Source organism: Castanea sativa, chromosome 2 (genome assembly GCF_040712315.1).
Source record: "Castanea sativa cultivar Marrone di Chiusa Pesio chromosome 2, ASM4071231v1".
Taxonomy (NCBI): Eukaryota; Viridiplantae; Streptophyta; class Magnoliopsida; order Fagales; family Fagaceae; genus Castanea; species Castanea sativa.
The window spans coordinates 13266313-13338401 of NC_134014.1; the positions used below are offsets into that span (position 1 = coordinate 13266313).

A 72089-nucleotide genomic window follows, 5' to 3' on the forward strand; every position below is an offset into this window, starting at 1 on the left:
GTTGCTTCCACTGTGTATTTTGTATGAGATACAAAACCAAATTTTCCAACACTCCCTCGCCAAGCGACTCTCACTTAAGAACCACACGTTGTCCCTTGCCAACTATGCAATCTCCTTCGCCATTTTCACGATCACCCTCACCATTGTCACCTTCCACTAACTCACCCTCAGAATCACCATCACTCTTATGCCCATTAAACAATGAGTAAGTTTTTGAATTTGTAGTTAATCATGTTTAATTATGATTGGATTGATAGAATTTGTGAATATTTGTAATTATGAATTTGTGCCCATTAAATAGTAAGTATGTGTAATAATGAATTTGTGAATATTTGTTTTGATTGATAGAATTTGTGAATATTTATAATTATTGAATTTGTGCCCATTAAACAATGAGTATGTGTCATAATGAATTTGTAAATATTTGTTTTTATTGATATAAATCCTAACTCATAAACTTCTTAACCAATTGGGAGTCCGAAATCCCCGATGGTAGAGTTAGTGGCAGAGGACCTAGAGGTAGAGGAACAAGAAGAGACAGAGGAAGAGGGAGAGCAAGAGGTTGCAAATGAGAATGTGAATACAAGTAGAAAAAGAAAGTGTACCTTAGATGTTTGGGAGCATTTTATAAGGAAAAAAGTTTATGGGAAATCTAAAGCTCAATGCCATCATTGTGGCAAGCTTTACTTGGGTGATTCTAGCCAAGGCACAAGCCATTTTGCATAATCATTTAGGAAGATGTCCACGGTTAAAATTTAAAAATATAAGGGATATGCGACAACAAGTGTTAATTAAACAACAAAATAAGGTGGATGAAACGATGAGTTTAAATCCTTATCAATATGATCAAGTTATCTTACATGAATACCCACTTTCAATGGTTGACCACATTTGGTTTAGAGAATTTGTAGATTCTCTTCAACCTTTGTTTAAAGTTATCTCAAGAAACACTTTGAACAGTGATATTCTTAAAATTTATGATAATTATAAGGAGAAAGCTTTGAAGATGACGAACAAGAAAGGAAGTAAGATAGCAATTACAACTGATATGTAGACTTCAAGTAACAAAAAGAGAGGGTCTATGGTCATTACGGCTCACTTTATCTATCACACTTGTATGGTACAAAGCCGGGTTTTAATTTAATTCTTTGATCTATGAATGTTAAATTTATTAAACCATATGAATTGTACCATATGTCAATGATCATAGTGTTTACTGAGTTATGTTATAATTATTCCTATTATTTTTCTAGGTTTGTTTATGTTCCTTCTCCACATACGAAAGATGTTCTTGCTGATGTCCTTGTTGATTGTTTTTTAGAGTGGAATATTGAGAGAAAGTTGCCCACAATAACTATTGATAATTGTAGTACTAATGATGTCATGATAAGAATTCTCTTGAACAAGCTTGATATTAGTTCTCTTATGTTAAGTGGGTCTATGTTGCATATGAAGTGTGCTGCACATATTTTAAATTTGATTGTTCAAAATAGGTTGTCTCTTATTGGTGATGGTATTGAAATTCATGATAGTGTGATTTGTTGGACTGGATCACCAAAAAAGAGGCAGAAATTTGATAAAAATTCACGTCAATTACATGTTCAATGCACCAAAGAGTTAGTCTTAGATCTTCTTCCTTCATCTTTTTTTTTTCCTTCAACTTTGATTTTCATTCCTTTGTTGACAAATTTTGTTTCTAATCTTTATTTGAATAAATCCTATTACTGATCCTTTTCTAGTTTTCTTAGTAATCAAGAATATTTGTTTATCAAAAAAAAGTAATCAATAATATTTATTTCTATATTTATCTGTTTTAAACATGATAATCTATTGTTTCTAAAAAAAATGATAATCTGCTGATTCTACTCTCTTTTATTTTTTTGGCCTTTCAAATAACAAAAAATGAGCTACATTTTTATTAAATTAAAGTTTGTAAAAGACCATGAGAGTTTTAACTTTAAAGTCCACAAGAATAGGATTATGGTTGTATTTTTATAAAACTTATGTGATAAGATAATATTTTTTTGTGTATTAAGTTTAAATAACTATTAATGCACACACACACACACACACACACACACACTCACATATATATATATATATATATATATATATATATATATATATCTTATCATTGTCTATATGACACATTGAAAACTTCATAAATTGATAGGCCAAGAATGTATTGACCCCTTATGATGAATTAATTGATTAATTAGCTAAATTTATTAATTAATCAAATTAACATGCAATATACGTGGCAGCACAAACAAATCACCAACTAAAATAAAATGTAGCGAAAAATAAAGTTAACAAGGTGATTTGTTTTCAAATGGAGAAAACCTCCAAGGTAAAAATCCCACCGGGTAATTTTAAGGTCATCACTCCTAATAATTCACTATTATCACAACAAGCAGTTACAAATAAATGAATTCCAGTACCTTATATCAACCTACAGTTGAACCCTTACCCTAATATCCAATTGGACTTGTTCTATAGTGACAATCTCTCTTTTTAATGCACAGCTCCCAGTACGTGACTAACCAATAGATGCGCGGATCCCAGCATGCGACTTAATCACCAACTTGAGAAGAATGTTGGCTGTAAAGTTCTTCAGTTCATCACATGATAAAGTTCACGGAGTTGCTTGGTCATAAAACCCTACGATGTACAAACACAGCAACTTCTTTAAGAGAAAGAAGAACTAGGGCAAATTAAGTTTCCAGTCACAATTTGCATGTGTAGAGAGGGAAAATTCCCGACCTATCACAAGCTGACACATCATACTACCAAAGTCCACAAAATACAACCAATTACAAAGCGCCACGTACTGCTGCTAGGTTTTGCCATCGCTATTCAGAAACCAATAGAAATTTGCCAAGTGTCATTGAAATAAAGGCATGAAACTGCATCAGCAGGTGTAAGCAATGACACAAGCAGCTCCGCACATGTAAGCGATGACACAGGCAGCCTCGCACGTGTAAGCAGTGACACAAGCACTCAGCACGTGCAAGCGATGACACAGGCAGCCTCGCACGTGTAAGCAGTGACACAAGCACTCAGCACGTGTAAGCGATGACATAAGCGGACCAATCAAGCTGTGACAAGTGTCACCAATCAAACTCCGCCACGTGTCGCTCACCTACCCCTAAACTCCTATAAATAGAAGCCTTCCTAAAACATTCGAGGGAACAACAGAGGAAACAACAGAGGACACAGAACACAGAGACAGACAGAGAGAAGGAAGAGGAGATCTTGAGTTCAGAAATCCAGAAGCTCTGCCGGAATCAAACCCCGAAGCCTCCAGGAATTTCAAGAACTTCAACCTCGAATACAGACAACATTCGAAGCAAAATCATCCAAACTACTCGTCCAAGTCTCAAAGTTCACTGGAATCAAGCTCAAAAGCCTCCAGAAACCTCAACAAACCATAAATCAACAAAGCTCTACGGATTCAAGCCTCCAAAGCCCCGAAGAACTTCCACCACAAACCTTCAAATACGAAGAACAATCGAAGAGGAATCATCCAAATCATATTCCTAAATCTCAAAGTTCACTGGAATCAAGCTCAAAAGCCTCCAGAAACCTCAACAAACCATAAATCAACGAAGCTCTACGGAATCAAGCCTCTAAAGCACCGAAGAATTTCCACCACAAACCTTCAAACACGAAGAACACACGAAGAACACGAAGAACACACGAAGAACACGAAGAACACACGAAGAACACGAAGAACAAAGAATTTCTAACAAGCTCATAGCCAGAGATTCATTGTAATTCCGTTTCAAAGATCTTCGATCCATTCCTCAGCCAAATTGAAGAATATCAAAATCACATTACCACAATTCCAATCAATAAATCTTTCAAGGAAATCGAATCAGAGGATCACTCTTTTGTAATCACAGAGAATTGTACCACACATCTATCAATACAAATTCGTATTTGTGAAACTATTTTACTTGTTTGATTTATTTCGAACTAAGAAATTTAGTCGTCTACAGCATGAACACAACTTTGCTTTACACTCGTGCAACTGTGCAACTGTGCAACTTGTGACGGCCCTTAAAATAATCATTATATATGTTTAGAGTTGTGAGAAAAGAAAACTCAAACACATACTCACAGATTGGAAGGAAATCAGAATTGAAAATCTGATTTTCATAAATCTTGGTAGATACCCTATCTGTCGAGTAGTTGTCGAGCATCGGGCTTAAACAGCTTTTTAAATCTCAATAGATACTAGCTGTCGAGTTTTAAAAACCAGCACTTCATTACTTGATTCTTAGACAGACTTGCATGGGTTTAACACTTAACTTGAAACCTTGTTCCTTGAAGCATTAAACACATCGTAGATTTACCTAAATACAAGTAAAGTGCATTTTGTCAAATGATTAACCAATACATGATGTCATATGTTTCTAACATGAATCACATATGTCATAACATAAACCGGTAATGTGGTGAATAAGACTTGGGAGTTGGGACCTCTAAACTCATGGCATATCCCTTAATTTATTGAGTCCACCACTCGAATATCTTTGAATGGATAAAATTAAGAAACTATTGATAACTAATATATCTGCCTTTACACTAAGTACCTTTGTAAATGATTCGTTTGTATATAATATTCATAAGCACGATTTTCTTAGGATGATTCTTCTTCTTTTTTATTTTTGTGTGTGCATTGACCATGGCCTTTCTCTTAGTTGACAAGAAACCGCAAAATATCATTATACCCTAATACCTAGCTTAGCTACGATAAATTTGACTAAAGGCTATTAGTATCCTTAATTCATAGGATAATATTTTTAAGTTTGGGTCGGTGGCTTTATCTCTCAGTGCAGGGTCACAAAGTCACAACAGAACTCTCCTAAATTAAGCAACCTTACCTGATAAGCGTCTTAGCTTCCACCTCCATGAAATAGTCATCACAAATTGTGTGGTGATGTGATTAATTTTTGAGTCTATGGAACTGTTCACATTTGAATACTTTGAAATAATCGATTTCAAGTTAAGTGTCTTTGGGTGCTCTATACATTAGAACCAAATAATGACTGTATTTTGTAACTGGTAGTTTTTTATGTTGTATTCTAGAGCAATCCATAATCTAATTAGCTCAAGTTCTCATTTTTTTTGACCACCCAGCTACAAATTGGGTTACTTTTATATTATTTATTCGTATCCAACGATCACATATTAGAATATTTTGATAGCATTAATTACCTTTACTAAAATAATTTTTAATATGGTTCTCAAAAACAAAATAAAAATAATGTAGCTTAACGTTAGTTGATTATAACTTTCTAACTGATGTGTGATGCAATAGAGTAAATTTTGAGACAATCTATGTGACCAATTCTCCCATTGTCCCTGAAAAACAAGAGGGCAAATTTGTGCACGACCAATATTACTTGTAAGGAGCCCTGCCGCTCCGGTCTCAAGAGTGTCAATGTATATTTACAACACATACAAGCCTAGCCCATTGAATTCATGCCCAGTTTACTATACTTATTGTGTACATCTAATACTTGTACAATATTTTCTCACGCCTATTTATAAAGGCCCTCTATTGTATAGACACACAAATATACAAATTATTCCTATATTCTCAGTTGGAAGCAACATTAATGTTAAAGATGAAAGTTTTTACACTAACCTTTGTGCAAATAATAGCATTATCTGTTGTAGCTTGTACCATGTATAAGTGCAATTTACGAAAATGTCCTGCATAAATAGTTGAACAGAAGTTGGCAGTTGATAGTTGATACAGCTAGCCATATGGATGGTGCTATGTGTTTATTAGGGAAGGTGGCTGCCCTACAATGTTTCACCCAATGGAACTAATATGCCTCAAATGAAAGTAATTATCTCAAACTGCACTCACCCCATGAACCAATTTTTCACATCTCATAAGTCCCACGCAAAAGGTAGTATCTAGTGTTTCTATTAGGTTCTAAGGATTTAGGATCTAAATGTTTTAGAAATTCAATGTGTATATATTGGCAAACCATGATTAAAACGTTTAGTCTAGATTTAGGCTGCTTAAAGTATATTTAATGTAAAGTTGGAATCGAGTAATTGCAGAAAATTATTGTTCACTTTCTACAAAGCGCGATCGATCGAAAATTAGACTCGATCGATAGAAACTCGTGCAAATTGTTTTTCTGCAGAATTTTCCAACTCAGCCCAAGCCCGTTTGACGTGTAAGGTTTTATGTTTTGCCTTAAGTATAAAAGGAAAAACCCTAGCCACGTTTTTAGGTTGTTGTTTATGCTGTGTGTGTGAATCTTTTGTGAGATCTAGAGGCGTTTGCCTTCATACATACTTAGGATTATCAAGATCAAAATTGATGTCAAGAGCTCGGTGATCGTTTCAATTGCTGCATAAAGAACTTAAAGAAATACAAGTGGTATGCTTGTGGATGTTGTGGATCTAAGAAAGAAGTAGTCCGTGGACTCGGAGCTGTCACGTGGTCATGGTATTAAATTTTCTACTCGAGGTAGCAATAGGATGTTAGCGGTCTAAGTCGCTATTGTAAAATTTTAATTCTTTCATAGTGGATCTATTTTACCTTGAGGATAGTTAGCTTAAATCCTCTTCAAGTTTTTTACTAGTTTGGTTTTCTTGGGTTATCATATCGTTGTGTTATTTATTTTCTGCACTGTTTCAATGATATGATTTACTTGTGTTAACCTAAAACTGAATAATTTACCTAAGTAATCACTTGGCTAAATAACTAGGTTAAACAACTTGTGTTTTAAAGGGTCTAAAAACGTACAATTTCGGTTGCATGTAGCGAAAATATTATATACTTTTTTTTCGTACCCCTCCTCGGATGGATTTTGTTGACAATAATAGAATCTGGGCTTCCCAATGATATAAAAATCCTAGACCAATTCAAAGAAAAAATAATAGCTACTATCCAATTTCATTAGGCCCTTTAATTTCCATTGACCATACCAAGAGATTAATTGTGTCTCTATTCAAGCCCAAATTCCCCAAAACAAAGTTTTTTTTTTTTTTTTTTTTCCTTCTGGTAATAGCTAAGCACACTAGGGTCCGTTTAGATACGGCTGAAAGCTGAAAACTGAAAATTGAAAATATTGTAGCAAAATAATTTTTAAATGTGTGAATAGTACCGTGAGACCCATTTTTAATTAAAAAATTGCTGAAAAGTGCGTGAACAATGAATGAACAATGCAAAACAGTGCGTGAATAGTAACTACACAATGTGAACAGTAACTTTTGTCCCCCAGCAGAAACACGTGTAGAGGAAAAATAAAAAGGCTAAAACGCGTCCCTCTCAAAACGAAGACGCTATAATCTTTATCCAAACAATCACTATCTGTGAATAAGATCAATGAAAAATTGAAAATAAAACCTTAATGCAGCGTTTGGTACAGGGTAATGTTTTAGGATTCTCGGGAATATTTAAAGATTCCTATGTTTGGTTGCAAATCACACAAGAGAATCAGATGCTAAGGAAATTTGGATTCCTCCTTAAACCCCTCTCAGTAGGAATGTGGATTCCCTTTAAAACAGGTGGGAATCTAGATTCCCAAGTTTAAAGGAAATTGTATTTTTTATAAATTGACAATTTTAACTATTTTTCCTTATCATTTAAGCAATTAAAATAAAATATAAAGCAAATTATTATGGATTAAACTCTTTTAAAAATTATTATTAAGAATAAAAGCATTTGAGAATTTAAATAGTTATTTTTGTATTGCACTTGTTATTTTGAAATGTTAGACTATAATTTTAATGAATTTGTCATAATTAATAGTTTATATTTGGTTTTTCATTATTTATTTAGAGGAAGATTTTTTTAAAAAAAAAAAGACTTGGTAGTTAACATTAAAATCTAATGATAGAATAAGAAAAATAAATAATTCATTTAAGATTCTTGGGAATAAACCAAACATTATCATCTCACATTCTTAGGAATCTTAAGAGATTCTCAATGAAACCAAACATAGGAAAAGCTACATTCTTAAGAATCTGAATGTCAAGAGTTATGTGAATTCTCCCATACCAAACGTCACATAATAGTTTTCAGGTTCCTAGATGATTAAAAAACTAATTGACAAGACCACAGGCCCACAGTGTCACAATTTTTTTTGTCCATATCAAACATGAAAACTCTGTAACATGGCTACCAATAGGAATGAGAAAAGCGTCCAAGAAAACCGGCCATGAGAAATAAATCAACCCTGCAAGACATATGGGCTACTCGACCAATGTCCCAAAAGCTTTAGCATCTGATTGATAAATTTGCTACCCAGAATGTGATCAAGGTGGCCCATTACTTGCAAGGTGGCATTGGCGTTGCATGTGTTGTGGGGGAACCAAGCAGTAAAGTTGATTGTGCCATAACTCCAATCATGCATGGTGGTGGTTTATTTCGGTTCCCATGTCCCGTAAAGTGCAACACCTTGACTGCATTGCAAAGAAACTGTGATGGCAATTTCTGTCATTTTGCTCCATAGTCCATGCTATAAGGCCAAGGGTCGAGCTTTTATTTATTTATTTATTATTGTTTTTATGAATGAGGTGTTAAAAATTTTAAGCTATTAAGGTTTAGTGCAGTGTGTAAATTGTGTCTAACTTAGAGCATTCCCACAAAGGATTCTAAAAATTTTAGTTTTTAACACTTCAAAAACCCACTTTATCTATTATACCACCCCACTTTAAGATACATCAAATACCAAAACTTCTATACTTTTTACCACTTCATTTAAATAATATAAACTACTCATTAAAATAATAATAAAACGACTACACAAAAAAAACTATAGCAACCACCTCCTCCACCACCCCTACCACCACTCCACTTGCCATAACCACCATTGTAGCAACCACAACCCACCACAACCACCACCACCACAAGTCACAGGCACCACTGTGGCAACCACAACCCCCTGCAGGAAGAAAAGAAAAAGAAAAATCCAAACTATAACCACAACCATCACCAAAATCACAACCAACCACCACAAAAACAACCAGCCACTGTAAAAATAAAATCTCAGCCAAGCACTCATCGGTGGTTGATCCAAGACACTGTAGGAAGAAAAAAAAAACAAAGCAAAACCACAACCATCTACCAAAAACAATTAGTCATCAACCTTCTATTTTTTTAACACTTCTATTCAAACCCTCCACATCCACATCCACCCATAGTACAACCACCACATCCACCCACCATTTTCGCCACCAGCCACAAGCTAGATCCACTACAACCACAAACAACAGTAAAAAAAAAAAAAAACCTTCACATCCAAAGCCACTGAATCAACCTAAACCACAAATCAACTCAGCACCTAGACTTCTCGACCTTCAACCATTACCTCTCCCTCATGCACCTCACCGACGAGATCAACAGCCGCACCACCATCCACTCACCACATCCTCTCCCTCAACCACGGTTGTTTACCTTGAGCAAAGCCAAAATCTTGGACACGTCTTCACCCATCAGCCTCTTCTTCAAGTTGAAGTCATCATAGAACATTCGATTCCAAAACCGAACCCCATACCGTCCGTGCTGTTTCTGTCTTGAAACAACATTGTCCCGTCAAGGATTTTCGAAACACGGAGTTGTACTTGCAGCGTCTGTCATCGGAGAGCTTCGATTCGCAATGGAGGTGCTAGTCTGGAAGGTGAAAACGAGAGCGTATGGTGGTCTGAAAAGGAGAAAGAGAGAGGAAATGATGAGAACCTCAATCGACACGCTTTGAGAGCCAACAAATAATATTGGAATATTTACCCAAGAAAGCTACAATTCAAATTTTGATAGAAACTCTGACTTAACGTCTATAAATGAAACGCGAACCAGAGGTATATATAACAAACCTCGACCCAATGATTATAGCTGAATCACGAATCGAAGGTATGAAATTTGAACGCCACAAGAAAGAATCCCTAATAAGTTCATAGTTCTTGAAGAATGTAGACGCTCATTTTTGCGAGCCCAGCAGGGAGGAAGGCCTAAAGTCATGGGCAAAAGAAAGTAGTATGGAAATGCCATTAAGCTAAGTGGCAGGAATGACGAATGATGGGTCTATAAAGCAAATAAATGGATCCTGAGGAAGTAAGTAGGCCTAAAAAGGCCCGGAAGAAAGTAACAACAAACCCATGGGCTGTATGGATGTGGAAAAGTGAGAATGGGCCATGGTTGTTACGACAAGCTCAAAAGTAATGCAAGTAAAGAAAGTAAGGGGCTATGGAGAACCCGTGAGCCCCAAGGAAAAGGTGAGAAGTACTTGGGCCGAGAAAACCCAAGAAGTTAGTAAAAACCCATGGGAAACATAGAATTGAAAAAGGGCCAAGGATGCCCAGGAAAGTAAGTGGGCCAAGGAAGCCCAAATGAAAGTAGGTGGGACAAGGGAGCCTGCGAGTAGCAAAGGGCCTAGTGAGATTATTGGGCCTTCGGAGAAAGAATGAACATAAAAAGTCTAAAGTGGCCTAGCAGGCTTAGGTCAAGTAGACTCCACAGCAGGCACAATAGAATGTGTGACAGGAAGCAAGTAACAAGGGCTAGGAATAAAGGCATGGAACGGCCTACAATCGGGCAAGACCCGGCCCATAGAGGATGCAAGCCATAAATGAGGAGTCAGGCAAAACAGCCCAAGCCAAAAGAAGCCAAAACGAGCAGCAGACTGGACGATTTGACGATCAGACCGCAACAGACTGATGAGTAGCAGGCAGAGTTTGAATAAGCACGAAGGCAAGGCACACGCAAGACCTAGGCACTACCAGCCTATACCCAGCCAATACAGGAAATGGTGAGGTCATGGGTCAGAGGTAAGGAGGGTATGGTTTGGTGGTGGGGAGGGGGAAAAACCCATTTTCGTGTTTCCTGCTCAAGCCCTTTTGGAAGCAATGTCCTGCTGGGATGACATACTACCCAAAAGAGGTAAAGTTGAGTGGGAGCCACCAGGTGCATGCCGAGAGAGGTAGAGAGAATGAGAGTATTCATACTATGGCAGGTAAAAGTGCCACAAGGAGTAAGCAAAACGAAAAAGCCTTCTCTGTCTGAAGCGGAGTGGCACTGGCTGGGTGGCTGACCAGTTAGTGATGGTCGGCAAAGAAACTCACGCCAAACAAAAACGGTTAAGGGATAAAATGGTAAAAGCCAAGCACGGCTGGCCCTATATAAGGAGTCCTACTGTGCACGGCGAGAGGGATAGCAACCTCTGTGAGATAATCACTGAAATTGCAAGAAACAGGGGAGCGAAAGAAACAAGAAGAGAGAAAGAATAAGAAGAGAGTAAAAACAAAAAGAAAAAGGAAAAAGAAACAAAAAGGATTAAAAGAAACAAAAAAAAAAAAAAAAAGTAAGAGAGAAGTAGAGGGAGAATGGAGTGATTGGCATGCACCGAATAGGTTAATCTCCTTCTCCCCCTCTAATCCATGCCCTCTGGCAACAAAAAGGAACTTTACTCAACCCAAGTCACTTAGGCCCGTTCTTTCAAAGCAGCTAATTTCATTCTCAGGGAGATTAGTAGCGTTGAAGGAGTGGTTTCCCTTCTTGACGTTGATTCCGCAGGATGGTTTGACATGGCAGGCTGACTTTTATTTCTTTGAATGCGCTTGTTTTTCTCTATTCAATATTTATTCTTCTGTTACCATTGTGTAAAGCGGGCACCCCTCATACGGGCCCACTGTCTGTTCTATCTAAATTCCTATTATTGTTTTTTATTATATCTGCCTGTTGTAGTTAATATAACATTCTTGCCTACCGAAAGCATACGATCAGGACCTGATCAACGAAGGCATTGTCTGTGCACAAACCGGACCAGGAAGGTTTGCTCCTGGACCGATTCCAACTCCTCTATCCAGAAAACTTTTGGCCTAGTGTAGCGGCAGGCGGCCCAGCCCAACACTTGCAAAAAAGGCCCACACAAAGAACCAAAAGAAGAAGCAAAAACCTTGCATTTTTCTGATTTTTATTCAATAATATATGAAAAACGTTTACAGACTTAAGAGCTTATATAAGGGCTCCATAAAACTTGGCAAACAAGAAAATATATTTTAAAATAACTCTTAATTAGTACATAACCATGTCATTGATCAAATTTGACCTAAAAAGCATTAAATGCACCTAAAAACAAGGAAATAAATCATCTAAACCTAAAATAACGTTTTTTTACATAAAAATACCATAAATAATAAATAATAATAATTAAATAGTAAATTGTGTCCTACATCAGGAAAGCTTGAGTATGAGAAGGAGAAAGAGAAAGATAGAGGGGGAGAAGAAAGACATGGCACACGAGAAAGTGGGAGAGAGAAAAAGAAAAAGAAATATTAAAAAACTCTAGCATCTTGCTATAGTAAGGTCTCAAAAATGAGATTCCACTGTAACTCAATGCTAAAATTTTTAAGATTTAGCATATTTGATGTAGGTGTGTTTTTATTATTTAAGGTGCTAAAAAATAGCATTTAGCATTTTTAGCACCTTTGATAAGAATGCTCTTACTGTAGCTAAGGTGTTATTTCTTTTAGCTATAGAACCTTTGTTGTAACCCACTTTTTAGTGTTTTAGTTGCAAATATAGCATTTTAGCATTTATACCATCTTTAATGTGAATGCTCTTACGATTTCAGTTGTTTTTCATCTGTGTACGAACATGCATGCAATAGGTCTTACTAAAAGGTTTAATATGAGAGGAAAATTACAAGTTTCTTCACAATACATATAAAATTCCAACTTATCCCTTAAAAGAAATAAGTCATAGTATCAATAACACTTTTTTTTTCTTCAACTTTTTTTGGGTATTAAAATTTATATTCATATATGAATAAAAGCCACATCAGCATAGGTTATACTGATGACATATCACAAAATAAATATATGTCAGTATTTTTTTTTATACAAGAAATTCTACTCTAATATAATCTAAGTATATATATGTGTGAAGTTCCTTCCTAGAAACTTGAATCCTGACCCTTACTCCCCACACCCTACAAGCACTTATACTTATAGAGTGACTATCACATTAAGAGTATGCGGTGGTGTCAGTATTAAGGGGGTAATAAGTGGAACTTTCTTGATGGTAAAATTGGATAGAGATAAATTGTTCAAATGATGCCAAGAATATGCAAATCATAGAAGTAGATTACAAGAAGAAATGAGAATATATATACGCAGATCATTTGAATCAACATCTTAGGTTGTATCTTTAGAAGCAGTTTGCCCTTAGCCTTAAAGTACTGTAAAAGCTAGTTAACAACTGTAATTGGTTGATCAAGCAAGGATTCTTGTCGAGGATTGAATTATCCAACTTATATTGATGCAAGTAAGTTTTTCATTATGTAAAGTGTGAAAGCGACAGAAAATATCACAAAATTATGAACCCATTTTGAACCAAAACTCATAAAATTTGGTAAACCGGCAGAAAATAATAATTATACTTTAACCATGATGCAGATAGCCATGTACTCCATTTTAGGAGAAATTATAAAGTCCTAATGGTGGATCAATGGTGGACAAGTGATGTGGTCCACCATTCCACTAAAAGACTCTCACTTGTTTAAAATTGCTGAGATAGAAAATTTTTTTAAACAGAAACTGATTATTGACACAACAATTTTAAACAAATGAGAGTCTTCTAATGGAATGGTGGATAAGTGATGTGGTCCACCAGAAACTGTATAATTTCTCTATACGCAAAATTTTTGAGTTAGGCAATGTCCTTTTTTATTCTATTAAAGCCTCAATTGAAATATCAATCCCTTAGTTAAGCTTTCTTTTTATTTGCTTTGAAATGTAGAGGACTCTTTTAAGGTGAAAGTTTAAAATTAACCAAAATATATTATTAGTCCCTAAAGTTTACACATTGAGTAATTTTAGTCCTTATGTTTCAAATGAGTGATTTTAGTCACTAAAATTTTGAAAATGAGCTTCACTGGTCCTTTTGAAAACTTTTTTGTGTATGTAGCTAATGGAGCAATGTTATGGTTATGAGTCATTTTTAATGACGTGCCATCTACTCGGCCGGCATCTAATTTTGTCCACCTTTTCTTCTCTCTTTGTGTTACTTGGTCAACTTTGACGCCAAAACAAGTATGAGATCATCCAAAACTACCAGGCTCTTTAGGAAGTCTTTAACTAAGGTCTTTTTTTATTTAAATTGTTTCTTTTTTCCATCTTTTTTAATTGTAAATTTGGATATTTTACTTTTTTGACTTTTTCTACTTCATCCCTATCTATTAGATGTATCATCTTTCAGTATTAGAGTTTCTTTAAATCTTTGTTTTACGTGTTAGATTGTAACTCATTTTTCGGGGCTTATCACATTGAGGTGAGCATGCTCACGAAATGAAGGCCACTCGATAGTTTTGAGCTCATGCAATGGACTGTATTGCAATTTCATCGATGGAGCCATTTTGCATAAGTAATTTTAATGCAAAACGTGGTTCACCTTAAAAGGAGAACGTACAATACTATTGAGCTATAAAGGTTCTTGTGTTCTTAGGCTGCGTTTGTTTCGGCAGTAAATGGTTTTCGGGTGTAAAATGATTTCAGCTGAAAACATTTTCGGGAAAAGAAAATATTTTTAGGTGTTTGGTAACATTTGAAAAAATACTTTGAAAAATATTTTCAGGTGTTTGGTTGTCATCTTGAAAATATTATAGAAAATACATTTTGTATTTGTTGCTCACATTTTCTCACATTTTTTCAACTTCCAAACAAATATCATTTCCTGATCTAGAACAACAAAACCCAAAAAAAAAAAAAAAACTCATCAAATTTTCTCAATGAAGCACAACAAAACCCAAAAATAAAAAAAAGCTCATCATCAATTTTTCTCAATACAAATCATCAAAAACCAAATCCGGTCAGAGAGAACGAAGACAGAGAGAGAGAGAGAGAGAGGCGACTGGCGATGGCGAAGGGGAGATCGCGCGGGCGCGGTGCGGCGATGGCGAAGGCGAGATCGCGCGGGCGCAGTGCGGCGATGGCGAAGGCGAGATCGCGCGGCGCGGCGACTGGCGATGGCGAAGGCGAGATCGCGCGGCCCGGCGACTGGCGATGGCGAAGGCGAGATCGCGCGGCCCGGCGATGGCGATGGCGATGGCGATGGCGAAGGCGAAGGCGCGATCTCGCCGGCGCAGGTTGGGGCGCGGTCTCGCCGGCGCGGTCTGGGTGCTCTCTCTCTCTCTCTTCGTGCTCTGTGTCTTTGTTTCTTCGTGCTCTCTCTCTCTCTCTTTGTGCTCTGTGTGATAATTTTCTGGAAAATTTCAATTTGAAGGTAAAATAGACATGGAAAACGTTTTCCGGGTGGGGAGGGTTTATTTTCCGGTCAACTGATTTCATTTTCTGTTTGACCAAATTTTCAGGTGTTGCCAAACACCCGCAAATGCTGAAAATATTTTCCAGAAGTGATTTACTGTCGAAACAAACGGACCCTTAATGTCAAAGTTGATCATGGAAGGCAAAGAGAGGGAAGTAAAGACAGAACATTTAATGCCACATGTAATTTTTTTAATAAAAAGCTAGATATCATGTCATTAAAAATAAACCACATCAATGAATTGTTAGTCATGTACACAAAAAAAGTTTAGACAAAATGACTAATAGAGCATGTTCTTGAAACTTATTATGGATTAAAAACACTCATTTGGAAATTAGGGAACTAAAAGTGTTTAACATGTAAGCTTTAGGAATTAATATTTGATAAATCTAAATATAAATGATGTCACACAATTAAAAAATAATTATCATTCCTGGTATGGTGGAAATAGATTTAAAATAATGTATCACTATGCATGTCTTTGAATTGGTAAAATATTACATTTTCATATCATTATAAAATAAAGCCTCCCCCCATTTCAAAGTAAATGGCTTAGATCATTTTCCTTCAAAGGTGGCATGACGATATCATCGTAGAGCATGCTCCTCCCCCTATACGACTACATAATATAGTTGGAAATTTAAGAACTAGTGATCCACTCGAAACCTTTGAATCGCTAAGGTTGACTTTCATCCATATTTTTAAGGATGAATATTGCAATCCAACCTCCCTCTTTGCCTTTACACTAATCACCTAATCTTCATTTGGTCTGAAAAAACCTTTAAAACCCATTTGTACTACCTCAGGCAGGCAATAACTTCAAGGGCAATGAACATGCAGCGAAAACGACATTAACCCAAATCAGAAATGTTCTTGGCCTAACTTCCATGAAAGCTAAATCTATCACATTATAGCTCCAATGAGCTTGCTGCAGCCTCTAGCTAGAGAAAATCAATCCACCCAATTCCATCTCAAAAATCTTCCATGCCTAACTCCCACCTTTTCAGCCTGCCCATCAAAGCTAAACCATGCCCTCTTCTTCCATCAATTTGCCAATTGCCAAGTACTCTACATAGTAATTCAGCAAAGAAGATAACAAATGCAGACAAAGAATAGTGACATAGTAGCATTAGGAAAATTATATTTTAGCACCACTTTATACAATGGTCTCTTACAACATGTGGATCTCATGACCTGCATCTATGTAAGTGTGGTTACACATCACATATAACCATTATATAAAATAAAAATTCAATGGATAGAGTCTAATCTAATGCCTACCAAACGTGAGGGGAGGGTGGTCTACACACCAATTTTATGAGTCTTACATAGGAAAATGAGAGTATATACTTTTCTTTTTTAATATAAGAAAATGGTTTCTCAATTTTTGATCAAACAATTCTATTCATTGCTCATAAAATAATTCGAAAAACCCGTGTGTGTATATATATATTGAACTTAAAATTTAGGTTTATGTCATGCTCCAAATCAATGAGCTCACCACTTTGGATAAAATTAAGCAAGACCACATATAAGCTTGGTAAAATCCACCTTGTTTTGACCTTCAAAACAGAAACAACAAAAATAATTCCAAAACAAAGAAACCCAAAAAAAAAAAGTGGTTGTAAGAAAATGTGAAATCTCAAAAAAGAAAAAGAAAAGAAAAATGAAAGAGAGGGATGGAGAGATAGGAAAAAACAAAAAATACAAAAAAAAAAAACCTTGCATTATTGACAAAATAACAAGACCCAACACAACAAAAAGGGTTTGTTGCTTTCTTCTCTTCCCCCACACCATTTTTTCTCTCCCCCACAAAGAGAATGAGCGCTTCCCTCCCCTGTTCCTCTACCACCGAACACAACCCTCGCCCAATCTCCCTCTGGTAACGTGCGCACCCACCTCCCTCTTAACCTGCGCACCCCACCTCCCACATCTTTATAAAACCTGGGCTTTCCTTTTAACTCTTTTCTCTCTGTCAAACTTGGAGGACCACTCCGATTCCGATTTTGAATTCGAAGAAGAATAAGATTGAAGAAGGTTCTAGGGCTCGAGTTGGGGTTAGGGTTTTTGAGAGATGTGGGATGCTTCAGGCATTGATGAATCTGCTCTCTCTGTGCTGGAAGCCATTCGGGCAGCACGACGGTGAGAAACTCGATCAAATCGGTGTGATCGGAGCAGCCAATTTCGTCGGAAGAGAAGGTAGAGATGGATTGCTTTGGTACCGCGATATCGGAAGGTACGCCACCGGAGATTTCTCCCTGGCCGTCGTCCAAGCCAACCTCGTCCTCGAAGACCAGTTTCAGATCGAGTCCGGTCAATTCGGTACCTTCGTCGGCGTCTACGACGGTCACGGTGGCCCCGAGGCCGCTCGCTACGTCTGCGATAACATGTTCAATCATTTCCAAGGTTCGTGATTTCGAAACCCTATATAGAAACTCTCTTTTAGGGTTTTGTGGTTTCAAATTCGCCACGTCTTAAACCTATATCTATGTGATTAAGAAAGGGAGAGAGAAGAATGTTCAATTTTGCGTGATTTTGTGGTTTTGAACTGTTTGTTATTAGTGAATTCTGTGTGTGCATGATCAATTTTCTTTCTCGTGAGCTTTTGATAAAGTTGTGTTTTTTTTTTATGGGGGGGCTTTTGAAATTTTAGATTGCGAAATGCAAAGTATCTATCTCATACAGTTGAAAGAGGACTTTTACTGTACAAATGTGTGGTTCTCTTTGATTATTGTGTGTTTAGGAAGTACTTTTCCTGCCTAAAAGTGAGTGGAACAATGTTTTAAGAATTGAACCTGTCTAAACTCTACAGCCCCAGAATTTGCTTATTGGGTTTATGCCTTTTTTTTTATTTTTTTAATTAAAAACGAATAATCTGTTTGTTTATTTTTCGCTTGATATGTTGGTCATGTTGGGAGTGATTCGTGCACAACTCTAAAAAAAAGAGTAACTTGATTCAAGTTTAGGGAATGCAAAAAAAAAAAAATGGTAGAGAAGGCCAAAAATAACATCAATAGGAGTAGTAAAAAAATTACATGTCAATTAAGGAAGTAATAGAGCGTATGACTTCAGATATAATAGAAAGATGGAAAATAATACATGTGGCTGACCCTAACTAGTTTATTGAGGATCAAAAGTCAATCTCAAAATTTTGGGACTAAGACTTGGTTGTTGTTTTTTTTTATTTAGTTTTTGATAGAGAGGGAGACTTTCTTATGTTGGCTATCTTAGGCTTTGTGTTTATGCAGCAACATTAGCTGAGGTGGGGGGAGTTGTGACAGCTGATACCATCCAGAGAGCATTCCTCCAAACAGAGGAAGGGTTTACTGCTCGTGTATCGGAGTCATGGAGTACTCAACCCAATATGGCAACTGTTGGGTCATGCTGTCTGGTTGGAGTTATATTTCAGCGGACTCTTTTTGTGGCAAACCTAGGAGATTCCCGCGTTGTGTTGGGCAAGAAAGTTGGCAACACTGGTGGAATTGCTGCCATACAGTTATCAACAGAGCACAATGCAAACTTTGAGGATGTCAGGCAGGAGCTTAAGGAGTTACACCCTAATGATCCTCAAATTGTTGTCCTTAAGCACGGAGTTTGGAGAGTAAAAGGCATTATTCAGGTAATGCTGGATTGTGTAATATTTATTTAAGAACCTATTGTATTAGAGTTTGCATAAGGGTTGCTTGTAATCTCCGGTGTATCATTTGGTTTATAGAATTTAGTTTTAGTTGTGCAGAAAATCCAGAACAGTTTTGTTACTTATAAAAAAAAAATCCAGAACAGTTTTATAATTTCTATTATTCTGCATTAGTATCAATTCTTGGAAACAACTGTGTTTTTTATCTTCATTTTTCGCAAGTTCTTGCAACTATTCTAATTTGTATAATTTGACCATTATCACTCTTCAAGTGATGTCTTGTCACTGACTTTACTGTTGTGCTTGATGCAGGTTTCAAGATCTATAGGCGATGTATATATGAAACATGCCCAGTATAACAGGGAACCAATTAATGCAAAATTTAGACTTCCAGAGCCAATGGACATGCCGATCATGTCTGCCACCCCAACTATTATTTCGCATCAACTCCAAGCAAATGATTCTTTCCTTATATTTGCATCAGATGGTCTATGGGAGCACTTGAGCAATGAAAAAGCTGTGGATATTGTCCACAATCATCCACATGCAGTAAGAGTTTGTCCTGTATAATCTAATATTTTTGTTTAATTCTGTATTGGGTGCTAGTTTGATTGTTGACTGATTGGGATATTCTTAATCAAGCTAGATGTCTACTGGAAAAAGTATTGGAATTATCATGATCACATGCACTCATGATGTATGTGCCAATATTCTTTTTGGTTGACGATTTAAATTTTATTTTACAGTCTCTCTCTGCTTGATTGCAATTTCTTATGCTCATTCATATGTTATCTTGTAGTATTCTGTTGGCTATGTTTTCTGGATGCCCAAGTTCATAATTAATCTTCCTTTAACTTGATTTCTTGCTACATTTAGCGTGCTGTCAACACATGGGAGTGTATGAGCTATTAAGACCATTACAATATTCTTTTTGGTTTACATGCTTCTTGTGAATCATTTAGTCATTGATGATTGAGCTGACTTGTTCTGTGCATTTTATTAATGCTATGAACCTGCAGTTATTATAAATCCCCCTACTTCTTGAAAAATGAAAATATAGTTGTTTTAATAAGCTAGCTTCCAATTTGTATTGCCATTAGAGCTATTGCGGGGTTTTGGGTGAATGTTTAGCTATGCTTTAATGCTGTTAATATTAACCAAGGAAATTCTGCTGCATGATTTTTTTTTATTGGCCCCAATTGCAAACGAGTGGGGCATTTGAACTTAGGTTCTCCTTGTGGGAAGAACCAGGCAATTCCACTAAGCTACAATAGAAAAGTTTGATTCAATTTTACTCATTTGCTAATGTTTATTTCCACATGTCCTATGAGATTGTTGGGGTAGTTATGCTTGTCCTGAATCTTGTGGTGCTCATTAGCTTCTTGAATGCAGGGAAGTGCTAAAAGGCTTGTCAAGGCTGCCCTACAAGAAGCGGCAAGAAAACGAGAAATGAGATATTCAGATCTTCGCAAAATTGATAAGAAGGTTCGACGCCATTTTCATGACGATATAACTGTTATTGTTTTGTTCCTAAACCACGACCTTATATCCAGAGGGATGGTGCTAGAACCCCCACTCTCAATCCGAAGTGTTCATGATCACTGATGATTTATGAAAGCAAAACATATTTCTGCTTCCTCTGATTTTGGCTGACATCCAGAAAACAGCACTACCGCCACAGATATGCTTTGATACATGGCTTGAGAGCAGCACTGACAAAGCAGTTGCACTTCTGGGATAATTATACTGAGATTACTTATCTGAAGAGGCTTAAAATTTGTATAATGTTGTGAGAAATAACTTTGATTATTACAATTTCATGTAATACACTGATATAGTTTTATTTCATTGCATGTTCTTTGTTTTCAAATTACTAAACCCATATTTAGGTAGTTTTAGCTTGTCTATATGTATTATTAACATTTTGGTAACATTATGGTTAATATATCTGCCACTGGATGTGCAGAAATATATGGTTTATTCAAGAAAACGTAGATAGGATTATCATCCATAAGCGCTGTGACTCTGCTGTCTGCTAATTCCAATATAGTGAGCCAGTGGGGTGAGGTCAGTCCAAGATGGGTTCCAGGAGACGATTCAGACGCTTAAACAAGTTTTGTTGACTTGTGCTATAGGGAGTGGTGGATGCTTTCTGCCCGTGTGAACCCTGCTTTCTGCCCGTGTGAACCCACCACTTTTTGTCCAGGCAATCGTATATCCAATTTCGTAACTTATTGACTTTTTGCCAATGGTGTTGTCGCAAGTTAGAGGGACTCAATTGCATGATAGATTTCATAACTTAAAGCAACTGGAAGTGGTGAATACTTTTTGCTCATTCGGGCCTTTTACTTTTTGTTGACCATTAACAATTGCATAAGTCAGCAGACATTGGATGATGGTGAAAATATGGTTGTGGCTGAGAATTGGAATGACTTGGTTTTGAATTTAATGAACATGCCAGAATTTGATCGAAGTTGTAACGAGCCCGACATTGGAAAGTAGAAACTCGTTGTAGTATGCTAGATTGCTAGTAGTCCAAGTTCCAACAATTAAAATTATCTAACTATTTGAAGGCAACAAACCTACGATCAAGACTCAAGAGTTTTGTAGCATTGACTACTGATTGGTCTCTTTATCATAAGTTGGGTTTTTCAAACTACTTCTCCACTAGGGATGGCTGGTTGGAAAAAAAATGAGTCTCATCTTATACACGCTGTTTTGTGTGGATTCTCCCTAACTGATGAAGGAGACAAATATTGCTTGTTCCACCTATAATAAATTTATATTTTTTTAATAAATATTTAAAATTATATATAATTTAAAATGTTTTATACAATTTTTTAAAACCCATATTTCTAAAATAGTTTTATTTATTCTATTATCATTCTAAAATACTCTCTTTCTTAGAATTCTTGCAAGAGTTGTATTAGAAAAATAACAATATTTCACTTTATTTTTACAAAATAATAATAATAATAATAATAATAATAATAATAATAATAATAATAATAATATCATCGGTGAGTCTAAGTCTAATATTTTTTTTTTTAACCACTGACACCTAGATGTTGTGAAAATTATTCTCAAAAAATAAAAAAATAAAAAAGAAAGAAAGAATTAAGATGTGAAAATCGTTCTTAGCTTCTATTTTTCTCTCTCTTTTCTCTCTATCTTGTCAAAACATGTCTCATCAAAAAATCACAAAATACTTTTCGCTCAAGTATATCCTATAGCACGAGATTTTCCCGCCCCAAAACAGGGACAGGCACCCTTGATTTGATCCATCTCAGTAGTTAGATTTCGGCAAAATTTGCTAAATAGTCCTATGCGCACCCAAATACTGTCTAATGGGCCAACCGAGCTATTGGGCTCACAATTTATTTAGTATTATGGGTTTATGGATTTCCTACAATAGGTAATTCCTTTTAGTAAATCAAAGCCCACCAAGGTAGATTATCTCATTTGCCAAACACACCGACAGTAGATTTCTTCACTCAACTTCTCTCTCTTCTCCACTCCTTACTTTCAATTGTCCAACCCCTTGTTCTCTTCCCTTTCTCCTATTTAAAGCATTTCTATAGTGGGTTAATGATGATTGTTTTTTGATGCCACTCGTGTGGAGGGGGGGGGGGGCATTTTGATTATTCCTAACAAGAACAGACCACTTTGGGAATAGGAGCTAAAACGTTGGAACTAGTGTTAGACGCCGAAGGATGCTCAGTGGCGATCTTTCCCAAGGCACTATCGGCGCACCGAGGTTCAACAAAGTTGTGGCAGCACCAAGACCGTCTACCATGCAAAGGAATCAACAATGGGCTGGTGCCCATGGGCCGTTCAAAAACTGGTCTCATGGGATAATAGGCTCAAGGCCAGATATTGCTTATAGACCGTTTGGATTTGGGCCCAAAGGAAAAAATGGCCTATAGCCGAATACAGTACAAGTACCATTTTAAAAAAAAAATTGGTGAATAGCATTCGGCTGAAATTAATTAGTTAAATAGACTGTTTTATAAACTCGAGTTCCAACCAAACTCAAGTTTCAACCCAAACTTGAATTCCAAAAACAGTTTACTGAACTAATTAACTTCATCCGTGTGCAACTTTCCTAAATTTTTTTCTAAAAACATACTATTTGGCAAATTTTTTCATTAGATTTCTATCCCCACTTGTAAGATGAGAAGAGAGACCAAAATAAATAAATAAAAGCCTGACTATATTAGAATCTCAACGGGGTCGGCCCAGTGAGGAAATGGGACAGGGTAGCCCAACCCAGTATGAAATAAAATAGTAGAGTAATTGTAATCCTGTAATTATTCAGACAAGCAAGGGTATTTTTGAGAAGATTTTCACATTCACTGACTCTCCAATGGACTGAGAGAGAGAGAGAGAGATAGGCCTGACTCTGACTGTCCCCAACGGGTAACCTAAGCTCAATAACCCCCCGATTGTGCTCGACGGAACACGATATCGATATCAATATCAATTCAACATTTTATTCATTTTCAGCTTTCATATATATGTCAAAGACCAGTACAGTACTCCAATCGCATAACAAGATTTGAGCTAATTTTGTTTCCTACACAGTCATGGCTCAGAGATGGAGCTCAATTCTAATGGTGGCTCTGAATCTACTTCTAATTGTCAATCAATCAGAATCGGCACCTCAAGCATTTCGGCGAGACCCTGGGCACCCTCAGTGGCACCACGGTGCCTTTCACGACGTTAGAGATAGCATCCGATACGATATCCGTCGCCTGCTCCACACTCGCGCTGAGGTATCACTCTCTTTTTCTTCTTCTTCTTCTTCTTCTTCTTCTTCTCCGCCTCCGCGTCTTTTATTTTCTCACTTCGATTTTAGGTTTATACAGAAAAATTAAGCCAATTATTCATCATATTGATTTTTCTTTCTTTTTCTTAATCGAATGGTAATGAGAGAAATACAAATATATCTACGGCTTGAAATTTCGTAAAATTTCTCAGAGATTTAAAATGAGTTATTCAATCGCTGTTAACCGGTGTTGTAAACTAAGAGCTCGATCTGACCGAATGAGCTGTCTGGAAATGTAGACGTTTCTATGCTCCATTTTGTTCTTCTCTCTCTCTCTCTCTCTCTCTCACTCTCTCTCTCTCTCTCTCACACACACACACACACACACACATATATATATATGCATGTCTGCGTAAATATATGTTTTTGTGTGTGTAAGTTTCTATGGTCCGTTTGGTTCTTCACATACATACATATGTATATGTGTGTATAAGAGTATATTGATCCATTTTGCTCTTCCAATAGATACATCATACATGCATACATGTATCTATATATTATTGGATGTGAATTTTAAAAACTTAATCGTTGGATTGCATGCTTTTTGTGTTCTTAACACTCATGTCAAATTTTGTTTAAATCGGATGTTATTTACTATTCGGTCAATAAACTTACTATTTATGCATAATTTTAGATCACAAAAGCTTAAAATTTAAACTTTTGTTTGATGACATAGCTATTGAGTTTTGATTTTCTTGAAATTTTGCAAGCATGGAGAATATGATAAGAACATGCAATCCAACAGCTAGATTTTCAAAATTCACGTCCAATAAAAAAAGATATCGGCTAGTTCGGAGAGAAACCTTTTCCATATGTATTGTCTTGGTCTATTTACTTGAAATAGCTTTGAGATCGTCGTTGCTTTAACTGATGTGCTTGATTTAGAAGTCGAATTGTTCATGTTTGTGCTTTGAATGTTTTGCTCATGCAAATAAGTGGGGTGCAGGTCCCATTCCATGTTCCGCTTGAAGTAAATATAGTCCTCATTGGTTTCCAAGCCGATGGAGGCTATAGGTACACAGTAGATCCACAAAAATTGGAAGAGTTTCTCAGGGTCGGCTTCCCAACCCACAGGCCATTGTGCCAAGAGACAGGCGAGCATCTCGATATCGAGCATAACATTGTTTATAACACATTTCATGTAAGCTTCACAAAATTTATCATCTCCAAAAGAGTCATATTTTGCACGACTTCTATTGTTCAATTTCATCATCTTTTTTCTTCCTCACCACAGGCTGGACAGGCAGAATTTATAGTGCTTGAGAAATCACTGAAAGAGGCCATGGTTCTAGCTGGAACTGCACGAGAGGTGACCACTGTAGTGTTTATTATTTACCGGTGTTCATAATTGTTTGTGGAAAAGATAAGATAATTATTTTTCTTTGATTATGTTCTAAAATATATTTAAACTTTTAGGCTGATTATGGAAGGGAGCTTCCATTGTTCGAGGTAGAAGCAACAGTTGTCGAACCCATATTTCATAACCTGTATTCCTACCTTTTTGACGTGGACAATGTTCGATATTCCGCTGGGGAGATGGATAGACCTATGCCTACTGTGATATTTATTGTCAACTTTGATAAGGTATACTGTGCAGTCCTTATTCTTTAGTTGTGTTCCCCGTGGCTGTGTGATTGATGCGATCTGATATTCTTTGCAGGTAAGAATGGATCCTAGGAATAAGGAAACTGATCACGACAGTTTTATGTATGGAAAAATTACCCAGCTAACAGAGGAGGATATGAAAAAACAAGAGGGTGAATACATATATCGTTATCGATATAATGGAGGAGGAGCATCTCAAGTTTGGCTTGGCTCTGGCAGGTATGGTTGACAGAATATAATGAGTGGAAAAACATGGTCTTGAAATTGGTCCAGTTAGGCTTCTGTATCTTTTTTCTGCACTATTTTGATTTATTTCCTGAATTTATTCAATGCTGTCAAATAATCTTGTCAAATACATTTCAGTTAGCACAGACCATAGAGCAATTCCATCATATCTCACAAAGCTTTTGTGAAGCTCAGGCCTAACCCGATGAAAATGAATACCACTTTGTTAATGATGACTTTACATGTTGGGTTTAGAAATGAATACCTATGTCATGAACTGTGTTTTGAAATTCATTTAATCTAACGTAGATTGAACCCAGGACATAAGATATATTGTAAGATGGACTTATAATATTTATAATATTTATGTTGTTTGAAATTTTGTCAACAGTGGTGGAGTGGTGCTACTACAATTACTGACAATTCTGTTGTAACGATAGAGTGACTACTTCATTTAATTGCAAACTTATCTCCTGCATTATTCATCCCCAATACTATCAAGTTATTCAATAGTGGTTATATTGATAGTTGCTCATCATTGTTGTCACCAACCTTGTATAGTAAATGATATTTGAAACTGTACAAGTATCTCATAAAATATTCTATTGAATTAGATAATTTATGTGTTGAGTTCTCTGTTTTCACTGTATTTGAGGGCAATACTAACTTGCTCCTTCCCATTTCTCTCACTCTGTGTGTGTGTTTTTCTGGGTCTAACTGTCTGCCTACACTATCCAGATTTGCTGTGATTGACCTTTCAGCAGGCCCATGTACATATGGGAAGATTGAGACTGAGGAGGGGAGTGTTAGTTCTAGAACACTGCCACGGTTACAGCATATGATATTTCCAGGTGGTTATGGTCCAGCTACTGGTCATTCTACCTCTGATATTTTCATTGGACAGCTAGCCTCTTTGATATCAACCACAATTGAGCATGTTATAGCTCCAGATGTTAGGTACTTCTTCTATTTCTTGTTGTTTCCAAGTGCACATATCACTTTTTTTGCTGAATTTTCACTTTCTTTTACTCATGAACTATATTCACACATACACTGTTGGGTCATTGTTTGAATATCTGACATGCAGTATCTCAATTCTGTACCTTTTGTCCAATCCAATCATATGTTTATCATTTGTGGACTCAGGTTTGAAATTGTTGATCAGACAACACGGTTGCTTGTACCTATAATTGTCCTGCAAAATCATAATCGATATAATATCTTGGAGAAAGGTCACAATTACAGTATTAATATTGAAGCAATTGAGGCGGAGGTGAGTTTTACCTTATGCTTGCTCATGACTTATGTGTTGAAAATGTTGTTGTTCTTTGGGTAATGATTAGACAATTAACTATGGTTAGAGCTATACAAACAGAAAGGAAGTATCTCTACATTCCTCTAGCTAGCCTGAAGTGCTTGGATCTAGGCTAGTGGTTGAGTTGAGTGATCTAGGGATTCCAAAAATTGTTTCATTTGCACAATGTCTCTGGTCATGCTTCAACAGGCAACAGAAAATTCAGTGTATTTTTTCAGTGACTAAATACAGAATAAAATCCAATTTCTTCCAAAGTGGGGGTTTATGCAGTCTTTTACTACTTAGATGTTGTTCTTGAAAAGTGATACAGATTTTTTGACTCGTATGATTTTTGAGGTTGAATGACTGACAAAAATTTTCCTGAATAATTTCACCATTACTCATTTTTCTTTTTGATTAAGTAAACCAATAAACACTTTGTAAGTTTGTGTTGTCTGGTATTCTCTGTCTCAGCTTAAGAAGATGGTTCATGATGGACATGAAGTAGTCATGGTTGGGGGTTCACATTCATTACACCGGCATGAGAAGTTGTCTATTGCTGTTTCAAAAGCAATGCGAGGCCATTCCCTGCAAGAAACAAAGAATGATGGGCGTTTCCATGTTCATACCAGGACATTTCTGGATGGCGCCATTCTTAAAGAAGTGGGTATTTTCTTTCTTATATCAATATTTCTCTACTTCTTAAATCACCTGGATTTTAAGTATTGAATGATGTGATTATCGATCACTTGTGGTGAAAATTGAAAATGGCGAAAGCATTCCCATTTGTTTTTAGTCACTAGAAAAAACTCATCTTTGTAATGTTCAATGGTCATGAAAAGCTTACAAGGGACATTTACAGCTCACTTTTAGCACTAGATGTTGCCAAAGATGAAATTTTTGAGTAGCCATTATCTTTTTGACATCATGACAATGCTTGTAGTTCCTTTGCTGAATGAAAACTATTATTTATACATTCTTCCTCACATTTTTACTTGAAAATACTTATTGCAGGAGATGGAAAGATCTGCTGATGTGCTTGCTGCTGGTTTGCTTGAGGTGGCTGATCCATCTCTCTCAAATAAATATTTCCTCCGCCAGGTTAGTGGGAAGCTTATAGATTTTGGTTAATGTGTGGAATGTCAGGAGTGATTTACATTTGGCCTTTCTTATGGACTTTCTTTGCATAAAGACCATATTATATTCCATGCCTTTGTTCCCTCCTCTTATTGCCCTGAAATGTGTTCTGTTTCCCACAGCACTGGATGGATGACTCCGAGGGTTCAAGTGATTCCATACTAAAGCATAAACCCCTTTGGGCTAGTTACGACTCAAAACGAGGCACGAAGAAAAAGAAAATAGAAAAGAAACAGGGGGATCTGACCCGTACTTATGGAACAAGAGTAATTCCTGTGTAAGCATGCCTCCTTGTCTTGCACTGTGGTTTACCATTTTTATACCATTTTTTGCATTGGTGCTTTACACATGCACCTAATGGGTCATGAACCAAAGACCTCACCCTCCGTCTAGGACTTATAAGGAGAGGAAGTGCCAATTGAGCTAAAGCTCATTGGCACAATTTTTATACCATTTTCACACTAAGTATATCTTCATTATAGTCATATCATCTTAATTCTATTGAGTATGCCTTGCTCATTTTTCTTGCTGTATTTTGAGATGATCGTACAAAATTAGCATAACAGTAATCCATTTAGTTGTGATATACTATTCCACCTTATGTAAGTACTTTAGAAAGACATTATTTTGGGATCCATAGCCAACCCCAAAATTTTGGGACTAAGGCTTTATTTGTTGTTTGTTTGTTAGTAGAAAGCAATGATACGTAATAGCTGTCAGGGAACTGATTTCCTTGTGGTTCCTATGTTTTTCACTGTAGATTAGATTCATCATAATTAATTTGCATATTTGAAATGACATTTTCAGGCTCTTTGTAACTGCCACATCCAACAATAGTGTTTACCTTTATCTTGTAGTTGACACTATGGTGCTGGTTAATGATGTAGAATTGTTTCTGTTCCCCTTAATCATTCTTTCTATAAAGTCTAAGGTTTAAAAGCTCTAGAATTGGTTAGCCACGTTGCTGCAGAACTTCGTAAGGCTCAATTCATAATGTGTTATGAAATTTAGCTTCAATAAATTGTAGGGCAAATTTGTAGGCAAGGGCTTGGTGTTAATCACATCAGACTAATTAGACTTTATGTGCACTGATGACCATATTTTTGTATAACTTGTATTGATAATTGTAGATGCTTTAGAATTTTTTTTTTTTCATGTAAGAGCAATTGATCATATTTTTAAATGTGATGAGCTCGTTTCCTGCAGCTTTGTGTTATCATTGGCTGATGTGGATGCTCAACTTATGATGGAAGATGAAAGTCTTGTATGGACGAGCAATGATGTTGTCATTGTACTTGAGCATCAAAGTGAAAAGATACCTCTTAGGTGAGTGGCTACTGCTTGTTTCTGGCTATCAGCTTCACAGCTTTGTTGAATATATCCTGTACAGTCCTTTTTTTTATAGATATATCCTGCATAAACATTTATCAAAAATATTTTTTTAAATTCCATAAACTCATCCCACCTTGGGCCACGTCAATAGGTAAATAGTAATAGTCTTTTTATGGTGAGCTACTTTGTATATTACCCTTATTCTGTTTGGGGATTTGTATAATCCATTGATTTATAACGAGGTGAATGCTTTTTCAGTAACTCAACAAAGCCCTTTTTTTGTCTTTCATTGTCAGACCTATAACTTTTATGCAGTTCCAGTCCCTGCTCAATCCCAACCCCCCAATTACCTGAAGCTGCTTGTGCAAAACCTTTTTGTCTATTATTTTTTCTTGCTAGTAACTCATTCAAAGATCCACAGTGGAGCTACACTCTTAATGGATGTATTGCACGTTTGCAACTGGAAATTTGGACTAGAAACACGCTTGGCCTTCTAGCCTGTAAATATACTTTTTCCATCAGTTCAATAGATATACATTGATCAAGCTGTATCATATAATTTAAGCTCTATTGCTATTAATCTTTCCTTAGTTCTATGAGTTTTAACTTTTAACTTTTCTGCATCACTATCACTGTGGGTCAACTAAGATTTTAATAATGGCCGCATTCAGGTATTTATTTGTCATCCATGTGGCTATTCTGCTAATGACGTTGTAGGTCTATCTTGTGCTTGTCCTTGAGAATGTAAACATGCAGCCTTTCATTCATTGCACAATACAAAAATGTTACTTTGTCAGCATTGCATTATGATCTCAGATTGATTAAGCTAATATGTATGGCTTTCCTCAGAGTTATGGGTTTTTCTAAATATTTGATTGTTCTGTTTGACAGTTATGTTTCAGAAAAAGAAAGAAGGCATGTTGTTCCATCACAGGCACAGCGCCACATATTGGCAGGGCTTGCTTCTGTCGTGGGTGGATTGAGTGCACCATATGAGAAGGCTTCTCATGTACATGAGAGGCCAGTTGTGAATTGGCTTTGGGCTACTGGTTGTCATCCATTTGGACCATTTTCCAATACTTCTCAAATCAGTCAAATACTTCAAGATGTGGCATTGGTAAGGCCAACTTATCACACCGAAGTATTCATAAATATCACCAGACTTAGTTTATTGATGCTTCATTATTATAGTGAATAGAAAGTTTTGGTCTTTTTCTTTTGACGTTATTGGAAAGGAAAATAAATATCTTTTGTAGGACTATGGCCCTATGGGTATCTGAACTATATATTCTTGTTTGCAGAGGAACACAATATATGCACGTGTAGATTCTGCGCTTCACAGAATTCGTGAAACATCAGATGTGAGTTAATCTCAGTTCAATCATATTTAATTTGTATATTTACTTATTTAGATATTCAGCAAAAAAAAAAAAAAAGTTTATTTAGATGCTTAAATAGAGTCCTGTCCATTCTGTACAGGCTGTTGAAGTTTTTGCTGCAGAACATCTCAAAACCCCACTTGGTGAACCTGTGAAGGGCAAGAAAAACAAGACAACCACTGAGCTCTGGTTGGAGAAGTTCTACAAAAAAACAACCAACCTGCCTGAACCTTTTCCCCATGAATTAGTTGAACGTTTAGAGAAATACTTGGATGTAAGTCAGTTTTAAGCCAAACTCAAGTTCTCTTTAAACTGTTTCACTTTTAATATATGTTGCTTTTTTGTCACTAAATACACAGAGCCTTGAGGAGCAGCTTGTAGACTTGTCTGCCTTGTTATATGATCACCGGTTACAAGATGCAAATTCTAACAGTTCAGCAATTCTACAGAGCTCCATATTTACCCAGCAGTAAGTTATCCTGAAATATAGTTTCTGTAATCGTTCTGATTCCATGTTTTCATTTATTTCTTCTGTATGAATTTTCTAGAGTAACTTCTTGAGTTTGATCTTTCTGAATTTTAATGATATGACCCTGGGAATTTTGGGCTGCAGGTATGTAGAACATGTCTTGTCTAATGAGAGGGAAAAGATGAGATGCTGCGAAATTGTTTACAAATATCCTGTGCAATCTTCCCAAACTTACATCTATGGAGGCATTCTTCTTGCTGGATTCTTTGTATACTTTCTTGTCATATTTTTTTCAAATCCCGTGCACTGACGTTAAACCATAATCCCTGGACTAATACATCAATTTTCCAAAGCTTTTAGATGCTCTTAATGTAGAAGAAATGCATATTTCAACTCATACCAAATCCAAAAAGATCAAAAGATTTTGATTATACCATCGTTATATAGTTCCTACTTCATAGTACAGACAGTTAGTAGCAAAATCGGGGCAGTCAACCTATCAAAAACTATTGTCTGGGAACTGTTATCAGTAGATTAGATTGACTGTGACCTTCCTTAATGAATGTCAGCTAGTCCATGACTGTGGTTACACCTGCACTTACACTAGAGTGTGCTCTCTTCAGGTGTATCCTTTTATGCTTTATAAAGCAGTTGTCATGGGAACTGTTAAGTTCAATTACTATTTGAACTGTTTCATGGATGGCAACAAAATTGAAAATAATATTATTCTAATATTATTTGTTATTTAAATTAGCATGGTTTTAAAGTTATTTGGAACTATTGTCTGTTTTTTACGTCTTTCCAAAATATGGTTTCGACATTCTATTTGAAACGTTAATGTCGTGTCTTCACTTAAAAATCATAAGTTAAATCACTAAATAACTTTAAAACATTTGCAATTCAAATAGTAATTAATAAAATAATAGTATTTTTCAAAATAAACCCCTTCTTTCAATAACTCAATATTAGATATTTCAAGATTAGATTTGTAGTATCTAACCTGGAAATCAGCATTTCCAATCTCTTTAAAAAACCGGTATCGACGGTATGTATATATGAAACTTTCGTTACTATAGAATTTATTAAATAGAACAACTTTCTGGTGGCATTTTTATTTATCTAAACAAGGTATATAATTATCCATGAAATATTCATCGCTATAAGATTTATCAAATAGTATTTTTCTTGCGGCATACAATTAATCAAGTTATTGAAGGGCCTCTATGCTGTAGAAGATCACGAAATGATGCCAAGGATGGAGACTATTTGGTATGAGTTTCCACCATCTTCTATCTTGGAGAAACTACCCCGCTTAAATGAAGTAACTCGAGAAGCTGTGGCTTGAGGTACATACTGATTGTAGACCCAAAATTCTTTACACCTACAATCTAAAAAACATTGTGAATAGACAACAGCTAAGAATTTTGTATCATAGGATGTTCTTATTTATGAGGAGGATCCTCCCTTACCAACAAAAAGGACAAAGGCAACAAGCTAATTTGCCATAAAAAACGGTTGTGCCAACTGGTAATTATCAAATACATTGTTAATTTCTGCGACTAGTTTAAGATTATTAACTTTCTCAATCACTTTACTTTTCATAAACTAAAATAAATTTGGTCACAAATCAGCAATGTTGCTCTTTAATATCTACTTCTGGATGCTGATACTTTTAGCATTTTCGCAAAAGATGTCCATTAACCCTCCCTGGCTCCCCATATCAAAATTTAGCGTGCCCTAACCTAAAACTAATTATTGTATTTTAATGCTACTTAACTAAATATTGACTGGTTTTAGGGTGATTTTTCTCCAAATACCTCTTCCCATAATCGATGTCTCACAAGAATGCTGTCAATATACCATTCCTTATCAAATAAAATAACGGCGTGTAATAACTTGCATCAGGAGGTTTTTAAGTGTTTGGACCCATTTTAATATTTAGGACGGGAAAAAAATCAAAAATCAAAATATTCCCACTTAATTTAGAACACATTAATCCTAATATTTTTTATGTTTGGTTAATGTATTCTAAATTATTGATGCAAATGAAATAGCAAATTATGGATTTCTACTTCAAAAAGATTATGCAGCTGCACAACACCCCTGATTGGCATGCTACTCCACACAAGCTTCCATTACAACAATTTTATCATTTCATTTATTCAATTTCAACAAATTGAACTAATCCTATTTTCATGAAGGACTAAGAAAACAAAACTTATAGGCTATAGCCTTTAGTCCAAATGGTAAATGAAAATAGCCATTTTTAACTGAGCCCAGCACATCTTATTCTGTTTTAGCAAAGCCATCTTAAATGTAGATTTCTAGAGTCAACAATTAAGGGCCCGGTTATTACAGTTGCTAGAATAGCAGTTTTCAATGTTACTAGAACAAGGGAATTTCCAACTTCTTTCAGATTCCAAAAATATGTTTATACACCTAATCGCCATTGACATGCAAGCTTCCGAACCCAACCCAAACTTTTTAAATCACATTGCTTTATATCTAGCAATTTTTAAGTTTGTTTGAATCAGGAGCTTCAGGACTACCTCATTGACACTTCAAAAGTTCGAATTAAGATTTTAAGTATATACAAAAAACACCATTAAAGAGCAATCACTGACCAGAACTTGGATCTACAAAATATGCTTAAACAAAGGAAAAGATCAGATATAGCTTTCTAGGCTGCATTGTCCATCAAAAACAGTTGATATCAACTGCTCAGAGCCCAGTGCATATTCATCATCTCTAAACATAACATAAAATTATCCTTTCAAAACCAAAACCCACCTCAAAAACTTAAAAAACAACAAAAAAAACAACTTTAAAAGAATAAATAGTCATTCACACGAAGGCATCCTCAGAGAGATTGCTTATAGTTGTCATCAAATTAGACAATCAGGTCTCAAAGATATCATGCCATCATTGGAGCCCACCCCATATCCTAAATTTTCAATACATCCAATTGTAAGCCCAAAAAAACTTATAGCTACAAATAAATCATATTGAAATACATAATTCGTAAAGAAAGAAAAAGGCTATGGACTTGTAAAAATATTAGAAATTTGGCAAGGCGTTATTCACTGCACCTGGTAAAATTACTAAGGCGAAGTGACTCAACTTCCTTGCACAAAAACTATGCCTCCTATTCCACAATAAGATTTATTGGAAAGACCCTTTAATCCATATTGATTTTTAGATCAAAGGAAGCTTATAAGAGGTACTTTTTAGAATCAGAATAAACAAAATTTAAACACAGGTAAACAAATAGAGAGAGACCCACCAGCCAAAAAACTTTAATTCAAAATAAAATTGAGATTTGAGAGAGAGATACGAAGCTTTGCTATGACCAAAGGGTTTGGTGTGGTTTCGTTTATATATATACTGGGAATATTAGAATTAGGGTTTTCAGTAATGGGTTTGGTGAATTGTTAAAAAGCCCTTCATTTTATGTAAAATTACGAAACTACGGCAAAAAGCCCAATAAGGTTTCTGGGCTTAGAAAAATGAATATTTAGCTCAATTGGTTTGGGCTCAAAGACTCGCGAGTGACCCAATTTGGCGAGCTTCACAATGTCGACTAATTGATCATAAAACGACAAACCGTTTTCGTATTTAAAGTCACCGACAGACGGTTTGGCTATCATTCTCAAAATAGTAAGTAAATGAAATGCTTTACTGTGTCTGTGTGATGAAGGTGCATGCATCTATCTTTATCAGTACTATTTTCTAGTTCTTAATTTCAAAGAACAATCCTGTTAATGGTTATGATTCCAAGAATATTACATATAAATTATTAATTGCAATGAATTTTTTTTATTTTATAGAAAAGGGAAAGTACAAAAACATCTTATTATTGTTTGGGTTTTTTAGAATACGTTTCTAAAAGTCTACGGTGTAAGAAATTATATTCAAAAAATAAAAATATAAGGTATAATGTGTCACAATGATAAAGTCATAAAATTATGGAGGGGTGGGGGGTTCATAATTTCCTCAAAATATATATATATATATACACACACATATATATTAGTTGATGATCAATTGGAGAGCTTGCTCACAACTTTGTGCACAAACTTTTATTAATTTTGTGTATATTTGGAATTTAAAAATGCATTAATCTTAATTTATGGTCTCAAGGAACTTCGTTGTCAAAATCCTTTTAAAAATATTTTCTAGAGTGCTTTCGAAAATAACTTGTGCATAACTTGGTTTTAACTCTAACGATCGAGAATAGGATGCCCTTGTTCAGCATTTGTAACTTGGTTACATGATTGAGAATAGGATGCCTTTGGCATCTGTAATTGCATTCCATTGGAGCATAGTGGCGAATTTGATACTGCTCAAAATAGGGTCGTTTTGCTCTTGTGTCAGTGTCTCTACCTAGTTCTGTTGTGAAAATTTATTTTGTCTAGTCAATTGAATAAGAGAAACAAATTACTATATGATTGGCTTGAATCCTGCACCACATGTTGTTACGTCTCATAGAAATTCTTTTTTTTTTTTTAATTGTACATAAATCAAACACATTAGATAAGAAGTAAATGTGCATTTGGATATAGTTTTAATTGAACACTTATTTGTTTATTTGCTGAAAATTGGTTAAAATATATTTATTCTAAAAAAAAAATTATACATACATAAATAGGTTTAAAACTTTAAAAAAAAATACTTAAATGCAAACTACGCTCCTAAAATTTGGGGTGATTGAATTTTACCCTCTAAAATTTCAGAATTTAAATTTTATCCATTGAAATGATATTATATTTGCGTCAACACCACTCATCCATATTTTTTTTGTTAAGTGTCATATAAATTAATGTGAGTTTAGTTCAATCAATAAAATAATGTTACAAGTGTATTCACTTATCTCATCCTCTTCCACTATATATATATATATGTGTGTGTGTGTGTGTATTTTTTTCTCAAAAAAATAAAATAATGTCACAGGGTTGTTATTATGCTTTATGCCACATCATTTTTAAATATTTAAATTTTTTTAGGCTACAAAAATGACCTGACATCGATCATTTTATTAGACAATGCCTCTGGCCCAAAAAATTTATTAAAAAAAAAAAACTTATTATATATTTTATTTTTATAGTTGGGCTCCCTTCTAAAATTTTAGGCTTCTTTACTCCATAATTAGTCTAACTAGCCTAACCCAACTATAAACTATCAAACCAAAATATTTAACAAAAATAATAAAAACATTCGCAATGGTGATTGTATTTTAGCAAAAAACTATTTTACCACCAAAGAACCAAAAAATCATGTGTTATTGGAGAGATTAAAACTAAATTTTTTGCAACTATAATAAATTTGTATAAATACTAGTTGACGGTAGCAAGTTGTTAAAAATGAAATACTATATTTTATTTAGATTGTCTCTCTTCTTTTAACTAAAAAAATTCAAATCCTCTAACGTCCTTCATTATTTTAATGAGTTCTTTATATATTATTTCCAATGACGTTATAAAAAAAAAATAGAACATTTGATATTGAATTTATTGTAAAGTGGAGTGGTAAAATAGATAAATTAACTTTTTGAAGTGCTAAAAACTAAATTTTTTAGCATAATGCTCTAACTTCAAAAAAAAAAATCATAGCCAGCCTAGTATTTAAAAAAAAAAAACACATTATTTTGTTTTTGTTTTTGTTTTTGTCTTTGTTGGTAAATAATTACATCTTAAGAAACAACGATTTTATATATTTATAATTTGTTAATACTATATGAATGCCTATTTGGAGTTTATTTTTTTTCCTTATACTCTGCCCCATCTAGCTTGAAATCCTAAATACATTCCTGTTGTTAGATTAACTAAATACATCTAACAAGTTTATGTGATACTTAACGAAAAATATGAATAAAAGAGTTATTAATGCAAATATGATATAATTTTACAGGATAAAATTTAAATTCTCAAATTTTATGGTTTATAATTCAAACAACTCATTCTTGAGAGGTGTAGTTTACCCTTTAACCAAATAAATAATTATTGTGAAAAAGTTGACAGCTGACAGTGTGATTAAGATAGGAGCTTGCATGAGTCAATATTACGAAGAATTTTCTTTTTAATAGACAATATTTACAATGATTCAGTGAAGAATATTCATAAGAGGCGGCCCACATCAAGTTGTCCCATTAACTAAATATTGAACGAAAATTCCATGCTTTGTGTGAAGCTCAAGCATGTTCCTTATTGGCCATAAGTAATAAATTATTTTCAATACTTCAATATTAGAAAAGAAAATTATTAAAATGTTTGAAAATGATGCGAAATTACCCCCCCCCCCCCAAAAAAAAAAAGGAAAATGATGCGAAATGAGAATGGAATTTCTGGTCCATGAGCCTTCATAGAAAATTTTTTATACTGATTGTAAGGTGTACGCTGTACCTTTAATTGAACTCAAGGACCATATAATTCTTCTTCTTCTTCTTTTTAAAATTTTTTTTTTAAAGATTTTACAACGGAAATGAGGATTTAAATCCCAAATCTTTGGAAAAATCAGAAAATGTCAATTAATTGAATTACAAGACTCTTGGCTATATAATTCTTCTTTAAACAATATAACACAATTATATTTTTTATTAACCAATATAATAAATTAATATATGTCACTTATTGACCAATATATGTATATTTTTGTATAATGACAGATTTTCAAAAAGGTATGGTTTGATTAAGAATCTAAATTATAGTAATGAAGGAATTAAATCTAAGTTTAAGGTATAATTACAATTTACAAGCTTCAAGAACATATGATTGATTAGGATTCAACTAATAGTACACAATAATGATATCTATTTAAATGGCCCATATTTTTTTATGTTTAAGTAATTATAATAACTAGTTTATAACCTCATGCATATGCATGAATATACTTAAAGATATACAACAAGATGCATAATACAATTTATATATATATATATATATAATTTAAATACTATTGATAGTCATTTTTATATTTTGTTAACTCTTTAAAAAAATTATAAAGATATTATTAGGTATAAAATGTAAATTTTGCATGTTTTTTTTTTAAATTATTGGGAAGCACCTTTTTTTTTTTACTATTCATTTATTTTAGATTATTTGGTTTTTGTACTTAATAACTCATTTTGATGAATATTTATGATGCGGTCTCACATTTGATTCTAAAATTAAGAAATAAAACTCTTTAAGAATAAATAATTTAGGACACATGGTGCGAAATTAGAACTCTAATTTGGAATTCTAATTTGAATTTCTCTCAACTTAACCTATTATATATATATGAAGAGATGGGATAGAAAGGAATATAAATTTTGAATGTCTCTACTAAAAACGTTTTCTAAAAGCTAGTTGAGCTACAAATAACTTAATGTAATGACCCATATATTTTTTTTATGATGACCCATATCAATTGTTCAAGCTTCAAATCCCACATCCTCCTCTTTTTTTTTTTTCTCTTTCTTTTTCCCTCTCCGGAGAATCATCATCATCATCTCCTAATGCTACACCCAGGGGCAGCGCCACCTTAAGGCCAAGGTGGTCTCAGGACCATCCTGAAAAAAAAAATAATTATATATAATAATTTAAAAATTTTTATTTGTCTACCCTTAAAAAAAGGATTGGGAACACCTCTAGTTTTTTTTATGCCAATAAAATTAAATTTTGCTTCACAATTTGTTCTACATTCAGTGGATGTAACTTGTAGCATTGATAATGAGACTATCATACAACGATTTCAAAATATAAAAACTTGTAGAAGATAATTGTAAATTTTATGTATTTGTGTGTTTTTTTATTGTTGTTGTTGTCAATATATAAATTTTTCTTTCTATTAGATTGAATAATTTATGCTTCTTAAGGAACACTCTAAGAAAAATTTCTAGAGCCGTCCTAGCTACACCTTAAAAGTATTTGTGCTTAAGTATTATTGTCCTACATTTCTATTCTTTCTCATCCTAATTTTGTTTCTTAGTAGGGTAATTATAATTTTTTTTTTTTTGCTAAATGGGTAATTATAGATTTATATTGTACTAGTAATATGAATTTTATATTATAAACTAAATAAATATGTGCAATGTTCTGCACATTTGCAATAAAAAAAAATTGTAAAGGACAAGAATTTCCTACCTTTTAGTAATTAACTAATTATTATTATATGTGATATGCCAACTGTCACAAGAATATTGTCAGACTCATTGCTGACTCTCGCTCAATTACAAATTATATAAAAAGCATCTCTATAGGAATAGGAATATGCAACACCATCACAATAAGAAGAAAATTAGAAAACAAACCTACCATTCCACCACCACCACACAGCATTGACACTTGTGTTCTGTAACCTGACAGTCTGCACACCACAAACGCGAAAAATATCTTCAGCACAAGCAAACGAAGACCGACCGCCCGCCTTATTTTATTTGTCCAAGGCATGCTAATGGGTATTTTAGTATTAATTAACGATCTATTTTTAAAAAGTTTTAACATAATTTGTATAAAAAATAAAAAATTTATCAAAATATTAATTTTTTTTTTCTATAAAACTTTCTTTAAATGAATTATTAACGAATAACATTTTTCATAAAAAATTAATATTTATAATATAGACTCCTTGCAACTTCATTGGGATTATCCTTATTGGCACAATAAGAGTTAAGATAAGCTATTGCAAAAGGGTATTGGGGTTTTAAGGTTAAAATCAAGTTTAAAAAAAAAAAATGAAAATTACAAATTTTGGGTTTTAGCCTAATCAAATAAACCCAATAGCACATATACTATGAAGGTATCCATTAAAAAAAATTATGTTATATCAAATGATGCCATAACATTCAAATTAAAACTCAATAAATGGTTTCTCAAAAAAAAAAAAAAAATTCAATAAATGAAATATGTGTGTAAAAATAACTATCTTTTAATACATGTCTTTCATTTGTTAATGAAATAATTTTTTTTAGGAACATTGTTGAATTTTAATGCCATGACATAGTATCATTTGATATTAAATACCTTTTAATATTACTGACATAATATCGTTTGATACCAAAAAAACTTGGAGGCATTTTTTTTTTTTTTTTGAGAAACTACTTGAAGGCCGTTTAATATGGTAATTTAAGCAACATTTTTTATTTTTAAAATAATATTACATTAAAAATACTATTTTATTTACACGTATTTTTATATTTCTATAAACAGCGTTACCAAACATCACATGGCCTATTGTTGTTGGCATGGTACAGTTGTTGAAGCCATTTGAACCACTCAACGAATACTCCAAGTCCTGCCACCAAGTCGCCGTGGTAACCACCAGCCTTATTAAAGACCCACAAGTAATAAGTCGTCACCACCTACGTATCACGTATGAACCAATGTAAAGAATCTAAAAGCGGTGGACTTTCATAGCATAGAAAAGTTGAAACCCCATTTCTTAGAACTTGTCCCACAATCCTACCACGTGGGCCCATAAATCTTGGAGCCCAACTATATATATACACATGCATATAACACAACTCTTAATAGCCCTTCATTTCTAAACCTCTATATTATTTTCATAGCAATAAACCACCAGTTACGTTTCTAGCTTCTCTTTCACAAAAACAAACAACCAAACAAACAGTGATAGTAATGTGTCCTTCTGGTACAACTTTACGAGCTGAAACCACAACCGTGGGTTCAGATTTGAGGCCAGCGTTTAACGTGCTTGATGTTGACCACGACGGCAAGATTAGCCGCGACGATCTCCGCAAGTTTTATTCTGGCTTTTCAAGCGGTGGTGCTGACGAAGAGGCTATAAAGACGATGATGTCTGTGGCGGATTTGAACAAAGATGGGTTCGTTGAGTACGAGGAGTTTGAACGTGTTTTGGGGTCTCAGAAAAGGTCTTCTTCGAGAAATGGTGGGGTTATGGAAGACGTGTTTAGGATTATGGACAAGGATGGAGATGGGAAATTGAGCCACGAAGACTTGAAGAGTTACATGGAATGGGCTGGATTCTCTGCTAACGATGAAGATATTAGAGCTATGATTAGATTGGGCGGTGGTGATCTACAAGATGGTGTGTCCTATGATGGTTTGCTCAAGATTTTGGCTATTGATTTTGTCGGCGAGTCTTCTCGGTCGTGTTAAATTTTTGACTTTTTTTTTTTTTTTTTTGGGGGGGTTCATTTCCATTATATTAGTGAGTGGATCAACAGGCTACTTTTCAAACCCTTTTTTTTGGCAAGAGTGACAATTGAGAAGGTAGGTTTTACTAGAATGTCATAAACCATGCCAGGTTAGGCCAGGTCGATTTGGGCTTGGCAGTCCGGTGTGTGCGCCTTAATAATTTGCCATCTATTCGGTATCTTTTTTCTTTTTGTAAAGAATATTGGTTTCCTTTTCTATTTCTTTTATTTTCCAGATTCTTCGTAGATTGTTGTGCGGGTTATAGAGTTGTACTTTTTTTTAGTTTACGATTAGTTTTGAAGGTGTGAAATGGGTTTTAAAATAACGTTCATAAAAAAGCTAGGAGGAATTACATCTGCAAAATGACATTTTGAGTTTTAAAAACGTTATTTTAGTTAGACTTTCAAATCGTCTAACCAAACGGACGGTAAATCGAATTAAAGATGGCAATAAGATAGGAATAAATCACGGGTGCTTTGTGGGGTGGGCTTAAAATATTATGTCATCCCAGCAATTGATTGATTTTTGTCATCGATAAGATTGAGATAAACGAGAAAGATAAGAGGACACTTACGACTCTTGAGAATGTCAAGAGATAGAAGTGTTATTACAGCTAGTTGTTAGTTGTTACTATCAAAATTTCAGATACTCCTCCCTCATATACACCGTAGAATTTATTGGGCAATCTTGTAAAATCCAAACCGAGTTGTACAACCATACAACAACAGCAAATAATTGACAATCTGTACGTGTCTGGCAATAGTAATTAACAATTTCTTTAGGAAATCAACATAGAAGATGAATGGTTTGATTAATGAATTTATTTAAAGTGTGGCCATAGAATACATACAGAGAGGATGGCAAGCCAAGCACACATTAAACTTGCCAGAGTTTTTGTAATTTTGTTTTGGAGTGCTTAACCACGAAAATCCAGAATTAGGCCTCAACATTCTCCAGCTTTCGGAACTAAGTTAACCTCATAATGAATGTCATAAAGCTAAATGATGTTTGCCCACACCATCAAACAGCCATGACATTCATATGGTTGAATAATGAACAAGTTCAAATTACAATTACATGAATGTTACTTTTCTTCCTTAGCAGCTTATTATTCTGAACTTAAAACAAACAAGTGAGTAGCTGATTCTCAGACCAAATCAATATCCCCTTCTTGTACACGCTCCCTGATTGACTTGTAATGTATTATACATAGTTCATCAGGCTTCATCTCCAGGAGTTCATCACTGCCAAAAGGGGAGAACTAGTTTGGTTAGCAAACAGATGAAACATTTCTAGCAGCACAAACTAGTAAAATGTAAGAAATAATAGATTGCCTGCCATCAAGCTGAAAAGGTCCCAGAAATCTTCTGCTTTTACAGACGACGAATGAGTCCAATTGCGGCTCTGGGACTGAAAATGGCAGAGGTATAACATAATCGTCAATATTCAAGGTGCATATTCTTGGTGCCTGTCTCTCAAGAATTTAGAACACAAGCAAGCCAAATCTAGATGCAAGTCAACCTGAGTCAAATGCTCAAAAACTTGGCTCAAGCATATTACAAAGCGTAAGTAGTGTCTCCAGATTTATTTATTTTTAATCATAAATTATCTCATCAGTACAACCTGAAATTTAGATGTGGATCACTTCTAATCATATACATAGTTTCCAAGAGTCATGACAAATTTTGTCAATTCTTGTAGAAAAATATAAAGTAATGATTGAAACAAAAAAGTGAATTGGAAAATTGCCATCACACCAAGTGGCAAGGGAAACAATAAACTTTAGCCAAGAGAGAAAGGCGATGCATGGGGTCATCTTTGCATAGGAATATGGCAATAGCTAAATTTCCATGACTGTAACTAATGACAATAATAAAAAGCTTATAGCACAAACCAAAGACGACAGTGCAGATTAACAGTACAAATAGCTAACACCCAGCACACATGAGATAACATGCAGCAAGTAAACATCAAGTACAAAATGAGACATGGAACTTTTGGAGATGGGGTGAGGAGGATGTGTGCATTCCTGGTCATCCCTAATACTAGCAATGCCTTACAATGGATAAGGCTATACAAAGGACATAGAGACTAGTGGTGGTTGATCTGGCCCATCACAGTATCACACAGAGCAGGGAGAAGATACTAGTAGCTTTATAAGTAAGCATTTCAACCACTATATCCAAAATCAGCATCTTTAGTCGTTGACTAAAACCATGAGAATCCTGCAGGGCACCCAATGAAAAGGAGCAAAATTCTCAGTCCTTCCTGTCACCAAAAATTCTCACACCAACCAGGTAAAAGAAAAAAGCAGAAAGAGTGGCCAATGTCATTAAAAGTGGGGAGGAAAAAAAAAAAAACTGTAAGAAATATGAGTTTGTTGGGCATAGTTATTACAACCATGGAGAGATAGTGGCAAGAGTATAAGCTAAACTTTACTTCCTGACTTGTCAGGAAATGATTTAGTAAAATTGATGAATGCGTTGAGCAGCCAAAACCAGTGAAACCCAAATAATGTTCAGATTGTCATGCCCTTTTGAAAAACTTAAAGTTAAGGCTCAGTACAAGTGTACAACAACCTTTTGCCGCTTATAATGTTAGCAAACATCAATGAAGTGCATAAAAAAATATAATTGTTCTACATTGCAATATATATCTTCTCATAAACAATCAATAATTCAGACCACAAAGAAGATTCAATCAACAGTTTGAGCATCCAAGATAATAATTTACAAGATGCCCAATTTAGAAGTTCATAATATAGGCATACAAAATTGATTCTAAACTACAAAAGCTGGTGTATAAGTTATTCCAAGCATATTTAACAGTATCACAGACGGTCAAGAAAATTTCAGGTCAATGTTCTGATTTCATACTACAGCAACACTTAAAGTCATCAGAATAAGGGCAATATCTAAAGCATCCAGAGATTTCCATGGGCACACATGAAAGTTGAGGAGGCGGGAGAAGAGGGGGAGGGGGACATTGAAAGGAAAATAAAAGAAAACCAAGTGACTTATAAGGATGATTGCATACTCATGTCGCTCTCTTCACTTATTATAGACTGCTTTACTATGTCCTGATAATTATCAGGCAATTTTGACAATACACTCTCTTCAAGATGTCTCTCCATATCATCAGCACACCTGCAACCAAAATGTCAACTTCAACAACAGTGGGAAGAAAAACTTCAATCTTCCACGATAGAAATGAGAACATAAAAACATAACGCCTTTACCTTCTGGCAAACCCTTTCTCTTGTTCAGAAAGCCGGCTCTGAACTTCAGGGTTCTTTGAGATATGGAACATGTATTTTTCAATCTGCAATAGAAACTTACTTATGAGATACACAATGTAATACAATTCTGACACCAGGATACCCGAGGCATGATAATTTAATTCGATACACACTAATCTCTTTTTTCGTTGGGGGGCATATCAACAGCTTTTATAATGGCTTATCTTTTCCTTACCAAGTAGTATGGGTCTCTAATCTATTACTGCTACTCTTTATACATTAATCCTTTCAACTGATACAAAAATAAAGATCAACTTAATTCCACTGAACATCACAGATACACTAACAAAGGTTTTATCCAAAGAGCCAGATAGAGACCTTTTGGAGGCGAATCCGAAGATACGATCTAAATAAATACTGAGTCCTATCCAAGTCCATCTGGTAGAGTGATACTGTGAGTGGATCAATGCCACTACCCGCAAATTCCTCAATGTTTTCTTCCTGTAAACATGCATCAAACCTTTAGTGTAAACATGAAGATGTACACAAGTGACATAGCACTGGGTCAACCTAGAATAAACATTTTAAATTATTCAAAATGACAGCCCAGACACCATGAAATATCGCCACAATGACACTAGAATATAGGTCCACAAGGATCCCATTCTCCATTCAGAGATATTAGTGAGGGATCTTTTTTTTTTTTTTTTGATAAACTAGTGAGGGATCTATTTTTTGTGGATTATGAGTCACAATACAAGGACATTTCTAGTGGTTCTATATCAACTCCACCACTTGTAAATTCCTCAATAGTTTCTTCCTGTAAACATGCACCAAAATTCTGGCATCAACAAGAAGATGTACACAAATGACGTAGCACCAGGTCCACCTAGTACAAACATTTTGAAATAATTGAAATGATAACCACAAAACACCCTCATAATGCAGATTTACTTTTTTTTGTGGTATATGACTCACAATAACAAAAACAATTCCAATTCCAATTCCAATTATTTGATGTCCAACTTTTCATGAATCTCATATGTAAGTAGGGTAAAATACAAACTTTAAAAAGTTCTTTTTTTAAAGTTCTTTTGTTTTTGTTATTGGTGTCCAACTCCAACTCCAATTCCAATTATTTGTTTTTCATCCCTAAACTTTAAAAAGTTTTTTTTTTTTCATCCTTAAACTTTGTAAAGAGTTTTTTCAATAGTTTAGAGACAAAAAACAAATTTTTGGTAGAATTTAAGGACATAAAGTAAAACATTTTCAATAGTTTAAAGACAAAAAAACGAATTTTTTTAAAACTCAAGATGAAAAACAAATTTTTAGTAAAGTTTAGAGGCCAAAATAATATATTTCTCTATGTAAGGTATTGGAAGAAGCCTCTAAAACATCCATCCATATGCACAAACATCATCTTTACATAAAAATGCCTAGAGTTTATAACTCATTTCAAATTAGGTCCCAAAATTTTAAGATTGTCAATTAAAGTTCCAAATCTAAGCATGCAATCCTATCAATTTTAAGCCTTTGTTCATCTCTATTATTAATTTATTTTCGTAGTCCCCTACGTGAAACATAAATTTTTATCAACAATTTTCCATTTTTTTTGCTCCACTATTGCCTAGAATAACGGAAATAACTTATGAAACGATTTCATAAGTTTGGGATTTTAATTGACAGAATTAAAGACCTGTGACTATAACTTTCCCCCAATTTTTTAAAATTTACATGTCTATGGTAGCGTAGAAGTTAAAGTTGCTCCTCATTAGCTAAACGTAAAACTCTACCCAAAAACAAACTATGACGAGACAGTGATATAAAAATTTAAACTTGATTAGTTTCTGAGAAATTTGTAACACTAAATAATTTTTTAAAAAAATTAATTAATTTTAGTTGAAATAAATTTTCTCGGGAAGCAAACAAGGTGCTTAGGGTTGCGAATAGGAAATACCATTAACTGGATCTGGCCTCTGATTCTTTGAATCAAAGAGGTCTCGAATCGAAGAATCTCCGGTGCGGCTTTCTCGTTACGCCAAGCTCTCTTGAGAAGCTCCACGTCGGTCGTTGAGATCAGCGTCTCGTAATCGTCCATCCCAGCCGTTGATCCCTCTCCTGTCTCCGAAGCCATCTGATCTGATTACTAAAAAAAACCAAAACACAAAAATTACTTTCTTTATTTTTCTTATCCCAAACAATATGAAACGTTCTTGTCTTGTATTTGAATAAGAGGGAAAATTAGTGAAATAGAAATTGGAATTGGCGCCAAAAGCAAAATAAGTGTTTCTGTGTTTTTTTTATTTATGTTTAATAGAAAATGAAGTGAGGTGTTGCAGAGGAGACAAATCACGAGTTTGTGCGTGAATCTAACACCATCGGATGGTATGGGATTGATTAGAAATGAACGGCTGTGATGGGGTCTGATTCACGCACAAACTTGAGATAGGTCCCATCTCTCTTATCAAAACATAATAGAGGGGAGAAAGAAAGAGAGAGAGAGAACGGGGAAGAGCAAAAAGAAAAGGCAGGGAATTGATGGGGTTGGGCGTTGCCTTTTATAGAGGATAGAGGATAGAGGATAGAGGATCGATGTGTAAATGTAAATCCGCAACTGCCGTTACAACTTACAATTCTCATATTGCACATCTGTCTTCGTCGAATTGCCGTATGGGATGAGTGTTTTTTAAGAGTGTTGTAATTAAAATAGTAGTAAATTTCCTTTTTAGAGATTGTGAAGGCGGAACTCCCAGATTTTTTTTCTTTTTTAATTCCTATTAACAGTATTAAAAAATTCCTAAATTATCTGTAATGACAATAAGTTTTACTTACCGACCCTCCAAGATTTTGAGAAAGTAGTTTTTTTTTTTTGAGAAACAAGACCTCAAATTTTTTTTCAAAAAATCAGTCATAATCAACTAGAAGTACATGATGAAGTTATGGAGCAACATCTTCCATCCACACAGTGAAACCACTAACATGTCTTGCATGTTTAGCTAGATTATGAACTAAGGAATTCTCTAACCTCTGAATCTCCCTCAACTATAATAGAAGGTAGATTGAGGTCAATAGCAAAAGAAATTGCTTTAACAGCAGCCATCGCCTCGACATCATCCAAAGAAGAAGGTAGCTTGACCATTTTTGATAGGGAGGATGTCACTGTCCCTAGATGGTCTCGAACAACCTCCCCTAAGTTCGCTTCATTTGTCTCCCTGAACACAGTGTTGTCAAAGTTGACCTTGAGGAACGACGGTGGTGGGGGGATCCAGCCAATCCGAGGCTTAGGCAAAGCATGATCTTGTGTCTTTGGGATTGGTAGAGTTTGAAAAAAAAATCCTGGAGAGTTTGTGAGGCCGAGGGAACAACTTGGGAGATCAAAAAAAGCTTGTTGCTGCCTCGATACTCTTTCATATGTGGCTAAGATCTCCAACAACTTTTGACACTCACTATCTTTTGCCCTGCAAAAAATAAGACTATCATCTACAAAAAGTAGATAGGTTAGTTGTGGTCCACTTCTACATATAGAGACTCCCCTTATATCCCTAAGTAATTTAGCATTTTTTAACGACCCATGAAAACCCTCTATGCACAACAGGAATAAATATGGTGAGAGTAGATCGCCGTGACGAAGGCCTCTAGTGAACGCGTAATTTGTGTGACCACATTACAACTTTCAAAACCACAATGCACCTTCAAGGAGTTCCTGATGAGATAAGGTGTAGGGCCTTCCCCACCACCCTTAAAGGCCAGCACAAGTGTGGTTCAGCAAGATACCTCCAAACACTGTGAGTTCTTTCGAAGAATTGAATGAGTTGTTTGTCAACAATTTTATTGGAGGACAAAGGCACAAACGCTCCTCATCCAGCCTATTAACCATAAAGCAAGGGGACAATGAAAGTTTGCAGTCCTTCATCACTCGCTTCAACAAGGAAGCCTTGACGGTAGATGAGATGGACAATAAATTGTTGTTAGTAGCCTTCTACAATGGAGTTAATGTAGATTTATTCATTCACAAGCTTTATGAACAAGAACCGCAGACCATGGCTGAACTCGTCCATTCAGCCCAAAGCTTCATGAATGCAAAAGACGCGATCATCACCAAAAAGAGGAAGAAGGCAGAACGGATGAAAGCAAAGTTCCAGCATCATCCAGAACAAGGCCCTCGCCCAAAGAGTGCCCGAACAGGAGAGAGGGAGGACAGAGACAACAAGAAGGCAAGTTCATCCTCAGGATGAAATCAGCATTACACACCTTTGAATGTTCCGCTCGACCAAGTACTTATGCAAATCAAGGATAACCCATCCTTGAAGTGACCGGAAAAAATAAAGGGAGATCCTAACAAGTGTAATAGGAACAAGTATTGCCGCTTCCACAGAAATCACGGGCATGATATAAACTAGTGTTTTGACTTGAAGCAGCAGATAAAGAATCTCATCAAGCAAGGAAAATTAAGGAACTTCCTTGGACGAGATCATAAGGATGAGAAGTTGAAGGGAAAGGTAGAAGAGTCGTCACGACCCCTACTTAAAGAAATAAGAATTGTTATAGGAGGAACCTCAGTAGCACAATTGTCCAAGTCAAGGAAGACGTACCTGAAGGTGGTACAAAGCATCCAACTCTCTGGATGACCCCCTAAGGATGAGAGAGGAAGATGAGCAAGCCATTACATTCACAGACGAGGACGCTGAAAGGGTTCACCACCCACACAACGATGCGATCGTCATCACTTTGCTCATCGGTGATTATACAACTAGAAGGGTGTTGGTAGACAACGGGAGTTCAGTGGACATCTTATGTTATTCTGCCTTCCAAAAAATGAGGCTTGGACAATATCAACTTTGTCCAGTAAATTCGCCCTTGGTAGGATTTGGGGGGATGAAAGTGTAACCCGTGGGAACCATTACATTGCCTATGGTGGTAGGAGTATATCCACAACAAATAACCAAGGACGTGAATTTCCTCGTTGTAGACTGTTCGTCTTCATACAACGCTATCATTGGAAGACTAACTTTAAACAGCTGGAAGGCAGTAACATCTACCTACTACCTATCAGTCAAGTTCCCAACGGATTATGGAGTAGGGCAAGTGCAAGGAGATCAGCTAGCCTTTAGAGAATGCTACCTAGCCATGTTGGCTATGGACGAGCATGTTCAGACGATGAATATAGAAGAAAGAAGGGTTACCGCGGGGCCCACTAAAGTTCTAGAAGACATTCCTCTAGACAAGAATAACCCTGAAATTTTTACAAGGGTTGGAGCAAGCATGGACAAGAAGACGAAGCAAGACCTCGTCCAATTCTTAAAAAAGAGCATTGATGTGTTCGAGTGGAGTCATGAGGACATGCCAGGTATTGACCCAAGTGTCATTACCCATCGTCTAAACGTGTATCCTTCCTCCAAGCATGTACGTCAAAAGAAAAAAGTTTTTGCTCCTGAACGAGATAATGCCATTAAAGAAGAAGTCCGAAAATTGACCGCGGAAAAATTTATCTGGGAAGTTTATTACCCAAACTGCTTGGCTAACGTAGTAATGGTTAAGAAGGCTAATGGCAAATGGAGGATGTGCGTGGATTTCATCGATTTGAACAAGGCTTGCCCCAAAGATAGCTACCCATTGCCACGCATTGACCAGCTAGTGGACTCAACTGCGGGTCATAAATTACTAAGTTTCATAAACGCCTTCGCAGGCTACAATCAAATAAGAATGGACGAGGTGGATCAAGAGAAGACATCCTTCATTATCAGTCAAGGTTTATTTTGCTACGAGGTGATGCCCTTCGGTTTGAAGAATGCGGGGGCAACTTATCAAAGGCTGGTTAACCATATGTTTCATCCACATATTGGACAAAATGTGGAAGTTTATGTAGATGATATGTTGGTAAAGAGCTTGGACGAGGAAAAATATTTAGACGACCTTCAAGAGACCTTCAATACACTCAGATGATATAACATGAAGTTGAACCCGAGCAAGTATGCTTTTGAATTTTGTCAGGAAAATTTCTTGGGTTCATGGTTTCACATAGGGGAATTGAAGCAAATCCCGATAAAATTCAAGCGATACTAATTATGGAAGCACCAAGGAACATTAAAGAAGTCCAATCTCTCACTGGGCGAGTTGCCGCTCTTAACAGATTTGTCTCTAAAGCTACTGATAAGTGTTTACCATTTTTCAAGGTTCTGAAGAAGGCATTTGAGTGGACGGATGAGTGTCAAAAGGCCTTCCAAGACCTTATGGCTTACCTCACAACAACCCCTCTGCTGAGCCCGTATATACCAGGTGAAGAATTATATCTGTACTTGGCAGTGTCTTCACACGCAGTGAGCTCAGCATTAATTAGAGAAAAATGAAAGATACAGAAGCTGGTTTATTATATGAGCTGGGCGCTAAGAGGAGCGAAAGGACGATATCCCATGATGGAAAAGCTAGCATTTGCTTTGGCCATAACTTCTAGGAAGTTACAACATTATTTTCAGACTCATGTCATCAATGTCTTGACAGATCATCCACTCAAAAAGGCAATGAACTAGTTGGAAGCCGCAGGACGACTAATCCAATAGGCCATAGAACTTAGTGAGTTTGATGTCAGGTACCAACCAAGAAGCGCTATAAAGGCTCAAGTGCAAAGTTCACTCCCAACCAAGGTGGGTTAGACGAAATCGATGAAGCTCAGAGGTGGGTCGTCAATGTAGATGGTTCATCCACATTATATGCATGAGGAATTGGAGTTGTGTTAAGATCCCCTGAAGGAGACAAGTTGAAATACGCAGCTCATCTACAGTATCAAACAACCAATAATGAAACTGAATATGAAACTTTCCTTAAAGAGTTGGAATTGGCTAAGTCCCTAAGGGTAGAGTCAGTGGTCGTCCACAGAGATTCTCAGTTGATCATAAATCAAGTAAATGGAATGTGTGAAGCTAAGGAAGACCGAATGAAAAAATATCTTAGACAGGTAAAAAGGCTTGTCAGAAAATTTAAGGAAGCCAGTTTTGTTCAAGTCCCAAGGGAAGAAAATATGGAAGCAGATGTTTTGGCTAAGGCAGCTTTAACAGAGGGGGCTACGAACGAGTATGACAAAGTCCAATACATGCCAAGCATAAACCTTCCAAAGGTACAACAAATTGAAGGAGAAGAAAATTGGATGACGTCAATAATAGTTTACCTCAAAGATGGAAGGCTTCCGGAGGACAAGGACAAGGCTAGAAAGTTAAGGATCAAGGCTACTAAGTATATTCTCATAGACGAAGTATTATATAAAAGAGGCTTCTCTCAACCCTACTTAAGGTGCTTGCTCTGGATGAGTCAAATTATGTGTTGAGGGAGGTTCATGAAGGGGCATGTGGAAACCACTCAGGAGCAAGAGCGCTAGTCCATAAAATCATCCGTACAGGTTATAACTAGCCAACTATTCAAGTAGATGCTAAGGCTTATGTTAAGGTGTGTGACCAATGTCAACATTTTAGCAGTGTCCCTAGACAACCATTGGAGTATCTTACCCCGATGATGGCCCCATGGTCCTTTGTGCAATAGGGACTGGATATCTTAGGCCCCTTCCCACTTGGAACCAGTCAAATGAAGTTTTTGGTAGTAGGATCGAATACTTTACTAAATGGGTGGAAGCTGAACCCTTAGCCAAGATCACACAACAGAACGTCAAAAAATTTGTTTGGAAAAGCATCGAATGTAGGTTCAGGGTACCTAGAGTACTAGTGTTTGACAATTGATGGCAGTTTAACAACACACCTTTCAGAGAATTTTGCGAGCAATTTGGAATCAAGAATCATTATTCCTCACCCTCCCACCCACAAGCAAATGGACAAGCAGAAGTTGCAAACCGATCCTTGTTGAAACTCATCAAGACTCGACTTGAGGGGGCAAAGGAGTATGGCCAAACGAGCTACCAGGTGTTCTATGGGCTTACAGGACGACCGTAAAGACCCCCACGAGGGAAACTCCTTTTAAATTGGCCTATGGGAGTGAAGTTGTGATACCTGTAGAAGTGTACATGGCAAACCACAGGGTGATGAAGTATCAGGACAAGGATAATGAAAAGCAACTCTGTCTCAACCTTAATCTGATAGATGAGGTAAGAATGAATGCAGACCAAAGGACAGTAAGGTATAAAATATCATGGCCAGAAAATATGATGCAATGGTGAAACCCAGACGTTTCAACATTGGGGAACACGTCCTAAAAATGGTCTATGTCCTAAAAAGGGTCTCTTTGGCAACCAGAAACCTAGTCAATGGGAAACTGTGACCTAATTAGGAAGGACCCTACAGGGTTATTAATTGCAAGAGAAAATGATCTTATTACTTAGAAGCCTTGGACGGGAGAAAGCTGGAGCACCCCTGGAATGTTGAGCATCTAAGAAGATATTGCCAGTAGGATATCAGTCTGGACAAGCATCACTCTAGATGAGATTATCCTAGGCGTTGTGGTTACCCTGGACGAGTTGAAGTTATGTGTTTGCTTTTCATTACCTATGTTTTTTATTAGTATTATATGTTGCGTTTTAATTCCCTAAAGGTGCATGTTTCTAAACTATGTACTGTCTATGGACAAAGTCATGTACTTGGTTTGTTTGTATCTTTAATTCCCTAAAGGCACCAACTTCTAAGCATGTGCCAAAACTTGTGGACGATGTTTTGCAAGTGGTGTTTACAATGTATAAAGTTGTGTGAATTTCCAATTCTCATAATGATGATGCACTCATTAAAACTAATCCACAAAAAGGCTAAAAGCCCTAGATGAGTAAAATCTCTGGATGCAGAGATGTGATGTCTATATGATTTCCTTAAAATAAGGATAAAGCAGAAACATAAGCTTAAAGGTGTATTCGTCTAACCAATGGACGAGGAAAAACCTAAAGTATATCCATCCAACCAATGGACGAGACAATGCATGCATGAAAGAGTATTCAATAATCCATGGATAAATATAACCAACCAAACAGTCCAAATCTTTGGATGAGTAAAAGCTGAAAACATCTTGCTAAAAGAGGATTGTAAACCATCTAGACTATGGACAAGCATTAGAACCAGCCGTCGAGTCTCTGGACGAATAAAGTTAGTGAAGGCAATGTTATTCGTGAGACGAGGTACACTTGTAAAATTTAAAGAATGGTAAAAACATTGAACTTGAGGAAACTTAACATGGATGAGGTAAATGCCTCATGGGTGGACAGACCACACTTAAATACAGTAATATGGGTGATGTAATTAAAGAAAATTCGTCCATACAAATAACATGTTCAATAGTAAATAAAAAATGATGGAAATAAACATTCATTCATAAAATGTTTAGAAAAGGGTAGATGGCCATTGTCCAAAAACCCTTAAATAGAGTAAAAGCCTAAAAGGCAAATTTTTGGAAGCTCGTCCTAAAGAATATAGACAAGTGAAATGTACTTGAATAAATTCAAATGGTCCAAAACAACGAACCTCATACTTAGAAACAAAAAAGAAAAGAAGAAACTAGGATGATAAACTTTCACACTTTCATTGTGGGGGGTTCTCTCCAGTTTTAGGCTCGTCCTATGCAGGCTAGGTGGTGGCATCGTCCTCAATATTGACGTCTTCAAAACTTGTCTGGAGGAGAGAGCTGGCAGCACCAAGCTGGAGCTTGATGGAGCTAAAGTCAACTTTAGGGAAGCGTTCAATAGCGTCCATGCAAAAATCTTCGAAGCCAGCAGCGTAGTTCGTGTCCAGAAGGTCAGTGAATTGGCTGGAAGCTCTGAACTCCTCAACACTGTCCTTTTTAGCATTCTTGAGAAGGGTGCTCGGCTTGTCATTCCTTTTTTGAAAATGGTCAAAAGGAGTATTCTTCTCAACAATGTTAGCCTTCAGCTCCTCGACAAGGTTTTTTAGCTCTTTGACCTAGTCCTTGGCCTTGCCTGCCACTTCAGCCCAACCCCTACAGTCGTCCTTAACCTGCTGGATCCTCGTCTTAAGCTTGATCCTCCCTTTATCCATCTATGTGGCCTGCCTGGACGCTGCAATAAACTTTGACATTGCCTGCATGAGTTGTTAAAAGTTCTGTTAATAAAAATGTAGAATGACAAGACGAGGTAAAAGTAAGATTACATACCTTGAAAAGGTCATGAACAGCAAAATGTTCAAACTCTTTCAAAGACATGTCATAGCACGCAGCCACGTCCTCATCAATCACAGCCTTCTAAAACCTTTCCTAAGCCAAGTCCTCTTTTTCAAGAAGGTTCATGGGAACTCTTAAAGGAGGCTAAGACAAGGTAGGAGCAATGGTTGTGGACGAGGCAACTTCAACAGGTTCAAACACATCCACGTCATGAATTTGGATGGACGGCTGTTAGGAGGTAGGAGGAACAGTGCTTGACTTGACAACCCCAGGCTTGGACGACCCATGCTTCGCCTTCTTGCTTCCACGACGACTGGGAAGATTTCCCTAATCAAGTGTCTTGGATAAATTTTTCCTTTTGTCTCCAGCAGAAGGACGAGGCTGAGATTGAGCCTTTGGCCTGGTTACCTCGTCCATTACCTCCTTTCCCTTGTTTTCTTTCATGATTGCCATCCCTGAAAAGAAAAATGTTAGAATCATTTAAAAGGTAAATATTAAAGTAGATTCTTTAAGTAAAAGACTCACATCTACGAATAGTGAGCTCATGAGCTACAACTTCAGGAAAGGATTCAGGACCAAGTTCCCAAGTAGCAAGACGTTAAAGGGTGACTATTAAGTGAAAACTCCTATCAGCGTATTAACGAGCCCTCTGGTTGCGTTCAAGATAGAATCTGCTCAAGGATGGTCGTCTAAAAAAAAAGGAGAGAAAGATAAAAAGAATGGTTAGACGATTATAAAGAAGAATAAAAATAAATAAAATAAATAAATAAAATAATAAAAACATACTTTCAGGACAAAGGTTCCCTAACTCTCTAGTATAGAGGGCAAAATGGACCCCTGCCAACCTCAACAGGGTGTTCAGCCCAAAAACCAGAGACGAAAAAAAACTCTGTCTTCCAGTTTATATCAGAAGTTACAAGTGATTTTATTAATCTACAATCTTTGCCCCTGGCTGTGAACTGATAAAAGCCAAGGGACTTGTTAATCTCTGAGGAATTGTAGCAATAAAGGAACTCGTCCACAGTGAGAGGACAATCCCCTTCAAACACTTCCCTCCACAAAACTTACATAGAGATGACCAGCCTTCATGCATTGGGATTAAACTAACACACTCCTAAACCTAACCTAGTTTGTAACTCCCTAGCAAAGGCATTGAAAGGCAACCTAAGTCCCCCTAGAAGGTAGGCTTCATAAACACCTATTCCAAGACGAGGGTCACAGCACCATTCCCCTCAGATGGCTAACCTAGGGTTAAGATCATCTGGAATTTGATACCAACTCCTAAGGGAAGCAAGTCTTTTCTCATCCGTCTTGGAATGGACGCCTACAGCACAACTATAAACGATCTCTACCTCGTCCAAATCAGTGGACAGGGGAACACTCATTGAGGTGCCAGCTTGTGACCTTGAAGCTGCCCTGGTCCTAAGATGTTCCTAAAGAACTTCTGTAGTAACCCTAGGAACATCAAACGTGTATGTATTGCTCGTTCGTGGTGTTCCCTCCACTACTACTGCTAGAACCACTATAACTAGTAGTGTCATGGTACTCGTCTATCTCCTTATCAACACTATTACTAGACGAGGAAATGACAATCTCATACATCTTAAAGAAATTTGAAGGAAAACCTAAGAATGAGGATGAAGAGAATACCTAGCTCTAAACGAAGGAGGACTAAAGATGCGGAAACACTTCTAGACGAGGCACTGGACGATGAATGTCAAGGGAGAAAATTTAAGAAATGTGAAGGGTAGGAGAGGAATTCTACTATTTATAGAGAGTGAAATTTGGCATCTGAAACGATGTGACCAACCAGAGAATGCCACGTGACATACTCCTCGAAAAACTAAATCAATGCGACCAATCACCAATGAGGTCATGACACGTGGCATAATATCTAACTAATGACATACAAACACACGTCTAAAAACAACAGTAAATTTTACAGTACTCTTGGACGACCCTTGGACAAGGGGGCAACTGATGGTGAACTAAAAATTGAATCAACTCTAGTCCGTCCATAAGATTTGTCCAGACTAGAAAGATTATCCTAGCATAAAAAGGTCGTCCATGGTAGGACTGTCGTCCATAAGCATGAAGGCCTTCCATGAGGAAAGCTCATGGATGACCCCCAACACTTGGAAAACTTCCAAGTGTAAGATTTATCTACGAAAGCTTATGAATCGGACCACGTGTAACCATTTTGATACATGAGCAAGATCCTGGCCCATCGCTATAACTACCTGTTAAGTACTTAACTTCCAATGGTAGTTGTAAAAGATAAGATTGAACATTCTAACTTCTATGGCAGTTATGGAAGTCAAGTCTGAACCTTCGGACTTCCACAAATATTGGGGAAGTTACGAGACAAGTAACCACTCTAAAGCACACTATATAATTACTCATCCTCATCAAATGAAATTAAGTTTTCACTACTCCCAAAAAGTTGGAATTCTTGAGTCCCAAAGAAAAAACTAACTTAAACATCGGAGGGTTCTTAGTCGGTTCAACCCGGTCTCCTTTGATCTTGTGTCTTTTTCTTTTCAGGCCTTCATCACCAGTCCATTTTAGCCCAGAGCATTCATCCTATTGATTTTCCGTGCATCATCAACCTCCATTCAACTCTGTCATAAGCCTTGCTCATATCTAGTTTGAGTGCCATGTAGCTTGTGCTGCCCGAACCGTGGTTTCTCATGTAATGTAGAGTTTCAAAATCCACCATAACGTTATCTGAGATTAAGTAATCCGTCATAAATGCGCTTTGGTGCTCAAACACTAACTGTGGTAGAATTTTTTCCAATCTATTCACCAGAACCTTAGAGAAGACTTTGTATAAAACATTGCTGAGACTAATGGGACGGTACTATGAGACAAATTCTGGATTTTTTACTTTTGGAATCAAAGTGATAAAAAGACTGACATAGTGCTTGTGGGAGAGTGCCAATATTTAAGTACATCAAAATAGCCTCAATAACATCATTGCCAACCAAAGACCAATAATTTTGATTAAAAAGAGGTGGCATACTGTCGAGGCTGGGTGATTTTAATGGTGTCATCTATTTTAGAGCAGTCTCTACCTCTGCTGCTGTAAAATCACATGTGAACTGTGTATTCATTTCTGGTATCACAACCTGTGGTATTTGTTCTAGAATCTCGTCAAAGTTATTTGGGTTGGTAGAAGTAAAAAGTCACTGATAGAACTGCAAAATAGTTTCTACTACACAGCTAGGAGTTGAACACCACTACTCATCTCGATCATATAGCCCCTTGATGTAGTTTATTCGTCTACGTTGAGACGCTTTGCTATGGAAAAATTGTGCGTTTTGATCTCCATCCTTCTACCACTGCACTTTCGACCTTTGATTCCATAGTTTAGCCTCTTGACCCAACAAGATATTTATTTCTTATTCCAGCTTCTTCATTCGCAGAATTGAACCCCCATTCATAGCTATTCTTTTGACTTGTACTAGTTGCTTCCTCTTCTTCTCTAATTCACGTTTAACATTTCCGAAATTACTTTTACTCCACCGTGTCAACTCCTTACCGCCGATGTTAATTTTTTTTAGACTTTAGCTCCAGCCGAATCTGTATAATTCCTTTGCCACACAACTTCAATTGTATCGCCACACCCCTTTTCAGACATCCACATCTATTCAAACCTAAAAGGCCTCTGCTGTGTATAGTCCATCCCTTCTGGCACAATCCATAAAGGTTTATGGTCTGAGGTTGTAACATTCAAATGGTAAACCCCTGTATCCGAATACATCTAGAACCAAGCATTGGTTGCCACTATCTAGCCTTTCCCATATTGTGTAATTATCAAAGTGCTTGTTCCACGTGAACATGGATCCCACAAAACCCAAGTCCATAAAGCCACATTCATCAAGTATGCCCCGAAAAGCTTGCATTTGTGAATGATAGTTCAAATAGCAGATAAAACACCAATGAACTTTTAGACCCCCAATTACGAAAATACCAACACAAGCTTATAATCAAACAGTATATGTGTTAAATATGAAATATAAGCTATAACCATATTGGTAACACACTCTAAATCATAATTAATTACAAACACATCAGCAATTAAAAGGTAAATAGAAAGGAAAGAGAGATGCAAACACAAAGATAACACGCCGATGTATTATCGAAGAGGAAGCTGAAGTACTCGGCGAAAAATCTCTCTGCCGCCTTCCAAGCGGTCAATAATCCACTAGAGAATGAAGTTGGGATACATGAATAGCAAAAGACCCTTCAAGCCTAATCTACTTAGTGCACCTAAGCCCTCCAAGCTTCTTGCTCCAACAGGGTTACGCCGAACCTTGTCTTCTCTAGCTTACCGGATCCCGCAATAAAGCCCATTGCATCAACCAAATGAATTAGTCCTCTCTAAATTACTTCCCAAGCACTCAAACACCTCCTCACTGATATGGGTATGGTGAGATAAAGATTTGGCAAATGTACCTTTCAAGGATATGTCATTGGAGAAGGTGATAGTAAGGGAATTTGGAGAATCAAATGATAAAGATTGTGGATGAGTCAATCTTGTTTTTTCTCTAGGATTTCTCTCTCAAAATTCTCTCTGGAAGCTCTCTACATTTCGTGGGTATAAGGGTATTTATAGTAGTGTGTATGAGGAATGCGAATAGTCAGTTTTCATTAAACAGGGCATTCTGGCGACTGAACCTCGCGACTAGAACGAGTCGCGAGCTAACTGTCTGGCTAGACTGGAAGTTTTGTCTAATAGTGCTCCAACTGTCGTGGCCCTTCAGCTCCCCTGCATACTTTACACGTGTGCCATTTTGGCGACTTGCCAGTCACGAGATCCAATTGCAAGACTCCTTTGAATTGCACACATCTTGAGTTTTTCTTTACACACTCTCATACACAACCCTTACATAAATCCCACCTAAATATAGGGTATCTAATTGCTAAATTACAAGTAAATTTGGCACGAAATAAAGCCAAAACATGATTGACTAAATTCAACCTTACAGTGAATGAGGTCTTGCTCTCCCACCCCTTTAACAGATTGTTTTGCTATTTCATTGAAGTCCCCTACACAAAGCCATGGTGCAATACCTCTAGACTTCAAGTGTCTCAATCATGACCATGCTTCATGCCTAAGTTGAGTATTGAGTTCACTATAAAATCCAATGAATCTCCATTCCTCCAATTTATTCTTATTAATCGTAGCATGTGATTCTTTGAGAACGTCTCAATTGTTATATCAAAATATTCCTTCCAAAACATCACCAATCCCTCAGACTTGTTTCTTCTAGGAGTAATACATTTATGTTTAAACTTCAAACAATCCTGAACTCAAATTAACCTTACTTCATCCATCCATGTTTCGGCTAAAAACACAACAGATGGATCTTTTGCCCACACCATATCTGTAAGCTGATTTTCTGTTCGTTAGTTCCCAAGCCCCCGACAATTCCAACGTAAAAGACTCATTGCTTCTGGCAGGGCTAGGAACCAGCCTCCACCAACATTTTAGTGTATACATTGTCTATCTGAGAAACAATCTTCCTTTTTCTTTAGTAACTCATATTGACTAGCTGTGTGCCTTGTAGTTCTCTTAGTCCCCACTGCTTCTTCCATAATAGTATCACTCTCGATAGGAATCATTGGTACCCTCTTCCATGTGCCTTCATTATTTGCAGGTAAGTTGGTTGTATCTGATAATACTGACAGTGGAAAACGTGTTGGGTGAACGTGTGGGAGTGCATGTGAGTGAGTAGTGGTTGACTCTACCTCATTTATTGTCAAAGATTCCAATAGATTTTCCTTATCCGTGCATGACAATGTTTCAAGGGGGAAAACTATTCACAATTGATGTATAAAGTAAGATAAAAAGTGTTCAAAAGTCAGAGGTGTTAGGGGGGGGGGGGCGGAAAAGTTTTCCTTCCAACAAATGAGATTTGTGTTGGGTTGGGGGCCTAAATCGAAACTCGACAATGGGCTTGAAGCATGGCCCAAAAGCTATCAATGAAGATTTGGAGAATTCGCCTTATTTTATGCCTTGGGCCTAGGTTGGGACTAACAAGGATTATGGGATGGCCCAAAAAAAAAAGATTTCCTACAGCAGACACATCAGCACAATAAAAAGCATACTACGATAAAGAAATAGCCCAGCAGTAAAATATTCCAACGGTGAAATGAGACAGAACAATATGAACATCCAGCCGTTAGTTATTTCACAGATTAAGGATAATGTCTACATCTTCAAAATCATCATCAATAGGTTCCAATGAGAAATAGTCCTCTAACACAACAACATGAGGGAAAAAATCTATAGTAATAATTACATCATAACCTTCAATAGTAAATGAATAAACAAACATTACGGGTTCCATTATAATAATTAATGGAGAAAACTTAGTGTGAGATGAAGGGAGAAAGAGAGATTTCAGCTATCGTAGAAAGATCATTAAGGTATGCTCATGTATATAGTATATGTAGTGAGTAGTGAGAGAAAGTGTTTAGTAAAGCTGCTAGGGTTTTCTACAGGAGATGGATAAGAGCTTATAAGTAGAGGTGTGAAAGGTATTTGTGAGCTAGGAGCTGAAGAGCTTAGTTTCTAAGTTTGAAACTGAGGACTCAGAGGCTTAGAACCTTGCTAAGAGCTTAAAGAAAATTAGAGAGAGAAAAATATAGAAGTTTATGAGAGAGTTCTTCTTTATTGGTCTGTGTTGAAGTATTAGTGGAGAGTTTCATTTATAATTGAGTTTAAGAGGGTAATTAGCAAATAATCTCTGCTAAATCAACCTCAATCTTCAGAAAATCCTTGGAGAATCATTCCTAGGATTCGGCCAAGAGTGGTAAGTTCAGCTTTAGAATGTTCTTTGTTGTTTTGGGTAATACCAGCTGCGGTTCTAACTTAGCATTAAATACTGATTGTCCTTAACCAATGGGATTAGGGCATGTATTAGGCTAATGATCTTGATTTACTGCTGCTAGAATCAGGGCAGATTGCATCACCCCAAGCCAGGTGTCAATCTTGAAGCCCTTTGCTGGGGAACTTTGTTAGAGATCCCTTTGGTGCCCTCTAAATCACATTTCTCTAAGTTTTCCCATTTGGGTTCATGTGCTTGGTCCATGAACCAGAAAGTACACGTTTTTGGCATAATAGAGAACTGTTTTTAAGTTATTCCAGAAGCTTTCATGGCCTGGTCATGGTTGCCCTTAGTCCTTGACCGAATGTGTTGGAGAAGAAAGAGAAGATGGCTAGCTGAAGCTTCCCAGCTTTATGTCATGTCATCTCAGCTTTGTGTCACATTACAACAACTTGGCAAGGAAGGGTTTAACCCCTGCTGAACACGTGTCCTCTCTTGATCTGATTTGATGGTAATGGGCTCTAGATGACAGCTTGTACTGAAATTTGAATTGATAGCTCACGTGAGTTTCAGCTGCTGAGATTTGCATGTGAGCTGGGCTGCTTTGGGCTTGTTCATCCTTACGAGATGAATAGTTTTGCCATGGGTGACATACATGGGCTTCCATAGTTAGAGTTTCTTATAGAAAAATAAGTATAGTTCCATAGTTTTTGTAGGAGAAACAGTAATGTATCATAAGTAGTTTTATGCTTCCCATAAGTTGGACATTTTAGTATATGAAAATATGTTTTTTGTCAAGGAATAGTTTTGGGCTTTGAGCATAATGTAGTTGTTTTTACCAACTGGTATTTGGGCTTCAAATAGAATAATTGTTTGCCCTATAGTTTTGGATTTTATAAAAGATGCCAAAATAATATTGGGCTTTTGTAAATCGTTGCCAAAATAATATTGAGTTTTATTAAGTAGTTGCCAAAATGATATTGGGCTTTTGTAAATAGGTGCCAAAATAGTATTGGACTTTTATAAATAGGTGCCAAAATAGTATTTGAGCTTTTATTAAATAGGTGCCAAAATAGTATTGGGCTTTTATAAATAGGTGCCATATAGTATTTGGGCTTTTATTAAATAGGTGTCAAAATAGTATTTCGGATTTTGTAAATAGTTGCCAAAATATTATTGGGCTTGTGTAAGTAGTTGCCAAAATAATAATTGGGCTTTTTGAGATTTTGTAAAAATATTGCCGTGTAGCAACAGACTTAGTAAGAGTGTCGTGTAGCAGTGGAGTTTAAGGTGCCATGTAGCAACGGGCTTTAGAGGTACCGTATAGCAACGAGCTTTAAAGGTACCGTGTAGCAACAAATTTTAGAGGTGCCGTGTAGCAATGGGTTTTAGAGGTGCTGCAGCAACGAGCTTTTAGAGGGTTTTGTTGGGCTTTTTGGGTTTTGCCCATAAGGTAAATGAGTTTGGGCCTTTTGTGGAGTTAGTATAATTTTGTGGCCCAATTTTTGGTGATGGTATGATAAGTACGTGAAAACCCAAGTTAAATAATATGTGAGATATAAAGGGTAATATTTGTGAGAGGGCCCAAGATAATTTATGGGGCTTATATGGGAAATGGGAGCCCAAGTTGGCTAATAATTTGGAGAATATTTGGGTAATATTTATGTGGGAAGTATGTGGGAAATATTTATGTGGGCCCAAAATAATTTATGGGCTTGTATGGATATTTTTTTAGTGAGTGAGCTAGTGAGATTAGGGCCTGAAAATTTGTACCTCAACAAGAGGTTACTACTCAATATCTCTAATGTTAAAGTTTAAGATGTTGAACATCCTAAAAAGGTTCAATAAGACGATCAATATGAGAATGTTTTATCAATTAAGAATTATGTCATTAATATTTTTTTTAACTTAATAATTTTGTTATATTTAGTCCGAATTTTGACTCTACCACTGGTCAAAGGTATCAAACCCAATCTTCAATGTGCAAGTCAAGAATATTATTTGCATTACAGGTTACTTAACTATGTTTTATTGAATGGTTAGTATAGGGTTTAGTCTCCTCTAAATACCCCATATTGGGTTCATCATAACACATGTATTACGATTATAGTAAAGAAATAGTTGTTAAGGGTGGTTTTTTCCATAAATGTAGGCCGTTAGACCAAACTAGGTAAGCCCCCATTGAAAACATCATGAGGTGTTATTGATAGTTAATCTACAAAGCTTTTAACATTTGATTAAATGGTATCGATCCATGTAGATAAGAGAAATGGTATATTTACAATATTTTCACAATAAATCCTAAGTGGCAAGTTACTAGTGGGGCAAAAAAGTAATCTCAATAGTAAATTCAAATTTGAACAAATCACAACTAACCACCTATGATTTATTGTGAAAGTTTTGTGAAAATGTTGTGAACTTAGTACTTTTCTAGAAATAATGGACATGGACCAGCAACTGGGATAATCTGGCATTGTTGGTAACTTGTTATTGTCAATTTAATTCCAGCTTTGCTTCTTCTTCTTTTTTGATCTTTTTTTAGAATTAATTCCAACTAGTACATGGGGACACACTTTATGACTCTACAGTCCTGATTGGTTCCACTAATCATGGACAATATTATATAGTAAATGTGTTGTGACTTGTTACCTCCAAGCCAACTGAGTTTAGCTTCCCCCCTCCATAAAAACCACAGATGGGCCAGCCCCATCTCTTCCAAATAGTGGGATGGAAGAGATGGGGATAAGCCCACATATTTTACAAGAAAAGGCCCAATTGGTCACATTATGTGCAAATGACAGTTTGCAAGTCTAGAAACATGAGTAAAGTCCTAAGTCACAACATTAGATTAAAGAGATTTAAATATTTGATATCTTTTTTTTTAATTATTATTTGTAATTCGATAGTTGAGGGAGAGGTGGTTTAAATTTAAAATTTTTTTATTAGAAACATCAAAAAGTGTCAACTAAGCTACAAAGTTCTTGAAAATTTTTTATATCAATAATTAAATTAGATAATTTCCTAACAAAATAAATCGAATATAATCCTTAGAAACTTTTAAAACATTCAAGGAATTGGTTTCACCACAATTGAAAATTCTTCATAAAAAATCATGAACTGGAATGTTGAAGATGGTGCCACTGAGATAGAAAAAAAAATCACTAGTTTTGTCTTTGAATATATGTATGTATATATGATCTCTTATATTATTTCATTTACATCACATTTATGTTCACAAATTGTTAGCCTCCATTTCCATCTTACCAATAATTTAATTAAAATTAGTGTTAACGTGTATAGTGTTATGGGCTTTAGGCCTAACTAGATTACTTGTATAGTGCACATTCTTGTACTACATATTTACTTGTATTGTACTCTTATGCGTCCTATATAAAGGCACATATGTATATTCTTTAATTGAGAAATACAATACAATCATTCAGTATTTCTAATATGGTATCAGAGCCACTGCTCTAACATTTTCCTAGCAATCTTGTCTTTATTGGTATTACTTCATTCTCAACATCACTTCCACCATCATAGCAGCCGTCGCAACCTCTCGTCGTTGAATCTCCGACATCTCCCAACCATCGTCTATAGGTTCTAGACCTGCCGCTACTGCCATTGAGAAGTCCTACATCGCAAAGACCACTACTCTTCTCATCACCGACTCGAAAATTACTCCGATTAATTTTCTGCAAGTACCACTGAGATCGTCTTGCGCCGATCTACTCACTTGTGGAACTCCCACAGCCAACGGAGTCCACACATGCCCGCACGCGCCGCCATAGTAATCTTCATTGAAAGCCATGCGACTTACGCTCCTCCATGCACCGCAGCCCATCTCGGTTATACTGCCACACGCCGTCACGCTCCACCCCTGTTGGTCACGCGCTTTCACGTGCTCACACGCGCCAACACCAGTTTGCTGACGTCATTCTGCCACGTCAGCCTTAATTGCTGACATCATTCGCTTGCGTCATCTGTTGACATGATCTTCGCTTGCATCATCCGGTAGTTGACTTTTCTTTCAACTTTGACTGTTGACTTCCACACAATTGATCGTTCACTTTTAAGGCAGTTTGATCGTTGACTTTTTTCAGGGGTTGACTTTTTTGCAGTCCAGGTGCTCCTTACCCAATTTTTCACTTAAATTTCATTTTTGCAGTCCATTTTTGCATTTTTGTTTCTAAATGAAGAATAAGGATAGTTCTTCTTCTTGTTGCAATAATCGTTGCCAACAATCCAGTAAACGTTTTTGCAATTTTTGCAAACGTTTTGGCCACAATATTGAGACTTGTTATCATCGCAACAAATTAGCTATTTCAATTTCTGCTGCTACTGTTGCTAACACTGAGAGTGTCCAACCAATGGCTCCCGTCTCTGCGCAGTCTAAGTCTTCAGGTTGCATTTTCACCATGTCCACAGATGACCTTAAAAACATCATCGCCAATGTCATTCGTATGGTTGGTAATACATCTTATTCCTCTTCTCTCTTAGTTTTATCTGGTATGTCTCCTTCCTCTTAGCTTATGGATTCTGCTTGTTGCAATCACATGACACCTCACTCGTCCTTATTTTTTGAACTTAAATCTGCACCACACCCTCTTAATATTCGCACAGCAAATGGTTCCACAATGTCTAGTCATAATATTGGTTTCGTTTCGACCTCCAACCTCTCAGTTCTTGGGGTCTTTAATGTTCTTGACCTTTCTTACAATTTGTTTTCTGTGGAACAAGTAGCTGAGTTGGGTTATCGTATTATATTTGATTATTCTAGGTGTATTGTGCAGGGTTCAAGGACGGGACAAGTGCTTGGGACTGGTCCTAGAGTTGGGCGTATGTTTCTCGTGGACAACCTTCGTCTTCCACTTGTTGCTCTTGTTTATATTGCCACAGTTGCTGCAGTTTCTTCTATTCCTTCCCTTGCACTTTGGCATGCTCAACTTGGTCACGCATCTTCTTTTCAGGTACAACAATTGGCTTCTAGAGGTTTGATAGGTTTAGTGTCTACAAAAAATTTTGATTGTGTTTCATGTTAGTTAGGAAAACAACCAGCTTTGCCTTCCAATACTAGTGAATCAATACACTGATATCTTTGACCTTATTCATTCTGATGTTTGGGGGCCTTCCTCTGTCTCTAGTATTGGTGGATCTCAATATTTTGTTGTCTTTGTTGATGATTACTCTCGTTATAGCTGAATTTTTAATATGAAACATCGTTCTAAATTATTACAAGTATATTCTAATTTTATATAAATGGTTGAAACTCAATTTTCCAAACGTATCAAAATTTTTCGATCTGATAATGCTCTTGAGTACACTCAATATGCTTTCCAAGCTGTTTTGTATTCCTATGGCACTGTTCATCAACTAACTTGTCCAAGTACCTCTCAGCAAAATGGTAGAGCCGAATGAAAACTTAGTCATATTCGAGACACTGTTCGTGCTCTCCTTCTCTCTGCCAAAGTTCCTGCTCCTTTTTAGGGTGAAGCTGCTCTTCATGTTGTTCATGCTATTAATCACATTCCCAGTCTTGTCATCCAAAATCAAACTCCATATGAGCGCCTTTTTGGGTCACCTCTAGACTATCACCACCTTCGCTCTTGCATTCTACTTATTTCGTTCTTCTTCAACCACATGAGCATAACAAACTTGAGCCTAGGTCAAGGCTTTGTTATTTTCTTGGCTATGGTGAAACTCAAAAGGGGTATCGATGTTATGATCCCGTTTCTCATTGTCTTCGTATCTCCCATAATGTTGTCTTTTGGGAACATCGCCTCTTTGTCGAGCTCTCTCACTTTCGTGCTTCTCTATCTTCCTCCTCTGTCTTAGATCTATTTCTAGATGAGGCGCATATTCCTTCTGTAGCTGCTCCTGACCCTCCTGTAGTTGCTCCTAATCCTCCTGTAGCTGCTCCTGATTCTCTTGTAGACTTCTCTGTCCAACCACCAGATATCCTTGATCCCTTTCCTAGTTCCCTCTTTAATGAACAGGTGGAAGATGAACAGGTCAAAGACGAGCTACCCAACCCTGAGCTTGGGTCCTGTCCTCCTACTCTGCCTGAAGATCTTGCACAAGACATTCCACCTCATCGCTCAACTCGAGTAAGATCCATTCCTGCACATTTCCTTGACTATCATTATTATACTGCCCTTGCTACACTGCACGAGCCTCACACTTATCGTGAGGCTTCCACTTACCATTTATGGCAGATTGCAATGAAAGAGGAATTTGATGCATTATTTAAAAACCATACTTGGGACTTGGTCACTCTCCTCCCTGGAAAATCTGTGGTTGGTTGTATGTGGATCTACAAGATTAAGACTCGCTCTGATGCGTCCATTGAACGCTACAAATCTCATCTTGTTGCAAAAGGTTTTACACAGGAGTATGTGATTGATTATGAAGAGACCTTTACTCCAGTTGCTCGTATCTCATCTGTTCGTGCCCACTTAGCTATTGCTGCTACTAGTAAATGAGACTTTTTCCAGATGGATGTCAAAAATGCATTCCTTGATGGGGATTTAAGTGAAGAAGTTTATATGCAACCTCCTTCTGGTCTCTCTGTTAAATCAAACAAGGTTTGTGACCTTCGACGTACACTTTATGGCTTTAAACAAGCTCTATAAGCTTGGTTTGCCAAATTCAGCTCTATCATCTCTCGCTTGGGTTACATGGCCAGCCATTATGATTCTGCCTTATTTCTTCGTCGCACTAACAAAGGCACTATTTTACTTCTCCTGTGTGTGGATGATATGATCATAACTGGTGATGACCTCAGTGGCATTCAAGAACTCAAGGATTTTCTCGATCAGCAGTTTGAGATGAAAGATCTTGGACATCTTAGCTACTTCTTGGGTCTTGAAATCACTCATTCTACAGATGAACTTTATATTACTTAAGCTAAGTATGCCTTTGAACTCTTTTCTCGAGCTGAACTCATTGATAGCAAGACTGTTGATACTCCAGTTGAGCTTAATGCGCATTTGACTCCCTCAGGAGGAAAACCATTGTCTAATCCCTCTCTGTACAAACGCTTAGTTGACAGTCTAGTTTATCTCACTGTTACTCATCCAAACATTTCCTATGCTGTTCACTAGGTGAGCCAGTATTCATCTGCTCCACAATCGACTCACTATGCTATTGTTTTGCGCATTCTTCGGTACCTAAAGGGCACTCTCTTCTATGGTCTTTTCTATTCTGCTCAGTCTCCTTGCATTTTCTGATGCTAATTGGGCAGGAGATCCCACTGATCGCAGGTCCACCACTGGTTATTATTTTCTTCTTGGTTCTTCTCTAATTTCTTGGCGAAGCAAGAAACAAACTCATGTGACTTGCTTCAGTACTGAAGCAGAATATTATGCCCTTGCTGATACCACATCTGAGCTTTTTTTGACTACGATGGCTTCTCAAAGACTTAGGTGTATCTACATCCTCTGCTACTCCTCTTTATTGTGACAACAAGAGTGCCATTCATATTGGTCACAATAATGTCTTCCATGAACGGACTAAACACATTGAGATCGATTGTCATTTTATTCATTATCATCTTGTCCATGGTGCTCTCAAGCTAATCTCAGTTTCCTCTATAGATCAACTTGTAGATATCTTCACTAAGTCACATCCTACACCAAATTACATCCTAAGGGACGCCTTCGTACTTTAGTTGACAACCTCAAGTTGGTCTTACATCCACCTTGAGTTTAAGGGGGGCTGTTAACATGTATAGTGTTACAGGCTTTAGGCCTAACTAGATTACTTGTATAGCACATATTCTTGTACTACACTTTTACTAGTATTGTACTCCTATGCCTCCTATATAAAGACACACATGTATATTCTTTAATTGATAAATACAATACAATCATTCAGTATTTCTAACAATTAGAATTTATCCTAAACAGTATATAAATAAAGTAAGTTTTATTAGAAAATGATGATTACATTTCAAATTGCTTGTGACACTCTCTTTAGTCACTTGCTAATCAGTCAAGTACGTACTAAACTAACATTTTTTTCTTTAAGTAAAAAAATGGTAAGTAATTAATTAAGAAACGTTTTATTTAGTTTAGATAAAAATAATTTTGGTCTCGTGATGGTTAAGACATAAGAATGGTATCATATTTTTGTTACAATGGATGCACCCAATAAATTGAAATCAGCAAGTTATATGACTAGATTTTTTAAAGAAAGAGAATTGGTATTCATAAAAGTCCAGCAAATATGCATATATAATCAATCCAAAGGTATTGTCTTTCTAAAAAATTATATATATAAACAAAAACCCAAGGTATTGTCAATGTTGCAAAGATGACAATGTAACACTTGCAATTTCGCCTACAAATTTACTAAAATGCATCGATGGTTTTTATCAGTGTTTAATTATGTCGGTAAATAGATCCTGTTGTATTACTACTAGTACTCTAGGGGAGGTATTTTATGCACCGAATGCCTACGCACTACTTTCACCAAATGTCAACCATAAAGTTAGATTTGAATTTGACTCCTTTCTTAATAAATTAATATAAATAATTTTTTTTAAATGTTAAAGAATTAATACCCTAATGGCATTAGTTTAAGAATTATTTTTAGAAATATTTTATAGAAAAACAATAAAACAACTAGTTTTGTTGACAGTTTTTTTATATTTCTTATAAAAGTAATGTCAAAATTTTTATAATATGATTTATTAACAATTACTCTAAAGGTATTTCTTAACATGATTAAATTTTTTTTCCCTTTATGTCATGCCCATATTGTTCATAACTAGTTCAAGTGATTTACTGCTCTAACCCAACCTTAATTTGCACTTGATTTGCAATACAAATATTTATTTACTGTCCTTGACATTGTAGTCAAACATTGGCAAGTCATGGAATTGAGCAAATTAAGGGATGATTTGTTGCTTGATTTTGGGTGGTTGATTATTTTAAGTGAAGACATTTTTTAGGGTACAAGGTATAAGTGCATCTTTGATGCAGTGGTCACTTTATAAGTATAAGTATTCGTGAGGGGTGAAATGTAAGGATCGGGTTTAAGTTTTCGTGAGGGAGTTTCACACACCCATACACTTAAATTAGACTAGAATATAAATTATATCTTGTATAAAAAAAAATAAAAAAAAGGTACAGGATACAGGTGGTTAGGATTAGTTTAGATTATAATCCTTTTCACTTCACTTTAAAGTGAAAGATATCGTGAATAGTGAGGATATAAATTCTCCGTATCTAAAATTATAGATGCCTAAACGGTGTCATGTCAATTAAGATCTCATACTATAAATATTTCGTGCTAACCGATTTTAAATTGTGTAATACTGTTCTTTTTTTCTTCTTCTTTTTTGAGAAAAATAATACTGTTCATTTTCAGTTCTTTAAAATACTAATTTTTTTTTAATCATGAATTGAACCATCTTTGTTTAAAAACAAACAGAGATTATTTTTTCCGATTAATCACCTCATCATTTGCTTTTTGTAAACTCTTCCGTACTTGAAGTTGGAATTTACTTTCTCTGAAGTCTAAACTAAAAGCTATAAAGGAAAACGTGGCACCTTAACAGGTGTCAATATAATTTTTTGCAGTTTTTGCCCCTAAACCTCATGTAACTTTTCATGGTTTGCATGATGGAAATTATCAATTGATGAGTTTTATTTGCTCGCTATTAATCAATGTAATTGGACATCATCTTCACATGTTAAGATAATGCGTAATTATTATACTATAAATTTAAAAAAAGGTCTATATGTTTATTAAGAATATGTGAATTTATCATGTTAATTTAACGTGCTAATAATATAGCCTAATTAGCTAACTCTAAATGCCGCATAAAATCAACATTAAAGTCTATAAATCTTGTATGTGCTCGTTTTTTATTTTATTTTATTTTATTTTTTATGTTTGATTAGAGATAATATAATTAATTAATTGCTTAGTAAAATATTTAAAGTTATAAATTTTAATTAACTTGATAAAGAGGATATACTTTCAACTTTAAAGAGTACGTCATACAGTTTATATAGTTTTTGAAGTACATTATTTTCGTGGGGAGAGATGGTTAAATAAAGTTAGGGATACATCAATGTCACAAAATTCTTAGATTAGCCTACCACCTCATACATGGGTCTATCATAATCTACAATTTAATTTTTATAATGACTCATGTGTAAGGTGGTATGCTAATTTGAGAATGTTGTAAAGTACTTATTGTGAATTTTCGTTGTGCACTTGGAAGGACTCCATAAATATAGGGGAAGACAAAAATTGTAAGATTGAATTTATTCAATCATTTTGTTGGCTTTATTTCGTGCCAATTTGCTTGTAATTCAGCATTTAAAAACCCTTGTATTTAGGTGGGAATCATGTAAGAGTAGTGTGTGAGAGAGTGTGAAGAAAAACTCAAGAGTGTGCACTCAAACAGGGGCTCGCGACTGGACCTCACGACTAATTCGCGACTGGCAAGTCGCCAAAAAGACACACGTGTGAAGCATGCAGGGGGAGTTGAAGAGTCATGCCTGCTGTCGCATTACAGGACAAAACCTCGAGTTGGTTAGGCAATTAGCTCG

General features: G+C 36.0%; 4 protein-coding genes and 2 non-coding genes across 6 annotated transcripts; 3 read left to right on the forward strand and 3 right to left on the reverse strand.

Annotated features, from left to right (window-relative positions):
* The first annotated feature begins 17084 nt into the window (after positions 1–17084).
* LOC142624695 (putative protein phosphatase 2C 42) lies at positions 17085–20802 on the forward strand. Its single transcript, XM_075798405.1, has 4 exons — positions 17085–17701; positions 18544–18914; positions 19245–19481; positions 20325–20802. Exons 1-4 carry the CDS (start codon positions 17377–17379, stop codon positions 20535–20537), a joined length of 1146 nt encoding a protein of 381 aa, XP_075654520.1. The 5' UTR covers positions 17085–17376; the 3' UTR covers positions 20538–20802.
* Positions 20803–23270: 2468 nt separating this feature from the next.
* LOC142625574 (uncharacterized) lies at positions 23271–31632 on the forward strand. Its single transcript, XM_075799210.1, has 16 exons — positions 23271–23707; positions 24707–24901; positions 24995–25069; positions 25177–25344; positions 25421–25584; positions 26329–26547; positions 26737–26863; positions 27359–27547; positions 27899–27985; positions 28144–28298; positions 29228–29347; positions 30245–30470; positions 30655–30714; positions 30833–31006; positions 31092–31201; positions 31346–31632. Exons 1-16 carry the CDS (start codon positions 23519–23521, stop codon positions 31509–31511), a joined length of 2424 nt encoding a protein of 807 aa, XP_075655325.1. The 5' UTR covers positions 23271–23518; the 3' UTR covers positions 31512–31632.
* Positions 31633–33864: 2232 nt separating this feature from the next.
* On the reverse strand, positions 33865–33951 carry LOC142626546 (small nucleolar RNA snoR118). Its single transcript, XR_012842542.1, has one exon. It is a non-coding gene; the product is annotated as a small nucleolar RNA snoR118 (small nucleolar RNA).
* Positions 33952–34057: 106 nt separating this feature from the next.
* LOC142626528 (small nucleolar RNA R66) lies at positions 34058–34131 on the reverse strand. The gene has a single exon (XR_012842524.1). It is a non-coding gene; the product is annotated as a small nucleolar RNA R66 (small nucleolar RNA).
* Positions 34132–40702: 6571 nt separating this feature from the next.
* On the forward strand, positions 40703–41573 carry LOC142624638 (calcium-binding protein CP1). Its single transcript, XM_075798294.1, has one exon. It carries the CDS (start codon positions 40816–40818, stop codon positions 41314–41316), a length of 501 nt encoding a protein of 166 aa, XP_075654409.1. The 5' UTR covers positions 40703–40815; the 3' UTR covers positions 41317–41573.
* Positions 41574–42128: 555 nt separating this feature from the next.
* LOC142624637 (DNA replication complex GINS protein SLD5) lies at positions 42129–46873 on the reverse strand. The gene is made up of 6 exons (XM_075798293.1): positions 46551–46873; positions 44972–45094; positions 44594–44676; positions 44392–44501; positions 42690–42765; positions 42129–42599 (listed from the first exon to the last, which is right to left on the reverse strand). Exons 1-6 carry the CDS (start codon positions 46725–46727, stop codon positions 42503–42505), a joined length of 666 nt encoding a protein of 221 aa, XP_075654408.1. The 5' UTR covers positions 46728–46873; the 3' UTR covers positions 42129–42502.
* Positions 46874–72089: the final 25216 nt, after the last annotated feature.

Excerpts from the sequence above, each read along its gene's own strand:
- LOC142624695 (XM_075798405.1), top strand. The coding sequence starts at position 17,377 with ATGCTTCAGGCATTGATGAATCTGCTCTCTCTGTGCTGGAAGCCATTC. Across the intron at positions 17,702-18,543 it reads CATGTTCAATCATTTCCAAG|CAACATTAGCTGAGGTGGGG; the intron begins GTTCGTGATTTC and ends GTGTTTATGCAG. Across the intron at positions 18,915-19,244 it reads GAGTAAAAGGCATTATTCAG|GTTTCAAGATCTATAGGCGA; the intron begins GTAATGCTGGAT and ends TGCTTGATGCAG.
- LOC142625574 (XM_075799210.1), top strand. The coding sequence starts at position 23,519 with ATGGCTCAGAGATGGAGCTCAATTCTAATGGTGGCTCTGAATCTACTT. Across the intron at positions 26,864-27,358 it reads TTGAAGCAATTGAGGCGGAG|CTTAAGAAGATGGTTCATGA; the intron begins GTGAGTTTTACC and ends TCTCTGTCTCAG. Across the intron at positions 29,348-30,244 it reads AGTGAAAAGATACCTCTTAG|TTATGTTTCAGAAAAAGAAA; the intron begins GTGAGTGGCTAC and ends TCTGTTTGACAG.
- LOC142624638 (XM_075798294.1), top strand. The coding sequence starts at position 40,816 with ATGTGTCCTTCTGGTACAACTTTACGAGCTGAAACCACAACCGTGGGT.
- LOC142624637 (XM_075798293.1), bottom strand. The coding sequence starts at position 46,727 with ATGGCTTCGGAGACAGGAGAGGGATCAACGGCTGGGATGGACGATTAC. Across the intron at positions 44,502-44,593 it reads GAGAAAGGGTTTGCCAGAAG|GTGTGCTGATGATATGGAGA; the intron begins GTAAAGGCGTTA and ends TTTTGGTTGCAG. Across the intron at positions 42,600-42,689 it reads CCTTTTCAGCTTGATGGCAG|TGATGAACTCCTGGAGATGA; the intron begins GCAATCTATTAT and ends CCCTTTTGGCAG.